The 72,089-nt window shown below is 34.7% G+C and overlaps 3 protein-coding genes across 4 annotated transcripts; 1 reads left to right on the top strand and 2 right to left on the bottom strand.

Annotated features, from left to right (window-relative positions):
- The first annotated feature begins 10,629 nt into the window (after positions 1–10,629).
- Positions 10,630–24,685, top strand: LOC129869882 (GDSL esterase/lipase At2g31550-like). The gene is made up of 4 exons (XM_055944462.1): positions 10,630–10,696; positions 10,869–11,473; positions 21,521–21,776; positions 24,480–24,685. The coding sequence occupies exons 1-4, from the start codon at positions 10,630–10,632 to the stop codon at positions 24,683–24,685; spliced, it is 1,134 nt and encodes a 377-aa protein (XP_055800437.1).
- LOC129870986 (uncharacterized) lies at positions 22,328–31,588 on the bottom strand. 2 transcript variants are annotated; one of them, XM_055945853.1, is made up of 10 exons: positions 31,136–31,588; positions 30,536–30,613; positions 29,029–29,703; positions 28,778–28,880; positions 27,882–27,982; positions 27,619–27,793; positions 26,331–26,501; positions 26,140–26,240; positions 25,418–25,575; positions 22,328–22,627 (listed from the first exon to the last, which is right to left on the bottom strand). In XM_055945853.1, the coding sequence occupies exons 1-9, from the start codon at positions 31,457–31,459 to the stop codon at positions 25,513–25,515; spliced, it is 1,791 nt and encodes a 596-aa protein (XP_055801828.1). In that variant the 5' UTR covers positions 31,460–31,588; the 3' UTR covers positions 22,328–22,627; positions 25,418–25,512. The 2 variants fall into 2 exon arrangements, with proteins under 2 accessions (XP_055801828.1, XP_055801827.1); XM_055945852.1 differs by lacking the exon at positions 22,328–22,627 and adding an exon at positions 25,193–25,324.
- Positions 31,589–43,626: 12,038 nt separating this feature from the next.
- LOC129870453 (uncharacterized) lies at positions 43,627–46,136 on the bottom strand. Its single transcript, XM_055945254.1, has 2 exons — positions 44,879–46,136; positions 43,627–44,775 (listed from the first exon to the last, which is right to left on the bottom strand). The coding sequence occupies exons 1-2, from the start codon at positions 46,093–46,095 to the stop codon at positions 43,923–43,925; spliced, it is 2,070 nt and encodes a 689-aa protein (XP_055801229.1). The 5' UTR covers positions 46,096–46,136; the 3' UTR covers positions 43,627–43,922.
- Between the last annotated feature and the right edge of the window lie 25,953 nt (positions 46,137–72,089).

Below are 72,089 nucleotides of genomic sequence, written 5' to 3' on the forward strand. Positions count from 1 at the left end.
TTCTAAAAATATTTTTTTGTCTATTTGATCAAGCTTTGAAAAATTATTTATTTTGAAAATTAGTTTTTATTCGAAAAATTATTTATAGAGGGTAGCAATTTGTGTTTGATTAAGTTAATATTAGAACAATTCTTTATGCTTTACCAATGTTTCAAAAGGTGTTAAGAGAAAACATTATTTTTTCTAAAGTGTGAAAATTAATTTCTGTTACCATTCAAAAACGCTTATTTTTATTCATAAAAACTTAATCAAACGCTTTAATTTTCTAAAATAAGCAACTTTTTATAAATAAAATTTTACCCTACACACACTTTTAATTTCTCAAAATCTTGATCAAACAGAATATAAGTAACTCAAAACATATCTAAATGCATTGTGCTTGTGGTTTTAGTTTTCACTTTAATAATAAATTGATTTGATTATAGTATATTCTTGTTTATTATCAGGCTAATAATGGAAGTGGGATGACATCAAGAAGGAATAAAACTGGTTTGCAGCATTATTCAAAAGCAAGTTATGTAGAAATGCATAAAATGAGTGAGAGGGTTAGTCTTATTTGAATAATTACCTTGTTTGTTTTCTTAATTAATTACTTGATCTAGTTGTAGAGGTATAATAAAGTTCCTTTTAACCAATTTAAGCAAACTACTCCCTCTATTTCAAATTACCTGACACATACTTCTTTTCAGTCTGTCTAAAAAAAAAAAACGAACGTCTCAATTTATTCTTACAAGTCATATATTTCCTCTTCGTGCAGAGGCGTAGAAATCGGATCGCGAAAAAGGTGAAGGTGCTGGAGGAATTGATCCCCAACTGTAATAAGGTCTTCCCTCATTCACCTTACTTGTTCTGTTTTTTTTTCGATATAACTTCTACTAAATAAGTCGTTGTTCTACACCTATCGAAATAATTAAGGTGAGGGAATGGAGATTGTTTGTCAAATTGGATGAATACGTGATCCAAAATAACAACTTGCCTTGAAATGACAGGAAGCTATCAATATTGTACGCATTTAAGTTTTTCATCAATTCCTTTATGACTAACTCGTTTTAATTTGATCTGACGATGACTTTAGTTAGCATGGAGTCTTATTAAATTGGGGGTAGTGTTGTACATAGAAGAGTTACACTACTCGAATTCAAAGAGATTTACACATCTTGATCTTATCAATTCGTTGTTATCAAATGGCTTGTCGTTTGAAATTTGTACTAAATATGTGCTCTTTTGACCAGTCAAATAGAGCCTCAGTACTTGATCAGGCCATACAATACATTCAAACTTTACAACACCAAGTCCAGGTAACTGTTTTTCGTTGAAAAGTTATATATGTACGGCTAAATAGAGAGAGAATTTGTTGAAGTCTCTTATTAAAATTTGATATTGTTAGCATTTTTTGAATCGTCTTATTAAAATTTCTGATTTTACTATTACGTACTTGCTTGCTAGGCGATGTCCGAAAGAAACAAAATAATGCAGAGCACTCTACAATTTAATCCTTACATGCACCCTATAATGCCAAGGATAGCATTTGGCTATTTTTATGGTTTTGGAAAGTCTATTAATTATAATTATAGCAATATGTCTACAGGAAGTCAATTTCCATTAGTGCCCGTATCCATCAGTGGCTGCACGGAAAAGCTTGTTTAGTTAAAAGAAAATCAGTACAGTATTTATAATTAAGTTTTACTTATGGCTGTTTCTGTTGGAAATTAATTTGTTGTTTTCAGTAAGGTTTAGAAATTAGAATTAGTATAAATCTGGAATTAGTTGTCTTAGAGTAAATAGGCAGTAAGGTGTGCCACAGTTTTCCGAAAAATCATATTGTGTACGTAGATCAAATATTACTTTTCATGTATATATGTTCTAACGTTCTTAACAAAATTTCTTGCCTTTTAGCAATGTAACTAAGAATAAATTTGTGAACAAGCTCAAATTCAGCAAATTATTTCCTATGTTGTGTCTTGTCCTGCAAATCAGTCCATTATAAGCACCACAAACAATCAGCGCTACTTCATTTATATATATATATATATATATATCATTGATTGTGTGTGTTTATATACGCAATATCTATAGTGTATATATATTAGTAATACACAAAATTAAAGGCGGATTTAGGATTTGGAGTTTTTGGGTGTCAAGTAGATGCATCGATTAGATCACTAGATCAACCTTGAGCTTTGATTCCGTACAAAATCCACTAAGCATAATTTTTAAAAAAATAATATTACTAATATTATAAATATATATTATTCATTTATAGTTGTTTTCGACGAATTTACATATTTTGAAAATGGTCAATGAGGGCATCATTACTTACATTTTAACACTATTTAACAAATTAAACAATCATTTAAATATTGATCACCAATCCTAATTTATACTTCATTTTTATTTACTTCATGGATAAGAATCTTATCTCCATAGTTATGATAGCTACATGTAAAATATTTGCTTAACTAATTCGAAAAAGATTAAGAAATAAAAATAATTTCTGTTTTATTAGAAAAAAAGAATTTTATCATTATGTAAATGAAAATTAAAGATGAAGTTACTATGATATTATTAAAAAAGTACATGAAGTTATTCTAGCCAAATTATAAAACGAAATTAAGAAGAAGAAAACATTACTTCCCACTTTTTTTAGTTAAAAAGATTTTAAAAGAAAAGAAACAAGAAAGTGAAATTCTATAAAAATAATAATTTTATTTGAAAAAGAAAAAAATAATATTATGTTTATTAGAAAAAGTCTATTTTTTGACACAATAAAATAACAATTGAGACATTTTTTACGCCAAACTATTAATAGCGGAGATATTTTTGACCAACTGTTAACCGTAGGGACATTTTTTAACCAAACTATTAATAAAGAACATTTTTATTCAATTTGACATAGTTTAAGAATATTTTAAACATTTTTATTAAAGAGGTATTACATATATGTGATATAACAAGGATAAAATGGACAATGCATAGGATAAAAAAGAAAGTCTGATTATTGTTCAAAGTTGAGGAAAAAGTTTAATTTTAAAAGTAAAGTTGGGTTGAAAATAATTAATCTACAATAATTACTAACTAAAACTAAGTCAACTAGAATTAGAAAGAAAAAAAATAAAAATATAAAATCTTTAAAATCATGCATTGTTGAACCTGAATCCACTATATATTCAGGCTGCAAGTATTATTTTATTTTTATTTTTAAAAAAGTGTCATTGCCCAGATTTGATTTGCATCTAGTAGGAGGGAGTTTCATCCTTAGCCAGTGCCACCATGACACCCTTTGGTTCTCTGGGTTCCATTTAATAATATATCTACATCTTACATATATACACCTATATATACCTCGGGTTTTCACCAAAGCTCGCAGATGGTGTGGCACCCTCACTAGCCTTACTAGATCCACCACTGCATAAAACACATATATCTGTCGTTGAATTTTTCACATAACCATCTCAATGTTGAATTCGGTATCTTGATAGCTCAAAAATCAAGAGGCGGGTTGATTTGAATCAGAGACGGAGTCAGGATTTGAAGTTTGTACATTTAAAATTCTAGTTCTTTTAAGTTATTGATTTCAAAATTAATAATTTTTATATATATATATATATATGTATTCAATTAATTTCTTTTAAAAAATCATAATTTTGACCAAAGTTATTTACCTTCCATATTTCATTCTTTGTCCACATTTGAAATATTTAGATGTGATTTTATTATTATAGGAATTCGGTGATAGCTAAGTCACTGGCGATTTCTCCAATGAAGGTGATTATTGCAGCAATGGTGGTGTTGGACCGTTGGTAGTAAACTGATTTATTTGCTTTGCTTGTTTTGAGTGAAATAAATGGTCTCATATGTATATGAAAAAATGACATGGACTAGCAAATATATATTAGTTAATTAATATGCATAGCTATAGTTTAAGTTAATTCCTACTCGCCACTAACCTTTTTCAGTAATTAATATACATAACTATAGTTGCTAGGGGCACATCCAGAATTTGTATAATTAAATTCCTAATTGTAAAAATTTAGAATTTGTTCGTATAAATTCAGAATTCCCTAATTGAATAAATTCAGAATTTGTTACTTAAAATTTTGTTATTTGTATCATATGGGAGAAAATTTGAACAAATCATAGCCAAATATCAAACCCATATGGTTTGACATTGGAACATAACAATTGAACTTCAAATCAGTGGCTTTCTTTTTGGAATTAATCCGCTTATGGTGCTTCTAATTCAAATCCTAAAATATGTTCTAAACAAATAAAAATTCAAATTCTTTTTATTCACTTTGCAAAGTAAAGTAACCTTCTATTTCTAAGAAATTATTGAGTATCCCATATAATATTTACACAATACTGAATAACATTTTGGTTACATAAAATTTTTTAAGATAAGAGGGGCACTTCTAAAAGGTTTGCCTTTTAAAGCAAGTAAACAATGGTAATAAAAAGTCCTTTAAGAATACTGTATTTCGTAAAAAATTGACACATGAATGTTTCCATATTCAGAAGCAGCTTAATTCTGAACCAATTTTGTAATCATATAAAGAAAATGACTTGTATTAGAAGGTAATTAAAAAAATCCACTAAAAACATTCTTTCATTTTCTCCATGAAAGAAGCATTCAAATATACAATAAGTTTTTGCACACTTTTCATTGTTTATAATATAACTAGTAAAGGGATTAAAGTAAAGAACAAAAAAAGTGTGTTCCTGTTTGGTTTGTTAAAACAATGAATAAGAAAATTAAAGATAAAAAAAGAAATAATTACAGTTCAATATCTTTGATGATTTAGTTTATAAAATACGTATTCAGCAACTTTGTATGTTTTATATATTTTAAGTATAATATACATACCTATGCATATGATATAAATATTCAATGTATATTTCAACGATAATGACAAAATAAGTTTGACCAAATTGTATATGTCATTTTCATCAAGTCATTACAAAATTTGTTCCTTTGCTTATAAAATTGCTCCCAATTTCATCAAGAAAACAATCTCCTATAAATATATAACAATTGTGCGCATAACAACATATCTTTAAACCATCAAAAGCCTATGTGTTCGATGATCAATGGAAGCTGTGGAAGAAGAAGAAAAGAGATGAAGAGAAGAGACGGAGATGAAGAGAAGAGGCGGAGAGCAATTTAGGGCTTTCTGTATGTATTCCAAAATGTGAAAATGAAGTATTTACAAAAATATCTACACTTCCTGTACATATACAATCCTTAACCATTTAATTAGTGTGGGGCCCACTATCTTAACAAACTATTAACAACTAACTAACAACCAATCATCTAACAAGAATCAGCTAACTATTCACAACTAACTAACAGCTAATTAACTTCAATATTCCCCCTCAAGTTGGAGGGTACATAACATCCAACACTCCCAACTTGTCCATTAGATACATGTGTTGCTGCTTGCCTAATCCCTTTGTCATCAAGTCTGCTTGTTGATTATTTGTCTTCACAAACTCAGTCTTTATGGTTCCTTCCTTTATCTTGTCCCTTATGAAGTGACAGTCGATCTCAATGTGCTTTGTTCTCTCATGATAGACTGGATTTGCTGCTAGTTGAATCGCTGCCTTGCTATCGCTCCATACTGCTATTGGCTTATGAATCTCTACTCCAAGTTCTCTGAACAAGCCCAGCAGCCAAGTAGCTTCTACTACAACAGCTGCCATGCTCCTATATTCTGCCTCCGCTGAGCTCCTGGATACTGTTTGCTGCTTCTTAGATTTCTAGGAGATTAGTGACTCTCCGAACTTCACTGCATAACCTGTGGTGGATCTTCTAGTATTAGGATATGCTGCCCAATATGAATCACACCAGCATGTTATCTCTTGTGTAGGTTGTGATTTGAAACTGAGGCCTTGACCTGGTGCATTCTTCAGATATTGACCACTCTAACAGCTGCTTCCCAATGTGAAACCTTAGGCTCCTGCATAAATTGACTGAGTGTTTGGACTGCAAAACTGATGTTTGTCCTAGTGATGGTGACATATAGTAATCTTCCTATCAGCCTTTGGTATTTTGAGATTTCTTCTAAAGGCTTAGCATCCCTGACTCCAATTGCCTTGTCATACTCTATAGTAGTCAGTTTGCTTCTAGGTTCCAGAGGTGTGGCAGTTGGCTTTGTGCCTGCCAAACCCATTTCTGATATAAGCTCCAATATGTATTTCCTTTGATTAAGGATGATGCCATATTGTGATCTCAAAACTTCTATACCAAGGAAATACTTGAGCTCCCCCAAGTCCTTTACTCTGAAGTCATATTGCAGGATCTGCTTGGCTGCCTCTATGAGATTGTTGCTATCTCCAGTAATGAGAAGATCATCCACATATACAAGTATTATGACAATGTTGTTACCTGATCTCCTTGTAAAAAGTGAGTAGTCATGGAGGCTTTGTGTGAACCCTGCAGCTAGCAATGCATCAGTTAACTTGATATTCCATTGCCTTGACGCCTGTTTTAAACCATACAAAGACTTCAATAATCTTCATACCTTGGTCTCCCCCTGTCTCTTGAACCCTTCTAGTAGTTCCATATACACTTCTTCATACAAATCTCCTTGTAAGAATGCATTATACACATCCATTTGGTGGAGTTTCCAGCCCTTTGATGTTGCCAGTGCAATCACTGATCTCACAGTGATCATTTTGGCCACTGGAGAGAAGGTTTCATGATAGTCGAGACCTTCCTTTTGACTGTATCCTTTTGCCACCAATCTTGCCTTGAAACTCTCTACTTCTCCATTTGCTTTATACTTGATCTTGTAGACCCATTTAGAGCCAACTGCATTCTTTCCATTTGGAAGATCAACAATCTTCCAGTTATGATTATCCTCAAGGGCTTTGACTTCCTACTGCATAGCATCTATCCATCTTGCATATTTTGAAGCCTCCTTAAAGATTTTTGGTTCAGCTAAAGTAGAGAACTTTGCTAAATAACTCCTGTACTTTTCTGATGTTCCTGCATATGACAAATATTTACTTATAGAGTAGATGTGATCATGATCATGACTAGTGTTGACAACATAGTCATTCAGCCATCCAGGTTGTTTGGTCAGCCTAACTGGTCTATTTCCATTGACAGCAGGTGCAACATCCTCTTGTGCAGTCTTATCAGCCTCATCATCATCAGCAGGTGCAACATCATGATCAGCAGGTGCAACATCAACAGGTGCATCATTAGCATGTTCAGCAATAACTATAGGTGTTTCTACTGCATCTGTAGCAGCACCATTATTGTCAGGTGTCCCCCTTGCTGCTGCAGGTGGTGACTGGCAAATGTGAATAGGAGAATTATATGAAGCATCAGCATGGCTCAGTTGAAGAAATGTGTTATCCTCTTCAGCTGCAGAGCTGCAAAAAGGAAAATCATTTTCATGGAATATCACATTCCTGCTAACAAAGAACTTGTTAGTAGATAAATCAAGCACAATGTAGCCCTTTTGAGTCTCTGAAAAACCCATGAATACAGCTTCTTTAGCTCTGTATGCAAATTTATTTGATCTGGGTAGGGTAGTAACAAAACATAGGCAACCAGGCACCCTTAGATGATCAAGAGATGCTTTGCTGTGGTACATGAACTCATAAGGGGTGCAGCCTTGCAGTGCACTGGATGGCAACCTGTTCATAAGATATACTGCAGTTTTGACATAAAAACCCTAATATTTTGTTGGAAAGGAAGCCTGGAATTTAATAGCTCTTGCCATTTCCAAAATCTGCCTGTGTTTTCTCTCAATCACCCCATTTTGTTGTGGTGTATAGGGACAACTACTTTGATGAATTATTCCTAGGCCCTGTAATAACTCATAACACTGATGGTTAAAAAATTCAGTTCCATTGTCAGACCTAAGAGTCTTCACCTTAAAGTTGAACTGTGTATTCACAAAAGTAAGAAATTGTTTCAAGACTACAATTACTTCAGTTTTAAGCTGCAACAAATGAATCCAAGCATATCTAGTATAGTCATCAATAATAGTAAGGAAGTAGTTCTTCCCATCAAAGGTGGGAGTTTTGTAAGGACCCCACAAATCTAAGTGAACTAGCTCAAAGGGTTGAGTTGCTCTAGAAGTGCTCAAAGGGAACTGCAGCCTGGTCTTTTTTTCTAAGGGGAAAATTCTATAGTTATTATGCACATGTTTGTCAATCTTGTCCTTGAATTCTACCATAGTCTTCATTGTAGATGTTGAAGGATGTCCCAGTCTCCTATGCCATAGATAGCATCTTTCATCTGCATCTGCCATGTAAGCCTGTCTCATGCTTCCTTCTTGTTCATCATATTCTTCAGTTATTCCTTGGAATATGTACAGTCCTCCTTGTAATCTACCAATCCCCTTCACCCTACCACTGTAGAGGTCCTGAAAGACATAGTAATTAGGGAAAAATTTGACTAAACAACTCAGTTCCTTAGTTAGTCGTGATACTGACAGTAAATTGTATTTAAAATCAGGCACAAATAACACATTCATAATTCTCTCCTTTCCAAATAACTCAGCACATCCTGTATGCGTAATTGGTACTGTACTTCCAATTGGCAAATGCATCTTCATTCCTTTGTTTGATCTCAGGCTATGAATGTTCTTTAGTATCTTGTTGTTTGCAGTAATATGATGAGATGCTCCAGAATCAACTATCCATTCGCATCTTTCTAATTGAGACATCAAACAAGTCACAATACCTGTCATATGGGCTTGGTACTCTTCAGAATTAGTGCCATATTGTTTGTACTGATTTTCTGAATCAGTTCTTCTGTTGCCATCAACATGTTGGCCTTCATTATCACCCTTACAAGTATGCCTTTCCTGGACACAATCTACATTGTTAGCTAGAGCAGCATGTGCTTCCTTTTTCCACTTTTCATTGTTATTTCGCTTGTGCCCTTCTCTGTACCTATCTCTCCTCCATCCATCACGATAGTTATTGTCCTTCCTGTTAGCCTTGTTGCTCCTTTCTAAGGGATATCCAACTAGCTTGTAGCAATCCTTCTTTGTGTGATTTCGCATGTGGCAATTTTCACAGTACATTGAAATGTCACCCTTATAGTTATCATTTCTTCTAACTTGCATTGCTACTGGGATAGATTTCTCTGCATTCAACTGTTGGCTTTTATCCTGCACTATCAAGGCATAAGCCTGATTTACAGATGGTGCATTGGACTTCATCAAAATCTGCTTCTTAGCTTGATCATAAGACTCGTTCAGACCACTCAAAAATTGCATTAATCTCTGCTCTTGCAGATACTCAATATAATCCTTAGACTTTGGACAACCACAATTCGGAGAAGGGGCTATCAAATCAAACTCACTCCATCACTCCTTCAATTTTGAGAAGTATATTGACACCGGGTTGGTTCCCTGTTTAAGATTCACAATGGCCGTGTGCACCTGAAATGTTCGTACTCGATTTACCTTATTAGCTTTCCTTCAGGTCCTCCCAAACCAAATGTGCATTTGATGCATATACAATGCCACTCAACAAGTTCTCCGACACTATATTCATGATCCACGAGAGCACAATCGCGTTCACCGTCTCCCATTATTCGTGGAGAGATTCGTCAAACGATTCCTTCTTGCATGTTCCAGTTACAAACCCTAGCTTCTTCTTAGACAGAAGCGAGATCCTCATAGCTCATCTCTATACTCTATAGTTCTCAGATCCGGTGAGTTTCACCGGTGCTAGAACACATCCCGAAGTGTCTGATGGGTGCACATACAGGAGATGACCATGCTCTATGACTACTCTTTCACCTTGCGAAAGATCTCCCATTTTTCTGCAGCTTCTTCTTCACTGTTCGTCATCTCTGAGCTCTTATGTTTTCTCCGGCTAACCTCATCCTTTTCGATTAACTCCAGTCTTCAATTGGTGACCTACTCTGATACCAAGTTCTATGATCAATGAAAGTTGTGAAAGAAGAAGAAAAGAGATGAAGAGAAGAGGTGGAGATGAAGAGAAGAGGCGGAGAGCAATTTAGGGCTTTTTGTATGTATTCCAAAATGTGAAAATGAAGTATTTACAAAAATATCTACACTTTCTGTACATATACAATCCTTAACCATTTAATTAGTGTGGGGCCCACTATCTTAACAAACTATTAACAACTAACTAACAATCAATCATCTAACAAGAATCAGCTAACTATTCACAACTAACTAACAACTAATTAACTTCAATACTCCCCCTCAAGTTGGAGGGTGTATAACATCCAACACTCTCAACTTGTCCATTAGATACATGTGTTGCTGCTTGCCTAATCCCTTCGTCATCAAGTCTGCTTGTTGATTATTTGTCTTCACAAACTCAGTCTTTATGGTTCCTTCCTTTATCTTGCCCCTTATGAAGTGCCAGTCGATCTCAATGTGCTTTGTTTTCTCATGATACACTGGATTTGTTGCTAGTTGAATCGCTGCCTTGCTATCACTCCACACTGTTATTGGCTTATGAATCTCTAATCCAAGTTTTCGGAATATGCCCAGCAGCCAAGTAGCTTCTACTACAACAGCTGCCATGCTCCTATATTCTGCCTCCGCTGAGCTCTTGGATACTATTTGCTGCTTCTTAGATTTCTAGGAGATTAGTGACTCTCCGAACTTCACTGCATAACCTGTGATGGATCTTTTAGTATTAGGACATGCTGCCCAATATGAATCACACCAGCATATTATCTCTTGTGTAGGTTGTGATTTGAAACTGAGGCCTTGACCTGGTGCATTCTTCAGATATTTGACCACTCTAACAGCTGCTTTCCAATGTGAAACCTTAGGCTCCTGCATAAATTGACTAAGTGTTTGGACTGCAAAACTGATGTCTGGCATAGTGATGGTGACATACAGTAATCTTCCTATCAGCCTTTGGTATTTTCTTATTTTTATTCTTTGTCCTTTTTTTGTGTAACACAATTAAAAATCAGTACATACCCAAATTTACATCAATTCTTGTTTTTGGTGATTCAACAGTTGACACTGGAAATAACAATTATATATTCACTTTACTCAAAGGCAATCATATACCATATGGAAAAGATTATTTTAACCATGTTCCAACAGGTAGATTTTCAAATGGAAAACTTGTACTAGACATATTGGCTATTTTATTAAAATTAAAAAATTATGGTGTGCCACCATATTTAGATCCAAATTTGTTGGAAAATGATTATAGAAGTGGAGTTTCTTTTGCATCAGCTGGATCAGGATATGATAATTTAACAAGTTTAATTTCAGGGGTAATTTCAATGAGAAAACAATTAGAATATTTTAAAGAGTATTTGGAGAAATTGAAAGATTATTTTGGTGAGAAAGAAAAAGAACGAATTGTGAAAGGTGCTTTGGTTATTGTTAGTTCAGGGAGTAATGATTTTATTTTTAATTTCTATGATGTTCCAACAAGAAGGATTGAGTTTAGCATGAAGGAGTATCAAGATTTTCTTCTAGATAAGTTGCAATGTTTTGTCAAGGTAAATTCTCAATCACATCTCTATTTCTCTTCTTATTTTTAAATGTTCTATAAAATTAAAGGGCAAAGACCTTTTTTTAAGGTGAACCCCAATTCTCTACTTGTGTTGATTATCCTAATGGGGCACCCTGCCCCCCCTTGTTCAAACAAAGGGGTGCATAAGCCCCTTTAAAGACAGGGGCGACTTTCTTGTGGTATTAATTGCGAATGAGCAAGTAGGGAGCGGCAACTAAAGAGGTAGTGAGACTGACCGCAATTTCAAGAATAGGTTGACTTTTATTTATTTTTGTTATGAAAAGTGAAAGTCACCATTTTTCTTTCTAAAAGTCAACTTTCTCCCTTCTTAGTCAAGCTTTGAAGTCCCTACTTTATTTAGATTTATGGAATATTTGAAGAAGCGCAGGTTTGGATAAGGGACAAAGCTGGGGATGACAAGGTTCTTTATCAATGATGCAGCATTACCGCAGTTGTATGTACTTGCATTTCTTTTCTGTTGTTAGCATGCTAATATCAATCCGAAAAGGGGGGAAAGCACTAGAGAGTCGGGAATTTTCTGTTACGACCCAGTCCCGTAGGCCGCGACTGGCGTCCTATCTGAACACCCAGATGAACTTACATACTGATTCGTCATATTATAGAAGAATTTCGATTGAGTCTTCTTTATTTAATCAGAACAGGAAACAAGTATTATCTTAAGTGGTCGCGCATGCAGAAAATATCATATCCAAAAAAAGGCGATGGAATGCGCATCGCCAGATAGATGCATATATACATACAAGCATGTGGGCCGATTTTTCCATTATAACGTAAGGGACCGCATTAAGACACCAGTCATAAATAGACGAACACATACGACTCATGACCCATGTATGTCTACAGGTCTCTATAGAGCATAGCGGAAATATATGACAGGATAGTGCCCTGCCGTACCCGAATGGTCAAATATATATAGATGCATATACATAGGAAAGCCATATACCAAAATGCGGGCTCCGATTCAAGGAGCACTTTGTAATAGCAAAAGGTGTGTAACCTACACAGACGGATCACGAACATCGGTACCTGCGAGCATAAAATGCAGCCCCCCCTCCCTCCGAACAAAGGGGGGTCAGTACGAAATGTGTACTAAATATGTAAAGTATGAAATACAGAGAATCTCAACCATAACCGAAAGGAAAGCTATAAGGAGCAAATACAAACCAGGGCATCAAAATATGTACGGAAACATATGTACATAATGCAAATAAAAATCATGCCCACAGCTCAGAAACGTGGTCACTACCCCGACGCTGGTACCACAACACATCATACTTTGAAAGGTTTTAAATCTCCATATAAATCTCGAACATATCATATCTTCACAACACGTCGTATCATCAAAACATATCATATGCAATATCACATCATAACGCCATAAATGGTACCTGGCCTCATGATGGGGTCTCGGGATTCATAACACATCATACTGCCGAATACATTATAGGGCACACGATTACAAAGCCGGCCCGGGTTCCGACGAACGATGTCACAATAGTATGCACGAACGGAGTAGTGAGAAACTAATGCAGCACATATACATATATCAAGCATTTTCGAAGATATATTTATAATTCCAAAATGCATAGTAGAACATAAGGGGACGGTTAAGACATTATTTTTTTAATAGAAAAAATCATAGGCAAAAGTTTTCCCTCTGTGTTGTACAATAATAACTAAGTAGAATAACTTAGGCGAGTTTCGGAGTTAGTGGGCCCACCTCCGGCCGAGCCGAGGTGGTGTACATGAATTTCAAACATTTGGCTCTACAGAATTATCTATCAAGGTTGTAGGATATTCCGATCTCACAAGTAAAAGTTACGGATGTTTGCACGTTTCTTTTCAATATACATAGGTTTAAGTTCAATTTTACTGAAAGGATTTGTAAAAAATTTAAACTCGGATATCCATGGACAGGATTTCCCTCGAGGCTCAAATTAAGACTTATTACACCTAAGACATGTCAAAAGAAGGAAAGGAAGAGCTTTACATACCTTATCCTCTTATTACGCTCACTCAAACTCAACTCCCGTTTTCTCCAAACTCTACAAATGGTCACAATTGGCAATTGTAAGTTATAAGCATTTAAGAGATCAATTTCTAGTCCTTACTAGTCTACAAAAATTTGGGCAGCACCTCCTCTATAAATTCAACATCCCCGAGAATCTAACTCGACCGAAATATCAACAATACCGACAACATCAACAATCACTACAAAATACATTGTAACATTAATAGTCTTTCTTCTTCTTCTTCTTTCTTCTTTCTCTTCTTTCTTTTTGTTACATAAAGCAATAATTTCTACTCCAACTTCACACCTTGCAACTAATATCAACATTTCATATTCACTCACTAACTAATTTGAAACCATTTAGACATAACTCAAAAGAAATTAACATTATTCCATACAATATACCAAAAATTCCACCAAAACCATAATCCATCCAAAACTTCTACGAACACAAGAAAACTACCAAATCGTATTACCTTCTTCCAAATTCGCTAAGAACGACAATAATTTCCATAATAGAATTCTACTTCCATAATTACATATAAACTATACTAAAATCACATAATTCCCTATAACAACTTATAACCAATTTTGACGTTGTCTCGAATCATAAAACTATTAATTACACCGTAACCGCCATAGTGACACCACTAACAAGCTAAATAAAGTTCAATTCCTCTTCTTTCAACCATAACCCTACACGGACACACTACCCACTTGCACACCCACATGGTCACACACACATACATCATAATTACATGATTTTTACTTAATTCTACTAGTTACAACACACCCACTTCTTCCATAATATTAGAAGATAGAATTCTTACCTTATTTTTCAAATTTTGACTTGCCACAAACGTAGTTTTCTCACTTAATTAATTATGCCATGTTGAAGAGGGCCTCGAACTTGACAAGAATTCAAGAAGACAAGATTTTTGGATCAAAGTTGAAGAACTTAGAATTTTTCCTCTTTTTTTTCTAGTTTCGGTCTCTTCTTCTCTTGGAAGATGACTTAGCTCTCTTTTGGAATCTTGAACTTTCTAGAGACATATATACTAAATAGATGATGGGCCACTTAATTAATGAACTAAATTTCTAAGACTTGGGCCATTTCTTGTGTTGGGCCTCAATTCTTCTATTACTATTGTTATTATGTGAGTCCAAACTACTTTATTACAATTATTATTATTTAAGCCCAAAAGCTACAAGTCTTCTCTCTTTTTGTAATTCACAAACTAATCTCCAAAATTCTCAATTTTACCTTCGGCCTTCTTCCGTATTTCCACATCAATTTTTTTCCATGAACATCACACCAATCTTAAATAAAATAAATCACAACCTCATTCCTTGCAAATTAATTTTTTGAATGCGCCAAAGTGCGGGATGTAACACTTTCACTGCAACTGAAGAGGCTCACAAGGAAAAATAGAGAAGTAGAGCTAAGGTAAAAAACATGGACAATCTTGTGTATTCGATCTAGTGCTCTCACTTGAATCTAGCCTGCAATCCTTTCGGAGTTAAGCTGTATTGAGGGAATCGTTTTGTCTCAATCAATCAAGAATACAATGGAAAACTTAAGTGAACAGCCCAACCTCTTTGTTTGAAGCTTTGCCAGGAAGCTTCTACTTGTTGAAGCTTTGTTTCCCCTAATTTCGAAACACAAGATGCCACCTTGAAATATAAAAAAAGTCTTTTCAATTCCATTTGACTTGGGGCGTCAAGGACCCTCCAACAGAAACCTCATCTTTTTGAGCTAGTCAAGCAGGCGTTGAACACGGATTGAGAGATTCCTTCCCATTTGACAGAAATTCCTGCACTTGACGTCGGATCTTCTCATTTAAAATTGGGGATAAGCGGTTTAGCTTGATTGAATGAATCCTCTCTCTTTGTTGTGAACAAGAGAAAGCTCTGCAGATGAAGTAGGCGATGGGTAAATACTTATTTTGAGTTCATAATAGGATCTAGGGAAAGGAGTGCTTACATAAGTTTCTCTCTTTTGTAGCACGGTGGGATAGAAAGTTCTTTGTTCATAGACACTTTGAAACTAATTATGGAAATTCATTCTTTTATTCTGAGTGCGCAAAATGGTGCTTTGCGGCTACTATGGGTCTTCAAAAAGAAGCAGGAACGGGGCAAAAACTTCATCAGGAGGTCACGAAGGTGAGGTACTGAGAGAGAGAGATGCTTCACACATGGCATCCGATTGAAAGAAAGAGATGGGTTGGCAATAAAACAACCATTTCATTATTATTTTTTATGCAATTTAAAGATTAAGGAATCGATCGTATCTTTGATGCAGTGCTAGTATATCTGAGACTTCTTAATTGGCTAATTGTAAATAGCCCCAAGGCTATGAAACTAAGGATTATCTCAGACCTAGACCGAGGAACCTCTTACATAACAACGATGGAGGAGATAGTAAAAACGACTTTCTAGGCAATGATTTCTTATTCTCTTATGATTTCTCAAGTTACAAAGGGGAGACCAAGAGAGTAGATTGGCTGGTTTTTCCAGTCATTATAAAGACTAGCGTAGAAGTTACTAACTTCTTTTTATGGAAGCCGATACCCCTCCGTGATGTGGTCTTAGACTGGTTAATCACGATAGACCAGTATTTTGAACTAAAAGATATTTCATATCCGGAGCGGGTACGTTTCATTACCACGAAGTTGAAGAAAATAAAAAGGCATTGCATATTAATTTTCCTTTATTCTATCAATTTCATTCTTTTCTATGTCCACATATTTGCTTTAAAAAGAAAGTAAGGCTGGAACATGGATTGTTGACCCCCTGGGACACTAGCGAGTCCGTCCCTAAAAATTAGGTCCATAAAGCCAGAGTGCTGTCCCGCTAAACGACTACCATTCCTTAGATACTCCAAGCCACAATATGTATTGTCCTTTAACCTAGACTATGAAAGGTTAGTTATAGTCCCATTCTACTCCTTTTACAAAAAGGCTTTGGGGATAAGATTAGACTCGAGAAATAGTCTACTTTAAGGCTGCAGGGAGGATTATGCTCTGCAGGTGGGCATCATTATTTATCATGTCAAGATGGAATTCCAATTTGTTTTTCAATGTGATCAAAAAGATTCGATGAAAACCGAGCATACATTCGAGAGAGAAATTGAACTAATGGATGAGAAGGAATAATAAGTCAATCTTGGTCGGAATCGAAAGAGGGAAAACTGACCACATGATCGGCAATGGGCATAAACCCTAAAACAAGATTAACTCGTTCTTCAGTCCTCACGTAGACATGAAGGAGAGGCCCCACAAATAGGATTCAAATTTCTGAATGTGAAAGCATTTTTTGTCAGCCTATACGCTGACTCTGAATCAAATATTTACTCACTACCAACAAAAATGCCGGCCACCTTTTACGTTAGAAGAGCAAAAGGCCCAAGGCATAACAGGATGAACCAATTGAATGAGTGTAAGCTTCGTTACCCGAACACAATTGGTGCTGACCACACTAGGTGCTACCGTGGTAGCAAGAAAGGCCAGGCGGTGACAATTGAGAGGTTTTCACTAAGCATTCGTAGTCACATGGGAAAAGAGGTCAAATGGCTCCTTCGATAAAACACTCAAACCAACGAGTAAGGAAAGAAGGCCTTGAGTTGATATTTAAAAGAATCACTATTTTGGAGTCAAAAACTCCTCTTTGGTCAGTAGTCTTTCTGGATGTGATAGCTGAGAACTATGATTCTTCGCTCGATCAATTTTTGCCATCACGCTCTGGCTTTAGCATCTGCTGAGCACATCTAAGCGAAAAATAGAAAAAAGTATCTAGATTTCAATTGGATACCCTTTTTCTCTGTTCCAGGTATAAGTCAAGTTGAATTTACAAAAAAAAATCAATGTACCATTACCTTTTGATGTCTGAAATCAAGATTTATGAAAGGGAAAAGGACCCTCCTTTTCTTTTTTTAAGGCTATATAAAATACGGTCAGCTGAGGTGCTAGAGAGTTCCTTGTAAAAAGGGTTGGAAACTCAATGTAGGCGGATTTGGTCAGGGAGATGCAGAAATAGTACTTCAAGATCCATTATGTGTCCAAGGATTTTTGTTCTTCTTGGCATCTATTATTTTGGCACAAATCTTTTTGGTTCTTAAAAAGAAAGAGTTCGAGAAGGCTTTCTCTTGATAGAATATACCAAGCTAAATCTTCTTTTTAGAACTACAACTCAGTGAAGTAGGCGACAATTGCTATTAGGGTCTGTCTTAAGGCATTGGCTCTCTAAAAAAGGATTTCCTACCATTCCATGGGTTCCTTTTTCTATAAAGTTTCCCTCAATAAAAGTGGGGATTTCTGCCTGCTTCCTACTTTCTCTCTTCGAGTATTATTATTAGATATATAATAATGCTTGTCGATCCGATCAAGTTATCGAATTTTTGCAGCATACCTTCACGCAGGTCGAGGCCTTATATTGAGTCAGTCGATTTGAAGCGGTGCATTCTCACAATTTAGGTGAAGCATGAATGTAATGATGAACTCATTCAATATCAAGAACACCATCCATCTATCATTGGAATCAGAAGAAACTGGTCCATCCAACGCCTATGACCTTGTTCCAAGAAGACCTCATTTCACCCTTTGCGAGACAAAGATCTCGAACATCGTAGAAAAAAGTCCTAACTAACCAATTAAGTGAAAGGAACCCGCTTACCCACTCCCCTTTCCCCTATTGCTAGGAGCCTCGCCCTCTTGACTTGATATGTCATTTCATGAAGAAGACTACAACCTTGTGTTATCACTTAGCAGAGTCTTGTGTTTTTAATTAATCGTCGCTACCCCCTGGTATGTGCCACTTTCCTAATCAAAATATAGGAGAGCACCCCTTCTCCTGAACTTACGGGGTCATTTTGCCAAGTTTCTTCGACATGGTTCTCTCAAACGCCCATAGGCCGCTTGCACTCGCTCGCCTGGCACGACAGAAGAAAGTCAAACTCGATTGAAGGCAAGCAAAAGGAAAGCAATTTCAACTAGCTCACAGAAAATCTAACATAAATAAAAGGACACCGTTGGCTTACTCGCTTTCTTATTAATTGTATTCTCTTTTTTAGGATATTCTTTGAAGCTTGATACGCAGATGAATAATTCAATAGATTCTATACTCGTTGACTCTTGAAACGAGTTGTCCTTCTTCTTTAATCGATCGTACCAACTTGTTTCCGCTTTGGGAAGGGAACTTGGTTGGAATTTCAATTTCAAAGAAAACACATACGAAAGGCAAGGTCTCGATCGCATATTCAACATAGCCTTCGGACTCATGTGCCTTCTAGAACCAGGGGTATTCGAGCCTGCTGTGTACGATTAGCCAGCCTTGCGGTGGCAAAAGGATTAGACGTCCCCCCATGCCATGGTTCCCTGCAGTCCAAACCCGGTGCCAAACCTGTGGCCAGGCATAAATAGAGGCATTCCTCGAGTGATTTCATGCTTCTACTTCATCTTGTGGATTCCCTACCAAAAGAGAAGGGGTACGGGACATAGGGACTCAAGCCAAGGCCTACTCCTACAGGATTGACGGAGTTAAGCTGTATTGAGGAAATCGTTTTGTCTCAATCAATCAATATGTTTCCACAAATTCCACGTATGTTTTCCTTTAATGAAAGTTAGGGTCGATCAGAGAAGGCCTTACTTCTTAGATAACCCAAGCAAGTCATTAAGCTATTGGATGGATCCTCCTAATTGTAGTTACTTAAGGTCGAGTAGTAGACAGGTGAGGCCCACAGTTCTAATAGGTTTTCACTTGAGCTTTCCGCAGCAAAGCAAGTCTACAAGCCACTGCAGTGAGGTTGTAGGTCTGATTTCTTTCTCGATTTTTGGGAATTCTCCCTTGAACTAGAAGATCATTTTGAGATATTCGAACATATTCGAGGGTTCAATGTTACTATTGTAACTTCGGCCAACACACAAGATGAGACTTTACCACCATGGAGCGGCTTTTTGTAAAAAGATGAGGGGGAAACTTAGTAAGATGTTGGAGAAACGCTTATTCTCTTTCAATCAACAAAATGAGAAATGAGGGAGAAATCCAAAAAAGAGGTCTTTATTGAAGAGGCTTTGCACCTGAAATAGCGATCCCTTTCCTTTATACTTCATATAAATCAATCTAAAACTCCAGAGTATATCTTTCCACGGATAGAAGGAAGAAAGACAGTTTGATCTAATATTGATTTGTTTCTTCTTTTATCTGTTAGAAAAAGGGATAATCTACTATTTTTCCTTTTAGAAAATCCAAAATTCAATAAAAAAAAAGAAATAGGAGACTAAAAATGAAAGTCTCGTTCTCGAATCTATTCTTCATCACACTATAGCCGTGGGAAGCTGCACCATCTCATCTTTATTGATCAAGATGGGCTTCTCAGGCGGACTAGCCTTGGCCATTACATTATCCCTAAAATTCTTCATTGGGAATTGTAATATGATGGCTCCTGCGGGAACCTCTGGCTCAGGTGAGGGAAGGGATCTCGGAATAATGATAGATTCGTCTCCATGTAATGAATAAGTCACAGGTTGAGTCGTACTGAAATCAGTCACTGATAGTTTCATCAGGATAGATTGCATACATTACATTTTTTTGATATACGACTTTTATTCGGATCCTGTGTAAACGTGAGAGGTTTTATGCATTGGGTTGCAATGTTTTATAACTATAATGGTATTCAGGTTAGATTGTTATAACGTTCATACCGTTAGTTAGGGGTGTATGTGGACCGGGTTGGTTCGGATTTTTTACAGATCAAATCAAACCATTTATGTCGTGTTATTAAATCTATAAACCAAACCAAACCAATAAAAGTCGGGTTTTTCGATATCAATTTTTCTTGAGTTTTTTGGGTTTTTTCGGGTTTTTCGAGTTTTTTTGGGTCTCTCGAGTTTTCCATAGTATCTAATAAAAAGCACAGAGCAGTACTTCTTAAAAAGAGTTCTAGTACAAAATATCAACATATAAGATGGAGGCAGAACACTGTTTGAAATTTTAACTTTATAATATAACTTTATAAGATGAACTTTTTTTGTATATTATTTAGATGAGCTTCTCAAATCCAAATCTAAATGTAAGAAAGAAAACAAAATTTATGAAAAATTTTAAAAATATATTTATAAATTACATTTTAATAAATATTTTTATGTATAACATAATTTAAAAGTAGTATATCTATAATCGGGTTGGTTTGGATTCGGTTTGACTTTTTTTAGTTAAAACCAAATCAACCCTATAATGGCCGAGTTTTTTTTCCAAACACCAAACCAAGTCAAACCAAACCACTAGTCGGGTTTTTTTTCCAGTTTGGTTCGGTTTGTCGGTTTGGTGGAGTTTATCGATTTGCCCTATACAGTCCTACCATTAGTAATATTATTCACTTTGGATCAAGATTTCACGGCTTTTAAAGGTGTCACTAATGTCTAAGGCTCGGCTTGCACACTTATACATTCACTATCTTTCCCGTGTTTAAAATCGATTGATATCAATTTTTTCTAAGGTGTTACACTTGCACACACTTAGTTATTCCACCATATATTTATCATGATTAGCATGTCCTCTGGTCTTAACTTTTAGGATTTTTTTATAAAATTGGAATAATTACTTTTGGTTAATCAAAAAAAACCACTATCAATGAGTTTTACATCTTTGATAACATGTTAGATACTAGCTATTATTAGCAAGTTACTACATTTAATATTGAGTTTAACTCATACTTTAGTGTAAAATATTTATACTATCACGTCATCTTTACATATTATATCAGATAACTCGCTTTTTTACTAAATTCTAGATTTTTTTTATGATATAACTCGTTTTTTTACTAAATTATAGATTATATTTTTAATGATATTAGTAAATATCTTATGTATATCTAATAGTGTCAATCACTCTATATGTTGATGTTACATCATTACCTTATAATTGATAGAATTGTATTTTTATTTTTATTTGATTTGATTTTTTTAGTACATAAAACTTATAGAATTTTGTGTCTTATTTTATTAGGAACTTTATGAACTTGGATATCATAATATTATAGTAAGTGGGCTTCCTCCAATTGGCTGCCTTCCAATTCAAATGACTGCAAAATCTCCATTTGATAGAACTTGCATTGAAAAAGAGAATTCAGATTCTCAATCTTATAATAAAAAACTTGAAGAATTATTGCCACATTTACAAGCACAACTTCCAGGAAGCAAAATATTTTATGCAGATATATACACTCCTATATCAAATTTCATCAATAATCCACATGAATATGGTAAGTTTTCAATATATTGCTCTAATCCTTTAAAAATATTATCGAATCAGTATCAATTTCTTTTAAAATGTATTTTTTTTGGAAAGTTTGATACAAATACAATATTATTTTTGGAAAGTCAGAGCAACGTAAATTTGCTATGCTTCAAGTAATAGAGTTATTCAATTATACAATGTTTGACTTGTTTTCCTGTCTTAATTAGAAATTGTGTGTGAGTATATCGTCAATCTATAGTTTATACTATTATTTGTCTTTTAATATTTTTACACACCTTTTAGAAAAGATTATTTTATTATTAAGTATATAGTTTTGATTCTAAAAAAAATGGTACAATGATTCTTTTCAATCTATGTACACAATTTGTCTTAAATAGAAAACAAACAATCCATTTTGGCAAATGTGGGAACTATTATATTATCATTTCAACCAAGGCTCATTCCAATGAAAGTAATATTTTGGATCAATGTCACGATCCAAAATGGGTCATGAGTGGCACTCACACTTAATCTCCTAGGTAGAAAAACCAACGATACAAACCCCAACTTATAAAATATGATAATAACGCGGAAGCTCAATTTATGAGAGTAAGAGATAATAAAACCACTAAAGTCTATTAGGTACATCTTCCCAAAACCTGAAAGTCATCACTTCAAGGACATTTAATTCTAAACTACTAAGACTAAAAATATCAAACACCAGAATAAATAAACAACATAATTTGTCCGAAAACTAAGGACATCATGACATGCCCGAGAGAATCCAATCGAGCTAAAATGAATAGCTCACCCTGGAACCTGATGTGCTGGACACTGGCTAGAGTTGAGGTTGAGTCGAAGTCGATGGAACACTCGCTGCACTCCACAAAATAAAACAAAGAAAAATACAAGTAGGGGTCAGTACAGGATAACATCTACTGAGTAGGTATCATCACCCGACTCAAAATAGAAATCAATATGCATAAAGTAATAGCGGAAAATCAACCATATCACTTAACAGGTGACAACCAACAAGATCAAGACCAAGTGACAACATAATGAAAAACTACATAACCAATCAACAATATTAAGATCACACATGAGGATTCAGGCCTCCGCATCACGTTCTTTTGGGAAGTGAGTTATTGGAGATTAGGCTGCATTAAGTCATTTTAATTTGTTTTCCTTTAATATTATCGTGTCGAAACGTAACACCCGATCCAATATACCGTGTCGGAACGTGACACCCGATCCAATAATATCGTGTCGGAACGTGACACCCGATCCAAATATATCGTGTCGGAATGTGACACCCGATCCAATAATATCGTGTCGGAACGTGACACCCGATCCAAATATATCGTATTGGAATGTGACACCCGATCCAATAATATCGTGTCGAAACATGATACCCGATCCAAATATACCATGTCGGAACGTAACACCCGATCCAAATATAATTAATTTATCATTCTTTGTTTTCACATTCTACTTCATTAACAATATTTCATCAAGCCTTCTTTATTCAAGGCATCATTTTATATGGATTCCACAATCTTGGGATTTCAGACCAATCACAACAACATATCAACCATCCAAACCACAACAATTAAATGCATAGTAAACTTCTCACATTACTCAATGACTATCAACCACTATTAAGAGTCTATCTATGATATAAAATAAATCATAACCTACCTCAATCGAAGAACCGAAATAAAGCAAGCTAATACACCAATGTCCTTCCTTTCTTCAATACCTCAGACCGTTTTCAATCTATCAAATATATAATATTTATAAGTAAACTAGTCTGTACACACTAATATTATCTATATGTTTAACCTAGACCCAACAACTCACTCAACTCTATAACAATTCTCTAAAACTCAAGTCTAGGGTTAAGCCTCAATTTCTCCAATATCATAACTCTAATGGTATTCATATAATATAATACACCTATTATCTAATTACATATCTCAAGTTATCAAAACTTAAATTATAGTGTGATCATTATACAAAGGATCTGGAAAGAAAAAAATAATAAAGCTAAATACGAATTAGTACCTTATCGCTAAAAACTAGAATTTGCAGAAGACAATTAAGTCACCCTATACTCCTCTAATCATTTTAACCCTTTACTACCCAATCATTGACCATCATTAATGAATGATGGCCACTAGCAGAACCATATAATTCCAACTTGCCCACATTTTTTTGTTTTCTTTCCAATTTAATTAATATAGTTTAAAAAAAGGATTTTCCATCTATCCACTTGTTTATATATAGGAAGTTATAACTTTAGATACTAATTAGTCCTTTACCTGATATGAAGTTTGATGTTCGTCCGTAGCACAGATGAAAACCGCTCCTCTTCTTTTCTTTCCTCAATTAATCATATACTAACAAACTCTACCACCTTATTTTAATAAATATGAAACAAATGGTATAATATATTAACTAAATTATCACTTTAGCCACCAATTAAATTAGTTATCTAAAGTTATCCCTCAAATAAATAATTTTAGTTATTGAATAGTCCAAAATACCCATTTAAAATTTACGGGATGAGTTTCATGAAATAACAATCTCTAGTAATCAAAACGACCTAATGAGCCATTACAATCAATTTATATACATTTTATTTGTTTCATTGAGTATTTATTATTTAATTACTAGCACATGTATCGAGTAATTTTGCTTTAACATTATTTTTCCATAATTATGACAGGATTTGAAGAAACAAAAAGAGGTGGTTGCGGAACTGGATTATTAGAAGCAGGACCTTTATGTACACCAAAATCTCCAATGTGTTCAGATACTTCACAATATGTTTTCTTTGATAGTATCCATCCAACTGAATCAACTTATTATCAAATTTCTGAGCATTTAGTGAAGAAGCTTCTCCCAAAGTTCTCAATTATTGACAACTTTTAATTTGTTAAATTAAAAATAAAAATTGTAAACTATTTAAGGTGTCATTTGGCTACTGATTAGGATGGATGCTTTATTTATGTATTAAAATTATTGTAGCTAATATCATATTTGGTAACTTCTTAGTCACTTTGTACAAAATTCAGCATACCAAGAATGATTTGAAAATATTTCAATAACAATAACTCAAAAAAGTGGAGACATGACACATGTAAACACATTATAGAAATCATATATTTCATGTATCGAACTCAAGAGAGTCGCACATTAGTGTTGATCATACAAGTACTGCAACCCTATTTAAGTCCCAACCCTTAGTAATAATGGTACTAAAAGATTAATATATCAATGAGTGTTGCAGCTTCATGTGATATAAATACTGTACTATTTCCAGTGTGACCAACTATAAGATTAGGTACTTGTCTGCCTTTTCTTACATTTTGTCATGTCAGTAAAGGTAAAGGACCAAAAAATAATTGGACAATATATTGGCAATAGGCAAAAGAGAAAGAAACAAACCATTAAATAGGTTACATGATGAGAAACTAAATAAACATTATAAATGTAGTATGGTGAAAAATGTATCAAATTCCTTCCTTGAGATGAGCCTTTCTCAGGTTCAGGGACTCGTATATGTACTCGCTACAATATAAACAAGGTCCACATACTTCAGATATTTTATACATGTAGCAATGGAGAGATCAACTAATCAGCTAGTTAAGTTTAGCCTCTCACCTTTTAACAAGCATCCCTGGAGACAAGTGACGAATGAGCAGGACAAGCGTATGGAGCTCGCTGCCCAAAGAATGGTCAAAAGTAGAATACAGGCACTAGCTAATATCATCATAACGGCTTAAAAATTGGATTATACAAGGATATAAATGTTCTGCAGCCTGCAGACACCAGGAAGGATAAAAGTTGTTAATGCAATAATAGAAACGGAAATATAATAACAATGCACATGCAAAAAGATGCCTAGTTCATGGATTCACGGAGTTGTGAAAGTAAATAATGTATCATGTATTTTCTAAACTAGGCATATTTAACTCTCAGGTTTACATAAGAAAACACGAAACATGATAAGTGAATCCCAAATGTGACTAGGCACCTCTCCTCATCCAGCATCTTTCTATTTGTTATCATCTTTTCTATACTCTGTCTGCCACTCAACTAGACCTCAAATCCTCAATCCTTAATCCTCAATCCTAAATCGGTAGGGCTTGGTTTTATGAATTCTCCATATCCAGTCCATACTATTCAGGTTTATCTCATTCTAATAATAAATAATGTCTTACAAAGCAAATAAGGGTTCCTCTAAAACTCGCATTTATTCCCAAACGAATAACTAGTTTAAATCCAATCAGTTAATGTCACCCATATAGCTCCTTTGTTTCCATTGTATTCTGTTTTCCTTCATGCATTCCAAAAGAAGCTAGAAATTATTAAAGTTTACATACCATGCGTCCTCCCACCAAGTCATAATGAGCATAATGCTGACCATTAGCATCTCCAAATACTTTGTAGGTGACCAAGTGCTCGGGGATGAACTTTGCAGTTTCTGCTTGAACCAATGTGTTGCAAGAAAAGAATTGTAAGAAAACTTGTCATCCTTAGACAGAAAGATGAGTGGAGGTACAATGACACATACCGTACACTGCTTCTGGTGGGCAGATTATGTCTTTATCTCCAGCAACAGCCAACACGGGTACATTGCTTTTGTGAAGATTATCCTTGTAGAATATTTTACCACTTCTGTCACGGAGTCCCCCTTCTCGAAAAGCTGTAGTCAACTGCAAAATAAGTTTAGCAGGAATAGTACCTGCCAGAAGATCTATCAGAAAATCTGTAGTAAAAGGTTCATGAGAAATCTCAAGAGAACATAGAACGGTCATGATCCTCCTAAGGATTATTTTAACAAAAGAAAGTGAACTTTCTGGATCACCCTCAGACTACAGCCTTTATAAACCAGTAATGCATCAACTATCCCTTACTTTGATGGAAACACTCTTCCAATTGAAGATCATCTTTCAACATATCAACACCGTTACAGTGTCATGAAAACAGTTACATGGACAGGAGTGGAACTTGTTGGAGCAAAGATTCAATAGCTCATCAACCAAGGAGTCAAATAAATTTATTGATATATGCAGATCCTTGACAAAAGAGAATATCTAGCTGGCAATGAACTATACAGCTGATGTTTACTAGAAATAATTTTCTTTTTCCATCTGAAGATATCAATAATCCTTCGACGCTCATTCTTTATGCAAACAAATAAGAATAAGAATCAACTCTCACATAGTTAGTTTCCACTGATTACCTTATTGCTAAGAAGCCTATAAGGCAACGCCTTTTTAGTACTGACGATTCTTGAGGCCAAGAAGGAGACCAACTAGACGAGACAGACCATTGTTCATAGGTTGGTTATAAGCAAGTACAAATCAAAATTTAATTTGGCTTGCCAAAGGACAAACTTCAAACTTTGGCTGTTCTTCCTTGTCTAGCGATGTATGACTATTGTAAAAGATGAGATAGACTAATAATCATAATTATTTTCCTTCCTAACTGATACATATGAGGATGTATCTGAAACGTAGAAGATTAGTTCAACTCATACAAAGTCTATCGTCCAGACAGAAAGTGGAGGGGAAAAGAATGTTTTAACAGCCGCTGATGCTATTATTGGTACAAAAACACTGTAGACAGAAATTTGGGGCATAGCCAGATGGTAGTTGAATCATTCTTCAGAACATGTAAACTTCTCATACTTGTTATCTCTAAAACTCATACTCGAAATATCTATAACCTAAGTGATGAAACTTGAAACTTCCCTTCTCTCCATATAAATGAATTATAAAACAAGAGGACCATAAATTTGTACAGTTCACAATCAATTAATAAGAAAATATTTGTTTATTGCCCATTTAAGCACTTACAGAAGTTATTTAATACGAGCTTTTTCAGCAACTCTGGGTGCATCATATCTGCAGCTGATATTAAATCATTAAGCCAAGACAACACATAAGGAGGGCGAGAAGAAAGAGGATAAGCTGCAGCGAGTAATGCTCCTAAAGGTACAACAGGTACATTGAGAGCCTGCGCAGGATCAGCCTGTAGCCAAGGTAAATAAATATAAGAATAAGCTGAAAGGGCTTTTTGCTTCACAACAAGAGTTGAAAGACATTTATTTTCAGCTTACAAGGGGCAGGAGCAGTCTGAGTGCAGACTTCGAAGATGTGTAATCCAGTGATGAAGCCAAAGTTACAACAGCAGTTAATCCAGGCTCTCTCTCTTCCAATCCTTTCCAACGTAAAACCAGAAACATATTAAAATTATCTCATATCTATTTGATTACCGAATGAAATCAGAAGTCTGAAAATGATTTTTTGAGACTGCCCATTAACAAGGAATCAGACAATGCTCCAAGTGACTAATCTGTTAATTGTGAAACCTTTTTACATCTAAAACCAGGTCCAATTCCTTCCACATTAAATTGTCCATTACACACTGTTAAAAACGTATGGAGAAAGTATAAAATCTTGCCTAGCTCCCTAAAATCTCAATAAGTTCAAAAGATGGCTCACACTGTTAAACAAGTCCTGTTAACCTTAGTGCACCCTCGTCATGGAATTTTTAAGTTAATAGGAGTACTGTAATTAGTGGCTATTACAACTGCACTCCCAAAGCCGTTGTGAACTGTAGCATCTTTCTTATTTTTCAGCAAAAATCTTGTTGAACTTGAATCTGAAGATTTTGCTAAATGAATATTAGGAATTAAAAGAACATTCGTCAAGAGGCGACCAGGTTAACTCAAGGTTGTGCGAAGTGAAGTGGTAGCCTTTGAAATTTAATCCCAAGACTAAATTGTATAACACTCCGGCAGGTTCATGGAATAAATTCTGGAATTATACTGCCTTCTTTAAATAAAACATTTGAATATTATTGTTTTCTTATCAACTGCAACTACAGGAAGGAATCTGTCATTTTTTCAAGACTCTTCAAGTTATTTCCTATCTTAAGTGGCTCATTACTGGACATGCCATATCACGTAAGTGTAAGAACATTAATTCCATATAAACAACAAATGAATCTTACCACACTGTGATAGCCTAGCATACAGCAATATTCCTCCCATAGAATGTCCAATGGCAAGAAGTTTACCATCTTTTGGTGCAGTTTGGGCCTTAATGTATTCCATCTAGAATGTAAATAAAATAATTAGACTAGTCGGAATGATAAAGAACAGTAGAATCAACAAATTCTGAATTTCATCCTAAATTTCGGATGTGTCATCTCAAGGACAATAACATCTTCATATTCTACAATATGGAGATCTGTCACCTCACCGCAGCAGGAACATCCTCTTCGAGGTAATGATCAAAGTCCCAATCATACTTGACAATCAAGTCAAGCTGTTTCTGGAAATCTTCTATGGTAGTAGTTAGACGTTCATGCAGATCAACTAACGGAGAAACAGAACGTTGACCTTCTTCAATGATATTTACTAGCTTTTGGCTAAGATCCTTTACTTGGTCAGCAACAGCAGAGTTTTGCCTTGTCTCCAGCAGACTTAACAACTTCCCCCTTGTCTCATTAAAGCTTTCATAAAGAAAGGAATCCTCTAATAATTTTGATATTTGATCAAATAGTTTAGCAGACATAATCCTTGACTGGCTTTCATTGAGGAAGCCAGAGACTCTTTCTGACAAGAGCATAAATGTTTCCGTAAGCTGGTTCACTACTCTAGACTCATCCCACATTGTTGCAATAGCTGTGGGTTCTTCTTTGACCACAGCTATGTCAGACTCTTCTAAGGTACTCTGGGCATCTGTTGACTGCTGTGCTGCAGAAAGAACTTTGTCAGTAGCATTATCAGCGGCAGCTTCCATCTGTTCTGAGACTGCATTCGCAGTCTTCTCAATGTTTGTCGAATCTGACTCCTGCACACTCAACCCAGCTCCTCGAAGTTCAAGAACCCAAGTGTCGAATCCTTCCCCTGACATGTACCGGGCGAAAGATGACTGCATAAGAATTTTTCAAAGTAAAAACTGTGATTAAATAACTTTTAGAAAGAATTTACAACAGCCAGCCATACTATGAAGGATTTCTTTTATAAGCAGGATGGGCATAATTGCCTGAAGTGATAAAGCATTCTAAACCACCAAAAAGTAGGGTGCCTCAAGAGATAAAAATGAACTTTAAAAGATAAGAGGATGCATGAACAATACTTTAAGCAAAAAATAGAGCAGAAATAATCCAGGCGTGTTGACACTAGTTATTGCTTTAACCAGCAGACATTTAGATTTTATTCAAAACCAAAAAAAAAAAAAAAAGATACATGTCACTATGATCAGACATGTACAATCACGGAGAGTGCCATCAACACCTGATTGATGCAGCCATAAAGCCATATAAAAAAAGGAAGATGAAATAGATAACAAGTGAGTACTCAAAAATTACACAAGTATACTTTTATATGCTTGAAATGCATAAAGTATGAGAAAAGTAGTAAGGATAGTACAACATCAAACCAGGGTTAACTCTGAAAAATTTTGAACATGCCAAGAGTTCTACCAGATTCAGAAACTGGAACCACTCCACGAGATAAAGATTGAAACTTTAATAGAACCTGACATATCCACTAAGCACTGATAATATACACATTCCATGTCTGTCACTATGATCTATTAAACGTGGCTATCAATGAATTATCTATCAAAATCCTCCAGTTCACCTATACAGGCATGAATCTGCAAATTAGAGAGTCCCCAACTACTCTTTCACGTGACACTGCACATACAACAAAACAGAAGAATGGACAAAGAACAGGGAGAAGGCAGACGAGTATCATACCCCAGGAGCAAGATCATATCCAATAGCATTAGTCCCCACGCCAGACAAGAGAAGCAGGGGATGATTTCTCTTTGGAGCCTGTCATCATCAAAAATCACACACCCTTAATGCAAAGCTCAAATCCAATTCTTGTAACAGAACTGTAAAACCTTCCTAGTATCACTCCCTGCGTTTCATTTTATATAACAGTATTCGACAGAATAAAATTGAATGAGATAGAATGGTGTCAAATCTTTTAACTGTCTAATGTATTATATATTGAGACCAAATCTATATGACCACATTTTCTATCAAAAACAGTCACTCTACCTTCATACGATAGAGGTAACGTTCCATACACACCACCCTTCCCAGACCCCACATGTAAGATTAAATGTAAGATTACACTGGCTTTATTGTTGGTTGTATTCTATACAACCACATTTAGTTGATCACAAAATTTTAAATTTGAATTTATATAGAAATGAAAGTGTCAAATATATTTATTTTTTTCAAAATGTCATACGGTATTAATTTGAAAAATATAGTAACAGTACTTATATGTTATGGTTTATAAGACTTGAGAGTAACAGTTAAAATTCAAAAAAAAAAAAGATGAACCTGAGGAGGAGGAATGTAGCGCCAGAGAGCAAGTTTCCAATCGGAATTATTAACAGATACGTAGTGGAGTTCGTCGGCAGTGCATAACGATGGCTTATTAGAAACCTTCTGGACTGTAGTATCGCTATCATTGATAGAGAAAGCTCTGAGCTTCAAGGCGGAGTTCACCGTGAAGCAGCAGTTCGGAGAGTTGCGGTAGGAAATGACGGCGGGAGGAAGTAACCGGCGGTGATTAGTGAGGTGGTGGTAGTGGTTGTTGTGGTGGCGGAAGACGGCGGCGATTTGTATCGCCGATCGAATATCGGATTGAATTGGATAACCCATTTTTCGGGATTCGTGACAATTTGGATAAAAGAAAATTGGTTTTGATAAAATCTTATAAATCTTTACTCTTTTGACTTTGGAAGGTTTGAGACGTAAAGCCTTCTTTTTTCTTTTTTTCTTTTGGTATAATTTGATTTGATTTTGAGTTTGGCAAATGGGATATTGAAGATAAAAGGAACACGTCATGCCATGCCTTTTTCTTTTTTATGAACTACTATATTTTTCTCTTTGGAATAATAGCACTTTTGGTTTCTAAATTATGAGTAGATTTTGATTTTTGTGATAATACTCCCCCTATTCATATGTTTGGGGTCATTTTAATTGTTTAAAATAAGTGAATTATTTAAAATTTAATAAATATTTAAAATAAATATATTTTTATTTTTTATTTATATTTTTTAGGAAATAAGTTCAAAAAAATTAACAGCTCATATTTATAATTTTACTTTGAATTATTTTTATTTTTAAGAATAGTTTAACAATTATTAAAATGGTAAAAGTGGCTTAAACTTTTTTTTTCTTATTAAGTGTGTATTAACTCACAAATTCACTTAATATGAAATAAATGGAGTATAATATAATACATTTAATTTCTATTCTTGGGATACAGTAACACCTTGTTTGGATGATTATTATCTGTTGTATTGTATTATTAGTTTAAATATAATGTTTATTGTTACTTAAGTTTTATTGTATCATATCGTTTAAATTTATTGTTACCTAATGACGAAAAGTCTTAAGTTACCAAAAAAAAAGTCTTATTTTGTGTAACGATCGATTTGGTGTGATTGTGTCATTATCTTAATTTTCTCATTTTGTCTTTACTTATGATTTATTTATCATTTATCCTATCTTTTCATAATAATTTTACCCCAGAGGTCCTAACACCCGTACCCTACTTTCTTGTAGATTTATCATCAAAATTGATGATGTGTGACATTATGTAACGGCGGAGAATGATATTATTTATACAAATGGTGTATTCATTAAAACAATACAATATGATACATTATGAAACAATACATAACAACCATCAAAAGAGAATATAAGATATAACACAACATGATATAATATATGATGCGATATATTATAAAATAAAATAAAAATGTAACACTCATCTTGACATAGATGAATCAAAATATGTTCTTTTTTATAAATTTGAATTTATTATGAAAAGGGACTTAAATTTGTCCTTCCTCCTTCGACCTCATTCATTTCATTAGCTCCCTAACATGTCAACTCACCACATCAATCTTTCTTCTTCTTCCCCCACCCCCAAAGGCCAAAGTCGCCAATACCTTCATCGTTATTTGGTTTATAATTAATCAAGTCAAATTTTGAGTGAAAATTGAGATCCTTAAGATTCTTAATTTTTATTACAAAAAGATGTCTACATTACAAAAATATGATTTTTAGAATAACAATAAGTAATTCATTTTTTTCTTTTTTTATGACTTTACGAATAATTTGTAATGACCCGTTAGGTAATTTTGAGAACGAGTAATCATCCTTTCATAGAAGACCCTTTTTGTAAATTTAAGTTGAAAATTTTGGACCTTTTAGTAACTTCGGTTAATTAGTTGAGGGATAATTTTAGAGAATTAATTTAATTGGTGGGCTAAAGTGTTAATTTATTTAATACTTTATACCATTTTTCTTATATTTATTAAAATAGGTTAGTAGGGTTTGTAAATTTTAATACATAATTAGTTTGAGAAAGGAAAAAAAATAAGAGAACAGCGAGAAAGCGAACACAGAAGCCACAAAAAAAATACAAAGGAAGAAAGAAAAGAAAGGGGAAAAGAAAAATAAAGGAGAAGAGAAAAATAGGGATTTTCATTCCAAAGCGTCAAGGTAATTATTCTCATCCTTTCCATTAATTTTTTATGTGATTATGAACATATTTTTAGGGTATATTGGTGGAGAAATAACGCTGAAATAAGAAAATATGACCCTAGGGTTCTTCACATAAAATCTTGATTTGGAAGTCGAATAACGATCCGTTTTAGCTGAAATTTAACATGTGAGTTTATTTTATCATTAGTGAACATAATCGAAAAGAAAATTTTAGATTTGACTTCAATGACTCGGGATGACTTTTTGACTCAATTTTTAATTCAAAAAAAAATATAGCAATATGGGTGTCATTTGATTTGTATTCTTATGAAGATTATGTATTTAAACAGATTTTGATCGTTCAGAAGCGTTACGAAAGGCTCAAATTTTAAAGTGATTATTCAATTTAATTGAGGCACGTGAATTTCTAAACATCAGTTTAAGCTTGTAGATGCTTGTATTTCCATGTTATATGTACTGGGAGTAATGAGAATTGGACTGGGTTATTGACTGTATGATTGCCTTAAAAATGGAGATGAGGGTATAAAATGGTGATCTAATGACATGTATTGGTGGAATTGATATGTTGTGATTATGAATTTATTTTGGACATGTGAAATGACTATGTTGATGTGAGATAGGAAAAATTATTGTTGTTGTCATGTTATTATCGTGAATCATATGAACATGAATTGATTGCATTGGTTCTGACATACTGTGGTAAGACTGAAAATGATATGAACCAAAAGGGTCGGGCCACACGCTCCGTGACAGGTATTATGAAACAAAGGGGTCGGGCCACACGCTCCGTGGCAAGATATGTATATTGAGGGGATTGTCCACACGCTCCGTGGTAGGTAAGATGGACAGAAATATCCCACATGGGTTCCGGACTGTAATTCAGCGGATGTGTACCAACAGGACAAACATGCACCATCTCATTGCATTGCATCGCATTTTATTGATATTTGTGAATTCGTATTTATCACTTATTGCTCTGTATATGTTGAATTTGACTTAATATGATTCACTTGATAAGACTACCGATGAATATTTGTGGATTGCATTGTTATTATTGTGTAGAGTTTAGAGTTAGGCTGGTTTTATGCAGGTGGTAGTTGAGGAGGTTCGGTTGGAATGACAGGAGTACTTGTATCTATCGAGCTTTGCTTAGTTTTAGTTATCCACTTGCTGAGTACCGTGTTGTTTGGTACTCACCCCTTGCTTCTACACCTATGTAGGTTGTGAGCTCGGACCTGCTTGATCTCTTAGTGTTCTCTACCATGCCTGAGGCTATCACCTCGAGTGTTGAGGTAGATGTTACATCCATTTAGCGGACACCTCTTACTCTTTAATATGTTTTAGTCCTATTCTAGAGACAAAGACATTGTGACTGTATTTTCTTTCGTACTTTGGTAATGTATTAGTGGCTTGTACACATGACAACCAATCTTGGGGGAATTTGAGTTCGTTTTATATGTTTTCGATTAAGTTAAATTTTAATTTATTTCTTTTTCTTCCGCATCTACTTTTCTTTGGGTATTAGGCTGACTTGTCTCGGTGGATATATTTGAACTGATAATATAACACTAAGGGTAACCATATAATCGATAGCAAGAGTCAATACTTTCACAAGAATGTATTGTTCACCCGGGAGGAGCATCAAACTTATTATACATTTTTTATCAAATTTTGAAAAATTGTCTTTCAACAAACCTCAAGTTCCAAAAACTTGTCCAAATCAATTTTTATTTCAAATTGATATACAATACTAAGTTTATAATTATATATATATAAATATATAATATTTGAGCAAAAATTATTAAGGTTCACGTGAACCATAATACATGATAATTGGTAAGTCCGCCCAACCTTTTAGACAATAATGTAGGACCAAGAGACCAGAAAACCAGGGATAAATTATATGGCAAAAGAATACGTGAAGCATGTGTTGTGACTTATGTGATGGTACAAGTATGTATCGATTACATATGAGTTATGCCCCATTTTAATTTTATTTTAAGAGTCAGATTTACAATATTTGCATGAGTTTAAAATAAGAAACTAAAACAATAAGGAATCAACTGCAAGGAGTCAGCACTTAGCAACAAGGCAATAAATACATGACTTGGAAAATTAATTATCCACATCTAACTCACCTAATTGCTTCCAATCTCAACTAATTTACAAAAGCTTCCTACAATTTTAAGCATAATATGACCAAAATTGACTGTCAATCAAGATAACAGGATGAGACAAGGACAGGAAAAAATTACTATATTAACAGCAGCGTGAGTACAAACAACAACATACCAAATGTAAAAAGGTCATGTATATAGCCTTATCACTATCTTTGTGAAGGTAAAAAAGTTGTTTTCGATAAATTATTGGTTCAAGTAAAGTTTATAAAACAAATGCAAAGCAAATGCAATAACGAATTTAGCATGCTAGAAAATAATGACGAGGAGAACAATAACAACGCCAAAAAATACAATAACAAAAGCGAAATGAAATAAGAAGTAATGCTACAAATAAGATAGTAGGAGAGTAATAATATAACAATACTAAAAATGGAACTAGACAACGCTCGACCTACTAATCTTCTACCCTACACCTCGACCTCCATATCTTCTTGTTTAAAGGCATGTCCTCGATAAGCTGCAAGTGTGTCATGTCCTGTCTAATCACTTTTCCCCACTTCTTCAGTCTACATATACTTCTCCTTACATCCACTATAACCAACCTCTTTTTCCTCCTTATTGGGGCATCTGTGCGTCTTCTCTTCACATGTCTAAACTATCTCAATTTCGTCCTCCTCATTTTGTCAACCACGAAAGTCACTCCCACACTATCTCTGATAGCTTTGTTTCTAATAATTTCGCTCCTAGTATACCTCACATCCATCAAAACATCTTGATTTCCGCTACTCTCATCTTTTAGACATGCAAAAGTTCTTAACCAACAAACACTCCGCTCCATACAATATAGCACACTCCACCCCATACAACATAGCAGGTCTGACCACCACTTTATAAACTTACTTTTAAAGACTTGGTGGCACATACTTATCGCACAAGACACTGGATGTGAGCTTCCATTTCAACCACCCCACTCCAATACATGTAATATCATCGTCAATCTCCCCATTTTCTTAAATTGGGGTAGTGACCCCAAATACTTGAAACTTCCTTTCTTTGGGATAACTCGTGTTTCAATACTCCCTTTCATATTCACCATGTGAGTAACTCACATTACTGAACTTGCACTCAAAATATTTTGTCTTATTTCTGCTCAACTTGAACCCTTTAGACTACGGAGTCTGTCTCCAAACCTCCAATGATCAAATATTTTATTTTCCATTTAGAGCAGATCAATCGGTCACACAAATGAGAATCTAACAAGTAATCAATAAACTTTACTGGAAATGCAATAACAATGTGATACTAGCAATTAGAAAAGGCTAAAGGAACACAAGAAATACAGCCAAATTGTGGTTAAATAAACATATGCATGACCCACTAAATATTGCCAAAAAGCCATACACAGACCTAACAGCCAATCAGATGAATCCTAGGATGTGTGACTTCAACGTTAATACTCAAACCTTGGACAACAAAGTTTTTGGCTTTTCTCTCTTGAAGAATTGACAATCAAAAACGGGTTTTTGTGTTCTCTCAAGAAAAGACAAACTTCAACAAAAGCTGCACAAGACCTGATAGAGCTATTCAAGATATTCTTCTTTGTAGCTTTGTTGTAGTGTTGAGTCTTATGTGTAACATTGTAAAATCAATTCCTGTTGTATAAAGGAATCTTGATTATTTTCAATTGTATTGTTTTATTGTAACTTCATTGCTAGAATTAATTTTGGAGTGTGTTGAAAAGTCTACATCACTGAGAAGCAGTTGTGTAGTGAGAAATATGGATATTGCTTATAATCAAGTCTTGTAATAGAGGTATTGCAAGCCGAGGGATGAAGAGGGTTAGTAACTAGGTACAATAGGTTGTAATAGTTTACATTGCTCTTGCACCTTAGTAAAGATTGACAGCTAAATCCTGAGGGTCAGGTCGTGGTTTTTCCTTCCTTGAGCAAGGAGGTTTTCCACATAAAATAGTGTGCAATACTTTTACCTTCTAGTTTGTCTTACTGTTTATAATTCTGTCAAAGGACCTGGTCCTTTGACACAATGGTGGACTCGTGCAAAACTATCAATTGGTATCAGAGCAAGTGTTCTCTATACGGTTAACACAGAGAGAAGATCCTTTGAACAGAAGGATGACTGCTCCACCTAATCTCGAAGAGGGACAATCTGCTACTAGGCCACCTAGATTTAATGGTCAGTTTTATGGGTGATTGGAAGACTCGCATGCACGACTTTCTCATGGCAGAGGATAGTGAACTATGAAATGTTGTTCTAGATGGACCCTACGTTCCTGTAAGAGAGAGGTCAAAGAAGGAGAAGTTACTCGAGTTATACCCAAAACTCGAAAGGAAAATGATGAAGCTGATAGAAAGAAGATAGAAAAGAACTACAAAGCAAAAAAGTTGCTGGCTTATGGAATAAGACCTGATGAATACAATCGGATTTCTGCATGTGAATCTACCAAGCAAATATGGGATTGCCTATGGACTACTCACGAAGGAACTACTCAAGTGAAGGAGTCAAAAGTTGACATGTTAACTACTCAATATGAGAACTTTACGATAAAGGAAGGGGAGACTATTCAGGAAATGCATATCAGGTTCACCTCTATAACCAATGAACTTCGGTGTTTAGGTGAACCCATCCATCCCAGCAAACAGGTCAGGAAAATTCTTAGGATTCTTCCTAAGTCCTGGGAAAGCAAAGTAGATGTCATCACTGAAGCAAAGGATTTGATAATTCTTACTATGGACGAGTTAATCGGAAATCTTCAGACCCATGAGTTAAATAAGTAGCAAGACTACTCTAGGAAAGACACGAAGAAGGACAAATCCTTAGCTCTTAATGTAACTCAGGATGAGGATTATGAAGAAGATCAGAATATGGCATACTTAACCAAAAGATTTCACAAAATTATGAGGAAGCGTGGAGGGTTCATGAAAAAGGGTAACACAAGCAGAGCTGCAAATGGCACTGACATGTGTCATGGATGTGGAAAATCAGGACATTTCATCAGAGATTGTCCCATGCAGAAAGGAGAATACAAAAATATGGTAAGACTGGAGGCGACAGAGACAAATGAAGGAACCAGGTTCTTGACAAATTAAAAATGAGAGTTGTAGCTGACTATGTAGTGAAGAGGGCTTTTGCTGCATGGAAAAACTCTTCAAGAGACTCAGAGAAATCTGATAATCCAGAAGATGCCTCTATGCTGGCGGTGAAGGATGATAATGATATGCTCAACTCCATGTTTGTCTGTATGGCAAAGTCTAATGACAAAGCAGACGAAGAGGTAACCTTGCTTGACCTTAAGAAAATATCAATGCCTATTCCTTTAGGAAATTCAAAAAATTGGCGTATGTCTTGATTGATTCATATGTGAATTAACTTCTGAAAAGGATTTCCTAAATAATAGCATTGATATTTTTCAAGATGAAAAAATTGTCTTGGTCATCCAAATGTCTGAATTAGAAGAAAAAATTGTGTTATTGGAAGCTAAGAACAGTAGTGTCAAGGAAATGCTAGAATGTAGTCTTGAAATAGATGTCAAGTTGAAGGGTACGGCTAATAGAGTTGAGCTGGAACTTGAAGAAAGTCTTAAAAACTCTGAATTAAAATTAGTCATGGCCCTAGAAAGAAATCTCCAACTAGAGAAGGACCTGGTCCGGGTCAAGAAAGAGTTAAGTAAATCTCTCAAGTGGACTACATCCTTCAAAATGCTAGAAAATCTGACAAATCAAGGGTACAATGGTGGAAAGGGTCTAGGTTGCAAAATGATAAAGCCTCCTTTCAATCCACATAGCAAGTATGTGTCTGTATCTGATAACTTGATGTGCATTTATTGTGATAGAAATGGTCATCAAAAAGGGGACTGTGATACTTGGAAAAGATCTGAGAAAAATTTATCAAATTATTTCCTGCATAAAGATAGTCAGAAGAAGGCACCTGGTCCAAACAAAACGATGAGAAAGATGATGTAGCCTTACTGGATTAGAAAAGCTTTGATAACACCACTTTCTGCATATTGGGAGCTCAAACTTAGATGGGCTCCCAAACTTAATCCATAACTTTTGTGCAGGAAAGGTCCGGAGGAAGCAGTCAGTGCTGATTTATGGATAATGGTTGCTTGAAGCACATGACTGGAGCGGCTAAAAAAATTTCCTCTCTCAAGGGTATTCAAGGTGGAAGTGTCTCATTTGGAAATGGAAAAAATGGTTATATTCTTGGCATTGAAAGAATTTGGAAGTCACTAGAGCATTCAATTGAAGATGTGTACTACGTAAATGGGTTGAAGTACAGCTTACTCAGCGTCAAATTTGTGATAAAGGAAATGAAGTCAGATTCTTATCTGAGAAATGCATTGTCACAAATTTGTCATCGCAAGAAGTAATCTTGACTGCAAAATGATGTAAGAACATGTATGTGCTGATTTGAACTCTGCTCAAGGAGACAATTTAACATGTCTCAGAGTTCAAGATGAAAGTGCAGAATTGTGATATAAGAGGCTGGGGCATGTTAGTTCATCCTTGCTGAACAAACTTGTAACCAGGGACTTGGTTCGAGGACTTCTAAAGGTAAACTTTACTAATAACGGAGTTTGTGATGCGTGTGTCAAAGGGAAGCAAACCAGAACTTCTTTCAAAATAAAGAAAGAGGTAAGCACCACTAGACCTCTTGAACTCATTCACATGGATTTATGTGGACCGGTCAAGATACAAAGTCGAGGAAGGAAGAAGTACATTTTTGTCAATGTTCTTAAAAATCAAGAATGAGACGGTTGATATGTGGATAACTTTTGCAAAAATGATCCAAACCAAGCTGAACTACAGGATAGCAGGGATCAGGACAGATCATGGAACAGAGTTTGAAAATGCTAGGGTTGAAAGCTTTTGTGCAGAATAGGGAATACATCATAATTTCTCAACTCCTAGAAATTCACAACAAAATAGGGTCGTTGAAAAGAACAACAGAACCCTGGTAGACATTGCAAGAACTATGCTCATAGAATCCAAATTGCCAAAGAATTTCTGTGCTGAGGTAGTGAACACGGCTTGCTATGTAATTAATCGATGCATGATCAGGTCGATACTCAACAAAACTCCATATGAATTGCTGAACAACTAAAGGCCTAAGCTGAGTTATCTTAGAGCCTTTGGGTGCAAGTGTTTTGTGCTGAATAATGGGAAGGATGATCTAGGTAAATTTGATCCCAAGAGCGATGAAGGGATATTTGTTGGCTACTCATTCCCAGCAAAGCCTACAGAGCGTACAATAAGAGGACACTGTGCATTGAACAAAGCATCCATGTTATTTTTGAAAAATCTGGCAAAATAGACAATCTCAAGGATAAAGATGATTCTGAGAAGTCAAGTTGCAGACTAGCCAACTGTAAGGCTGTCATCCTCTGTTGTGGTTGGTAGAACCAGCAGAGGCAGCAGACCTAACAGCCAATCAGATGAATCCTAGGATGTGTGTCTAAAGTTAATACTAAAACCTTGGACAACAAAGTTTTTGGCTTTTCTCTCTCGAAGAATTGACAATCAAGAACGGGTTTTTGTGTTCTCTCAAGAAAAGACAAACTTCAACAAAAGTTGCACGGAACCTGATAAAACTGTTCAAGATATTCTTCTTTGTAGAATTGTTGTAGTGTTGAGTCTTATGTGTGACATTGTAAAATCAGTTCCTGTTGTATAAAGAAATCTTGATTATTTCCAGTTGTATTGCTTTATTATAACTTCATTGCTAGAGTTAGTTTTGGAGTGTGTTGAAAAGTCTACATCACTGAAAAGCAGTTATGTAGTGGGCAATAGGAATATTGCTTAGGATCAAGTCTTGTAATAGAGGTATTGCAAGCTGAGGGATGAAGAGGGTTAGTAACTAGGTACAATAGGTTGTAATAGTTTACATTGCTCTTGCACCTTAGTGAAGATTGGTAACTAAATCCTGAGGGTCAGTTTTTCCTCCCTTGAAACAAGGAAGTTTTCCACGTAAAATAGTGTGCAATACTTTTACTTTCCAGTTTGTCTTACTGTTTATAATTCTGTCAAAGGACCAGGTCCTTTTACATAGTGGTGGACTCGTGCAAAGCCATCACTCATGAATTTTTGAATGAAGGTTTTGATTAAAATGCAGTCACTGTAACTGCAGTTTCACAGAAGCTCCTCCCTTACATGGTGTGTCTACATTTCATTTATACCTTAATTGGCCCCAAAACAGAAGCTATATTTTGTCTTTGATCAATTTCTGTTCCAACCGAAGTAAAATAGTACTAGGTGTTACAGTCAATGAGACACAAGTTTCTGGGAGTAAAACAGCTGAAGCATCACAAACTTCATAACAAAGCATCTTATAGTTCTTCATTGTCTTAATATAAACGTTGATTAGAGTTGCGGAATAAAGCAAATACTTGTAACACAAATTAGGCCAACAAGTTAACATGGTGCCAAATAAAGCAAGTGTAAAGCATATCATCACTTCTGCCAACCAAAGTTGAGAAAAATAAGCTGCAAGTTAGATATGGAAAGATTGGTTCTTACAAACTGCCAACCGAAGTAAAGAAAAATAAGCTTATATGAAGATGCCAACTATTAACGAGGAATATTGTGTGGACCACCAGCAAGGATTCTGTTAACATATATGCAGAAAGAGAGGAAGGAACGGAGAGAGAGACACACTAGATGCAACAAACACCAGAAAATGCGCAACATTCATGAACTAAATCTTTATAAATCATAGCTGATAAAAACTCAGTAATAGAACATGAGAGGGCATTTAGTACTACCACTTTACGATGATCCTTATCATGGTTTACAAACTCAACATGAATGATAATTTTACCAGCTAAACTGTTGCTAAACAGATTATTAGTAGGCATAGTTTATAGTTCTTTAATTTAAGAATGATTTTACAAAATTCTTTTCAATTAATAAGGACTACAGTTGTACTTATAGAACTATGTCAGGAATTGGCTCCAGGAATGATTGATGTTTACACCAATGAAGTTTGGAAAGACATGCTACACAGGGTTCTTTTTTTGAATCAAGGAGACATGCTACACTGGTTCTCTCTTTTTTAAATCAAAGGAGACGAGCTAAACTGGCAAAGGACCATACTGATGTAGAAACAGGAATGCCACTGGATCCAACAAACTTGCAGATCAAGAACACCAAGATAGGTCTTGCTCAAGGCAAGATTTGCGGCTGTGGTACATGGATTATGTGTGGGGAGGGGGGGAGGGGGGGGGATGAAGAGCATAAGTAAGGAAGCATTGCCACATGATTTGAAGACAACCTTGTGTATACGAGTTGGGAGAAATGTGAAGTAACACTCATATTACGACCTTCAAGCTTAGTTTGTATTGATAGTGCAGTTGGTGTGTAGGATTTTTGGCTACTGTTAGATGAGCAATCAGACTTGATTGGCTTTGGCCAGGGGCGGAGCCACCTATTGCTCGGTGGCGGAAAATTATACTATTTATACATGGTAAAAACAATTTTTTTTATGTATATATAGTAGATGTCGAACCTCCTTCGGCAAATTCATGTGTCTACTTCTTCAAATTTTGAATCTCCTAAATTAAAATTCTGGCTCCGCCACTGGCTCTGGCTATGTAATTTTTCATAATGGTGATTAACAAAATTGTCTGCTATCCCCTCATTCCTTAAAAAAAATAATTAAGAGTTATACCCTAATCCCTAATAAATGAAAAATAGAGTTATCGCCTCATATATGACTTTCTCCAGCTGTATTTTAAAGGATCGGTGAAATTGCTAGTTAGAGACGCAAAAAATTAAAAAATGTCCCAGAAATAACTGTAAAATTAGGAATGAAGCTCTTTCTGGATCTAAGAAGCAAGCAACGGGATTTAACCAAACAGTTATCCCCCATATATGACTGCCTCTAGCTTCGATTTAAATGTCCCAGAAATAACCGTAAAATTAGAAATGAAGTTTTTCTGGATCTAAGTAGCAGCATGATTTAACCAAAATATATCAAGTAACACACAAATTTTGGTCTGATTCATACAATATTCTGAATTTAAAACTATCCTAGCATTAAAAGGCATGGTGCTCAATTCAACAAGACAAAGATCGCATATGCTTGTTGCCATGTATGTTCTCGACTAATATGTCATGGTGGTACAGATACATTGCCACAAAGCTCAATAAAACCACAAATGAGGGGGGAAACTTAAGTATAAGCCTCAATCACTATATTACATTTATTCCGTAATTCATATATAAAACAGGGAACATATCATATGAGTTTGAGCGTTTTACAGTATGATCCAGACCGCTATCAATTTATGGATTGCACAAGAAAAGAAAATAACACCCAATTGTCTTATACCTATAACAAATACATTTGACAAACCAATAATAATGAGAATTCAAGCATTTATAACAGAAAACTTTAAACATAAACCAAACCCATGTCCACAAAAATTTTTCTTCGTGTGCAACTCACCTTTCATGGCTGGTGAAGTTCTAATTTGTTGGTTGATTTTTTTCTGTCGGAAGCTGAGAAGAAGTATTATGTAAACCAACAGCCGGGGATGATGTCATGGTTTGGTATTGAGTAGTGAACTGGGGAGCATGAGCCTGAGAATAGTATATTTGTGCATGTGCGGGATCCGAAAATTCATATGCATAATTGGGAGTAGCAGCTGATGTAGGAGCAATTGGCTGAGAGGGATGGTGAATCTGAGAGTAGCCTACATATTGCTGCTGATGCTGTCCTGAAGTGATCTGAACCAATTGTGGAGCTCCCGCAGCCGCAGCTGCTGTTCTATATGCACCAGCAGTCATTTCAGGTTTGGAGGCAGGAGGATTTCTAGCATGGTTGTAAGCTGCTGCAGGAGAGGTCATGCTAGGTGCAGGAGGTGTTTGGGGTTGGTTAGAAGGGACATTTGTTTGAGCAGACTCACTATAATTTGTTTGCTGGACCGGCAAATTGTAAGCTTGCGAAGGTGGTCTAGAATGAACGAAGTAAACTGGGTACTGGTGCTCAAGAGCAGGGTGCTGAGGATGACTTTGCTGCTGCGAAGGGTATATAGGATAATAAGATGTCATTGGCACAGGCCCGGAAGGTGTATGGTGGATATATTGACTAGCATGAACATATTGTTGGGGCTGATACATTTGTTGATGCTGATCATACTGGACTGGCATTGCATATCCAGCATCCTGAACTTGCTGTTGTTGTACCTGAGCCCGATTATTCGGATCACTGTGCTTCATATCAACTGAATTAGACGAAACCCTATTATTCCCCGACTGAAATTGACCCACTGGTTCTTGATAAAAGAAATGCCTTTGCCCAGACATCACACTGCTCTCACTACATCAAATAAAATGACCAATTTGAGCACTTAATAAAGAACCAATTTGTGTATATATTGAAGATTGAGAAAGCTAAAACTTTTTTAGCAATTTATTATTACCTTGAAACTGAATTGGGAGAAGGTAAATCAGAAGGAAGCACAGGCTTTGGCTGCAATTGTGGAGGTTGCTGTAGCTGTTGATGTTGCTGGGGCTGTGTTTGAGCAGGATTTCTGTAACCAACACCAACCCCTTGGTCCGATCTCTCATCATCTGAAAAAACTCGATTACCGTAATCCCCACCAACAACTACCGGCACACCGGAAAATGCAGTTCCGACCACCGGAGCAGATGGGGGAGGAGGTGAAGTCAAACCCATAAATCCTCCTTCCTCCTGCTTCTGCTCCACTTTGCCACCAACCCCTAACTGTGAAAACTGTTCCTCAATCCCAAGCCTTTGATTCTCCTCCACGTGAACCTTAATCGGTGGTAAATTCGTCATCGACGGTGTGGAAGAAGTCGACCCAAAAGACGACGTCGTTTCTACCATCGGAGAATCCGGCACCGACTGAACATCTTGAGCACTAATTTTCACATTCTTCGCACAAAATGATCCGTCCAATTGTCCATCTACACTCTTTACGTTACAATTCCCAACATCATCATCAAGACCCAGAAGACAATTCACCGAAGAAGACTCAGAAAACACCTTCGTTGTAGAAGCAGAAGTTGCCCCATTCAAAGCATGTACAAACCAATCCTCTGATTTCGTTGAACTTTGTAGAAGTGACCCAATTGAAGAAACCGAATCAAATTCACTAGTGAATAGAAACACACGAATCCGTGAAGTTTTCGTAACACGATCGTATTCTTCGATCATGTTCTCAAGGTCTTCATCGGTTGTAACAGATATAAGAGAATCAAGGTCTTCGTTCGGAAGCTGATATTTCAACCAAAACGGCCGTCCAACCAGAAGCGTTTTCGAAAGCCGTGATGAGAGGTCAGATAGGGAAGTATGTCGGTCGGTAACGAAGATTCGGGTATCTCCGCCTATATAACAAAGGGATTTATCGTGAGGTCGAGGGATGATATGTCCTCCGTAGCTACACATAAGACGGATCTTTCCGTTACTTCCACCGCCTCCGCCTGCGTGTGGGGGTTGTTGCTGTTGGTCGTCCCAGGAATTGGTGTTGCGTGACTTTGGGGAGGAATCTACTGAGTTGGCGTAGTTGATATGTGACGACGTCGGTGGTGGTGGTTGTGGCATAACTCCGGCCACCGACGCCACCGTGGTGACGGTGGTGGAAATGGGTGGGCATGGTAGAAGTGGGGGTTCCATGTGAATCTGGAAAGTGAAGAAAGGAGGAGGAGAGAGAAACTGAAAAGAAGATGCTTTGGCGGAGAAGAATGTCTTATAGTTTTCCAGCTGTTTTTTTTTTCTTGAATTATTATATTATTATTATTATTTAAAAAAATGTACAGTCAAGTCTATTTTGCACTACACTATTCTTGACGCATTGTTTATTTTTTAAGAGCCCGTTTGGATTGACTTTAAGTTGGTCAAAACTAACTTAAAGCCCCTTTTTAGCTTTTGGACGTGTTTGTCTAATGCTGACTTTAAACCATAAAATTCTTAAAGTCAGTCAAAAATGAAAAGTTAGGATTCCTAACGTTTTTTTTCAAAGTGCTTAAAGTCATTTTCTTTGACCATGGAAATTACTTTTATATCCCTTATATTTTAACTAAATTCTCAAACTACCTTTTTTTATTCTTTTAACCCTAAAATTCACATCATAAGCACTTTTATCTAAACACTCAACTGCTTATTTATAAAAATAATTTTCAGCACTTCAAAATTCTAAAAGCACTTCATACATAAAAGCTACTTTTTTTAAGCCCATCCAAACGGGCTCTAAGTTTATTACTTCCTGCGTTTTTTAAATTTATTTATTTTAATCTGTTTAAAAAAATAATTTTTTTGATTATTTTTTAAATTAAATATGACAATAAATTAAAAAATAGAGGGATTAATAAAACTTTAGCAAATAAAAGTCCTCGTGAAATAAATTACTTATTATCCCTCCTTTTTCTCCATCTTCTTCTTATTGCTTATAAGCTATTATTATGATTATGCGGATAATGCTTTATTAAGTTTCTATGGTATTTTTTTAATGATTTGTTCGAATTTTTGAATTTGAAAAAAAAAGGAATTGCTTAAGAAGATAAATGGGTCTAACTAGCAAAAGCAGTGGCGGAGTCAAGATTTTTATGAAGGGGATTCGAAATAAAAAGAAGTAAACATGTAAAAATTACATGACGAAAAAAAAAGAGCGAAATGGGAGGAAAAAATTAATTTTACCCCGCTAAATTTAACTTGTTTTATCAAGTCACATTTAGATTCTTCCTTCTTTTACCTTCTCCATCGAGCTTTCAAAATTTCTAGTGCTTTTTTTTCTTTTATTTTGCAGTATTCTACTTTTTTTTTAACTTTTAAAAAAAAAATTAGTAGTGCTTATTCAATCATATGTAATTTTAAAAACCACCAAAATTCTTTAAAAAGGTGTAAAACAAAGTTACTAATGTTATACTCCATATTCAAAAGATAAATAAATGACATCTCGATTTTTTAGTTTGTTTAATTGAATGTACTAGGTTAATCAGTTATAAAAAAAATCAAATAAGTTTAGTTTAAGTTTTCATCTCTTTAGAATATGAATAGAAAAAAATAAGAAAGAGATACTATGAAATTAAGAAAAAAAATTAAATAGATTTTGTTAAAAAGATATATTCATGACTTTTTTTAAAAAATTCATTCGATTAATTTTAATTTACTTTATTTTATATAATATTTTTTCTAACCCAATTTCAAATTTAATAATAATTTATCATTTTTCTAAGAGAGTTTCTTTCGAACATACATGGGAAGAGAGTTATGTACAAACAAAATGAGTATTATAAATAAGACCAACAAGGGTTATGGTGGAGCGATAAACACTCCTTCATCCTTAACCAAGAGGTCTAGGATTTGTTAGAAAATATTTTACCCCCTAATATGAGACTTTCCGATACGAATCTGAATTTAATCGGGCTTCAACTAGGTGGAAAATAAAAAAAAGTAATATAAATAAGAAGAATGAAGACAGAAATATGAAAAATGTGACTTATAAATTTAAGCAAAGACAAATTGAGAAAAAACATAAAAAGAAATATAATGAAAAACAAAAACAATAAAGGCTTACATTCAATCCAAAAACAATGAGGCCTTTCATTGGATACTCTAAGTCCAAAACTTGAGCCTATCTCAACCTTTTTAAAGCTAAAAATAAGTGGGAAAATGTTGCACAAAGTAGAAATCGAACTCAAACCATTTCAGTCAACAATGAATTCCTTAACCAGTGAATTGTGCTTCTATTTAATGTTAAGGGAATTCATTTTAATATATATCATAATAAAATTACAGGTTGACCTTATATATACAGTGTAATTTTTTTATGAAAACAATTCAGATGAACTTATGAACTCTATGTAGCTACGACCTTGAGCAAAAAGAGGTGATCAACTCAACTGAAAAAACGGGTGCAAAAGAATCTTTGATCTTGCATGTTGCACTGTATGATAACAAATTTCATTGATAAAAGATTGTCAACTCTTCCTACGCTCTCCAAGGCCGATTTAACTCATCAACTCACAGGATCCCCAATACTGAGACCACCAGATCCACCAGAATCACCGGACAACTCTAGCCTAATAATAGAGGAGACCCAGAATCCACACTCCTTCAAAGAAATCCTACTCGACAAGATGAGTAATTTAAACCAAACCTATGAATGTCCCCTAGAATACTCACACCAACCTATGAAACTTCTCACACAGCAGAATGTCATCACCCTTACTGATGAAGATAATCAAAGACTATACCAATCATGGTCCTTATCGGTTATCCTGAAGGTGTTTGGGAAAAAGCTACCATACGCCTACTTTAAAAACAAACTAATAGACGTTTGGAAACCAAGCGAGCCCCCAATCTTGATAGATCTGGAGTGTGACTATCATGTTGCAAAATTCAATTTGGTAGCAAACTACAATAAAGCAATACAAGAAGGACCATGTTTGTAGCAGGCAACTTTGTTTCCATCAAATAGCGGGAACCAAATTTTGTCCCACAAAATTCAATACTCACACACAGAGCAACCTGGGTCAGGCTACCTAATCTCAACAGAATTCTATGACAGACATATTCTAGAATAAGTTGGGCAAAAACTCAGGAGATTACTAAAAATTGATGCTTGCACCTCAGCTACCCTAAGGGGGTGCTATGCTCGCATCTGCATCCAAGTATCCTTAGAAGTGCCGGTTGAAACTGAAATCAAAATTGGATCGCATACACAAAAAGTTGTCTACGAAGGAGAGGAAATTTTGTGTGTTGTTTATGGGAGAATTGGCCACATAGCAAAAAATTGCTCTACAATAAAGACAATAAGGATAGATGAACATACTCCCACAAATATCAAAGAAGAGCCACCAACAGATACTTGGCAAGTGGTAAACTTCACAAGACACAAAAAGAAAACACAAAGCCCTCTGGGCTCAGACAGAGAACAAAGGAACACCAATCGAAGCCAGCCACCACAGGTAAAAGGATATGGCCCAGACCAGGTAAGTCCACTGACACCCATACCCCAACCCAACCACTTGGGGGTGGAGATTATTATGGAAAAAAGAAAAAAAATAATAATTCTAATAATAATATTTTTAATTACTTAGTCCAAAATAACTTTTAAAATGACAAAAATACCAATAAACAAAAAAAACGGAAATAGGCCAGCCACTCCATTTACTCTTGCCCAACTCCCAACATCTGAAGCTATAAATGCTTCACTACCCACCGTCATTTCCAATACCACAAAATTTAATGTAGAGAACAAACAAATCCATAAGGAATTTGGAATAGCTAATACCGTGTCAAATCCTCATTCTAGTGTTTATGATGGCCCCCAACTCCTATCAAAGGAAAACCTCTCCCAAACCTCTGCTATGGAGGCTACTCCTTCGATCTCACTTCCACAGAGTATCTCCCACTCTGTTGAGAGTAATCATCACAATACACCAGTTAGCACCAATGCACAAGGACAAGGAAACACTTTAATAGAAAAAGACAGTAGCAACTCGGAAAGTCCAAGAAACAACAATGGCGTCAAACCTATCGTCCTTCAGTGCCCAACAACCCAACTCCCTTCTCTTCATAACCCCATCTCTTCCACCACACCATTTCCCCACATCTTAGCTGGAGCTGGCACTGCAAGGCAAGCAACTTACCTTCAAAGTGGAGGTCGGAGGGAAACCAGCAATGCTGGTTGTCCAAGATCCAGCGCACCTAGCCCAGATAATCAAAGAAGGGATAGACCATGCAGTATAAGGCCTGGGCATATTGATTTGGATGGAAACCTAAAGCAGGCACAACAAATGGGCAACATCAACATGATATCGATGCAAGAACTAAATTTCCTGATGGGCTAGACTTTTCAGATTCTGCCTTTCTTCCCAACCTTCTCATACCTTACTAGCTCCTAAAGTCCAGCCTTTTTCCAGTGACTAATCTAGAACCCCAAAACCAAAGAGCCACATCAATGCCGAGGAACCAAGAAAGGATCATTCAGGAAATGACCCCTCACTGCTAAAGGTGCTAAAACAAAGCAACCAGGAAATGGAGGAACTCTTAGCAAACTTAGGAGAACAATGCCTAGAGGTTTTTGTGCTGGAGAAACTACTCCTAAAGGAATTCACCGAATCAATGGGGACGGCAATGGAGTCCCACAACAACTGATTGCCTGCACTCTGAATCTGAGAAATACGATGGACTCAGTCCCAGCGGCTGTGGCCCTGAACCCAGTAAATATTTATAAAAAGATCTCCCCACTGGAGAAGGGGAAGGAAGTTCAAGACTCCACACCTCATAAGCCAATCATAATGAACTTCATCATTTGGAATGCCAGAGGAGCTAACAATGCCAGCTTCAGGAGATAATGTAAGTCGATGGTAAGGATTCACAAACCAGCCCTTCTTATCCTCCTTAAAACTAAAATATCTGAGCACAAACACCTTACTGAAGCACTCAAGTTCACTCCCAAATCAAATCAGCAACAAATGGACTTTCTGGTGGAATAGTAATCATGTGGAAAGAAGACACCCTCAAGCTAAATAATGTGTCGATAACCCCTCAAGGAATACATGTCATGGTTAAGGTACTCCCTAACTCCAAAGTGTAGTTATTTTCTACTATATGCTAGCCTAGATTTTAATACTAGAAATCAACTTTGGAAGACCTCTGTAACCTATCTCAAACCCATAAAAAGGAATGGCTCATTAGGGGAGACTTCAATGAAGTCTTACATGCTAGAGAAAAGTTGGGGGGTAATTGCATTAGCAACTATAGGACAAGCCTCTTTTGGAGCTGCCTTAATAGCTGCAACATGATAAACCTAGGTTTTAAAGGTTGTAAATACACTTGGACCAATAAAAGGCATATAAATAGGAGAAGTCTTATCTTAGAAAGGCTAGATAAGTGTGTTGCTAATAACCCTTGGATAAAGCTCTTCCCCGATGCTCATGTCACCACCTCCCTAGGACCAAATCAGATCATTGTCCCCTTCTATGGAATCTAGGAAACAATAGAAACAGAGTCTCCAATAATCCCTTCAAAATGGAACCCATGTGGTATGGGCACTCATCCTTCCAGAACATTGTCAAACAAACTTGCAATAGCCAACCCACTCTCCAAAATGACATGTTTCAAAAAGAAGCACAAATCTGGAACAAAAACACATTTGGTAACATCTTCAACCAAATGAGAATAATCTTTGCTAGACTCAATGGTATTCAAAACTCCAACTTTACCATAGCCCTTTCCTCCAAAACCTTGAATCTGACCTCCTAGAAAGGTATGATAACTTGCTCAGAGCTGAAAAGGAATTCAGTCACACTAAATCCAAGATCAATTGGCTCAGTGAAGGAGATGCCAACACTAATTTTTTTCACACCTTCACAATCAATAGAAGAATAAGGAACAAAATCTCCTCCTTAAAAGATGAGGTGGGAAACCTGTTTGAGGACCAAAAGAACCCCTGTCAACCCTCATGACAGATACAACACCCTATATACTGAAAGTCATGCCACTCTAGACACCCTCTTGAGGGACATTGAAATTACAAAAGCCTTTCTCTCCTTTAAACCCCTCAAAGCCCCTGGCCCGGATGACTCCACCACATGTTCTACCAAAAGTATTGGCACATTGTTGGGGAAAAGACCATTAGCTTCTGTAAAGAGGTATTCCATAATGCAAGGATGCCTCTTGAGACAAATAAGACTCTTCTTTGCCTCGTCCCTAAGTGTTCCAACTCCCCCCCCCCCCCACTTAGAAGCTACAGATCCATTGGGCTTTGTAACACCATCTACAAACTACTGACAAAAATCACTGTCAATCGCATCAAGCCTATCCTCCCCACCATCATAGGTCATAGCCAGTCTAGTTTTCTCTCAAATAGAAGAGCTTCTGAAAGTGTTATCATTGTCCAAGAGTACATCTTCCACTTTAGAAAAATAAGAGGAAAGCAGTCTAACATGATTTTGAAAATAAACCTTGAAAAAGCTTTTGATAGATTAGAATGATCCTTCATAAGGGATACCCTAATTTTTTTCAAAATCCCCAAAAATCTCACCAATCTTATCATGTCTTGTGTTAGTACTACTTTCATTACCATCCTTGTCAATGGAGGAAAAATTGAATCCTTTTACCCCTCAAGAGGCATTAGACAGGGTGACTCTATGTCACTCTATCTCTTCATCATGTGTATGGAAAGGCTATCCAGAAACATTGATAAGGCTGTCCATCATAAGCTCTAATCTCCCACCAAAATCACCAACTGTGGCCCTAAGATTTCCCACCTATTTTTTGCTGATGACCTCACTTTATTTGCCAAAGCTAACTCTAATAACTACACTACCATCAACAACATCCTCCAAAGCTTCAACTCTCAGTCTGGCCAACAAAGTGATCTTCTCCAATAACTTCCTTCTTGAGACTAAAGTTATGTGCACAAATCTCCTCAGCATTAATACATGTAAAACTTTTGGGAAATACCTAGGCTTCCCCATTTTCCACAAAAAGCCTACCAATGGATATTTTCAATTTGTGATTGACAATATGAGAAAAAAGTTAGCAGGCTGAAAAACTAATGTGCTCAATATGGCTGTGGCCCTAAGATTTCCCACCTATTTTTTGCTGATGACCTCACTTTATTTATCAAAGCTAACTCTGATAACTACACTACCATCAACAACATCCTCCAAAGCTTCAACTCTCAGTCTGGCCAAAAAGTGAACCCCACCAAGTCCAAAGTGATCTTCTCCAATAACTTCCCTCTTGAGACTAAAGCTATGTGCACAAATCTCCTCAACATTAATACATGTAAAACTTTTGGGAAATACCTAGGCTTCCCCATTTTCCACAAAAAGCCTACCAATGGAGATTTTCAATTTGTGATTGACAATATGAGAAAAAAGTTAGCATGCTGAAAAACTAACGTGCTCAATATGGCTGGTAGAACCATCCTAGCCAAATCCTCCCTTGGTAGTATTCCATCCCATGTAATGCAATACATTAAGCTCCCTCCTAAAATTACTGATACTATCCATAAAATTCAAAGGGACTTCATTTGGGAAACCACTACTGAAAAAAGAAAACTTCACCTCATTAAGTGGGATACCATTGCTAGCCCTAGAGAAAATGGAGGCCTGGGTATCCAAAAGAGTGAAATCAGGAACAGAGCTACCCTTGCCAGCCTAGCATAGAGAGTTATCCAGAACCCGGATAATATATGGAGTAGGGTCCTTGTCAGAAAATACCATAAACCCACTAGAACCGATAACTCAAAGAGATTAGTGTCTAAAATTTGGAATAACATCAGAAAAAGGATGGAAGGACTGCACAAATGCTACCAGATAGGTTGTCAGGACTGGAAACAAAGTTAACTTCATCTATGACACCTGGATTCCTCACTGTGATTCCATTAGAAAAAATATCCAAGGCCCCCTCCGGAAAGAGGAACAACATCTGACAGTCAGGGATCAATACCAAAATGAGACTTGGGACTTTAGCAAGCTCTCATTCAGCCTCCCTGAAGACATCCAAAACATCATCAAAATCCATCACCCCAGCATTGGAGGTGCCCAGGAAGATAAACTCATCTGGGGCCTATCAAATGATGGACATTTCTCTATGGGTTCTGCCTACAAATATATCAATGGGGATACCCACAAAAACCTAAATTTGCCCCCAGAAAATAACTTCATAGAAATTTAGATTGCAAAAATCCCTAATAAAATAAAACTTTTCTCTGGCTCCTTTACCACTACAAACTTCCCACAAACCACAGCCTTCACAAAAAGGGTATGAATGTGAAGCCAAAATGCCCATTTTGTGATGCCCCCAAAGAAGACATTAACCACATTTTCTTTCAATGCAGTAATGCATCTCTCTTCTGGACCACCATCATGAGCAAAAGCACTGAGAATACCACCCTAGACACCAACTCCATGAACTCCAATAACTGGTTGAACACTTGGTTGATCACTAAGAGTAGAATGTTCAACAAATGGCTTAACTGGAATACTCTCTTCCCTTATTGCCTTTGGAATATTTGGCTCACTAGGAACAATAACAATTTTAACTGCAAAAAGGATGCCTTTAACACTGAACACACAATTGCACTTGCCACTGAATTCCACCTCTTAATCACAAAAACCACCAAAGGAACCATCCCCAAAATCACAATCCATGTTAAATGGAAAGCCCCCCAAATAGGGAACTTCATGCTTAACATCGACGGGGTTGTTCCCAAAAATTTGGGGACTGGGGGTTTGGAGGAGTTTTTAGGGACCACCAGGGACACGGGATCATGGGCTTCAATGAAGCCATCCCACGCACCGATCCTAAGGGTGCATAACTCAATGCACTGCGAAGGGGACTTCAACTTGCCATTGAACACAACCTCCAACCACTCGAAATATGCACTGACTCCACAAAAGTTATTAAAATGATCAAGGAAAATAATCTAATCCACATTAACATTCTTGATGAGTGCAGGTGCTTAATACAGGAGCTGGACGTAAGAGGACTATCTCATGTGTTTAGGAAACAAAACAGAGTAGCTGATGCCCTCGCCAAAGCAGGTCTGAAAAGGGTGGTTTTTGACGATCCAACCATTTTGCTAGTCCCTCTGGTGTATGCGCAACAAGAAGTAGAAGCAGACACTCTAGGAACTATCTTTATTAGAAAAACAAACTCTATTTCTACTATTTCTAGGGGGATGTGGCCCAACTAAACACTACTATGCAACCCACACAAGTGGGCGACCCTTTTGTTAATAACAACTAGTAATATATGCTAATCCCTTTTTGCACCAAAAAAAAAATTTGGATTTCGATCGCAAAGGAAGGAAAATTTCTTGTCCCACCTTGTCGTTAGAATAAAAGAAAATAATGAATTTTATTATATATTTTTAAAAAAGGAATTATTTTCATGCATGCCTTAGGGTCCACACTACACTTTCATCGCCCCACCTGAGGGCATCTACTCTCTCAAATGAATGATTTGTGCATTTTCTTTAATCCTTAAGTAGATCTGTGTATAATTAAATGATTTTTATGTTATAAAAAAAAAGAGGCCTAAAATATAATTAATTCTTTAAAATTTGTTACGATATTTCATTTACTCAACAAAATCATATTCGAATTAAACACTTTAATTCTTAATAAAGTAATCTATTTAGATATTTTCGATTCAAATTTTAGATTTTTTTGTATGTGTTCTCATTTGTCTATTAGGTAGTTATGTTAACCATATATAATATATCGTTTTTCTTGATCATACGCATGAGTTTCAATAAGTCGTATTTATTTGAGATCGATATGTATAATTAAATGCGATGACATATTTTATATAGTTAACTTAATTATGTGCAATTTTTTTAAAAAATGAATCAAAAATATCTAATTAAAACACTCTATTAGGATTTGAAGCGTTCAATTGAAACATGACTTAATTTGAAAGTCTAAATAAAATATTGTGATAAATTTAAAAAATTGACTATGTATTAATTTTTTTTAAAAAGATAACTTTCAAATTAATATAAATATAAAAGTAACTTCTACATAATAATTTTAAAAAATTATTACTATACTTAAGGTGTCCTTCCATGAAATTTACTCATACAATAATGTGCAAGTTTTTATATCATGACTATTTTAGATTATGCAGCAAACAAAAACCGTCGAAAGACAACATACGTTGCAACTCTAAAATGGAGTCGGTTTGAATTGTCTTATTTTAGATATTTATAAATTAAAATAATTTTTAAATAATTTTATAGTATTTAAAATATTTAATTTAAAATTAAAAATTAAAATTTTTAAAATTACAACTTGACTTTTGATTTTTAAATCATAACTTAAAAATCCACCTTTTTAGATTCTTAATAATCATAATTTATATTCCAAGGTCGTACTATCATGATTAGCTCAACTTATAAGACATGATTTGTCCTAAAAAAATATTTTAAGTGGAAAACCAAGTGCTGGTCCTCCTGTATTGAACAACCAATAAAAATGATAAAATTACCACAAAGATGCTGATAAGATGAAGATGATAAGTATTGTTTTATCTTTGACTAAAAAATATAAATTTAAACTATGAAAATATAAAATCTCCTATAATAATGAGTATTTCAGATTCAAAAAAAATAAAATCCCACGTATATGCAAATAAATAAATAAATTGAATCTCAAAATAGATATTCTTCGTCCTTTCTCCGTTTCACTCAATGTAATAGCGTTTTGACTGAACATAAAATATTATTAAAAAAATAGATTTTTTAAATTTATAATATAAAATAAATTATAAATATGTATATGACTATAAATTATTTCTTAATAAAAAAAATGTAAATCAAATTATTATTAAGTATGAAAATAATATATTTTTTAAGGACTGAACTTTAAAAAATGCCATATAAAAGATGTGAATGGATATTGCACCAAAAATTAAGATTCCCTCTGTCCCAATTTATACAATACTTTTCGTTTTTTGAGAGTCAAAAAATTTAAGTTTAATCGAGAATTTGCTCATGAAATCGTCAATTTTTTTGAAATGGAGTTTATAAATTTGTAAACTACGTAAAAAGTACTATAATTTACAATAATAAAAAATTCAAAATATTTAAAAGATATATGAAAAAATTACAATAAAAAATAGACTTGTTTGAATCTAAAAATTTGAAAGGTGCCACATAAATTAGGATGGAAGTAGTGCAACTTACTTTTCTTTTTAATCAGTCAAAAGAATGACATGTTTCAATATTAAGTAACAATTTAACTTTTAAATATTTATTTTACCGTTAATGAGTTGATTTCTAGCCACACAAATATCTAGATCACAATTTTTATTTTAAAAAAAATTAATTTTATGTCAAATTAAATTATCTCATATAAATTAAAACGGATGAAGTGATAATATGACTTGGATTTGCTTTTCTTTTTTTGAGGTTTTGTTTGGTGGGTGGGGGTGGGTATCAAAGGAAGATGTGCTGGATTTGAAGAGGGAGAGTCAGTAGCCTGAGCTCATTCATCATCACCACCTTTCAAAAAATCTCCTGAAAAAAGGGATAGTGGAGTTGATGGCATTTTAAACAAGGGGATCATCGATTTGTACCGGGAGGAGTCCTCTCATAGGTTTACTGCTTTCTAGTTATAGTTAGTCTCTTTTTTGTATCGGGGATGAGTTAGCCGACCTTAATAGGTTAGCCGACTTATGAACCACCATAGGATCGGAGGTAAGGTTTACGTCCCCCTCCTTGTATTTTTTACTTTATTTATTTATGTTAAGGCTTGGGGGTGATGCTCAACCCCTGACTGTGCACGAGAGGTGGGAGCCTCGTGTAGGGTCTGTTCCCATAAAAAAAAAACAAGGGGATCATTGGTTTGAAAAAGTGATGGGCATGATATGGTAAACATATATAATAATAATAAATGAGTAAATACATCAAATTTTTCATAAATTTGAGAGTAAAATTTACTTCATCACTTTAATTATATGTACATTTAAATACTCCCATTTACATTTTTGAAGTGAATTAAATATCACTCTCATCCGCCATATCATAGTCACTCTCACCCGCAACATTTTTAAAGTGAATTAAATATCACCCTAGATTGAATATCAACATTTGAGCCAAAAGATTGATATCAGGCAGGGGCGTATCTAGGGTGGTTTCCGTGGGTTCACGTGAACCCATGCTCTCCTCCCTAGATCATATATAGTAGTATTATATTTTAAAAAATATATTTAAATATAGATGTGTGAATCCACGTTCAAAGTACCATATAATGTGATAATGATTGGATGCACCTCTCTAAGTGAGGTTAGAAATTTAAACGGAAAAGGGTAAAATATATCCCTGTACTATTGAAAATAGTTTAAATATACCCCCTCATTATACTTTCGGGCTAAATATATCCCTCTTGTTATAATTTTGGTTCAAATATACCCCTTTCATTATACTTTGGTACAAATTCGCCCTTAATTTTAACGAAATGACACTTGAAAAGCTCAAAATTAAATAATTCATTCCCAATTTTAAATATATAATTTTTTTAGGAATAAATAAAATTTTCAATTACTAATTTAATTTTTTTTTTAGAAATGACAATACAAAATGCATTGCATAATTTTAAGTACGAATACATGAAATTTCTAAATATTAATTTGAGTCTTTTTTTTCTTACGAAATGATAAAACAGAAAATGTTGCAAAAGCTCAAATTAGTACTTAAAAATTTCATGTATTAGTATTGTATTGTCATTTCTAAGAAAAAAGAACTCAAATTAGTGCTTGGAAATTTTATTTATTCCTAAAAAAATAATATATTTAAAATTTGGAATGAGTTATTTAATTTTGAGTTTTTCAAGTAATGTTCCGTTAAAATTAAGGGCGAATTTGTACCAAAGTATAATGAGAGGGGTATATTTAGCTCGAAAGTATATCGAGGGGTATATTTAAAATATTTTCAATAGTACAGGGGTGTATTTGACCCTTTTTCGAAATTTAAATCTTATATCTATCTTGTTTTTTCTCTTTCTAGAGTTTAGTAGCACCTCTCCAAGTGGTTATCGGTAACACTTTTGGCGTTTCAATTAATTTTTCTTTTGTTTTTTTTGTTTTAATCTTTCAAAAACTTTAAGTGTGTCACATTGAATATTACTAATATTTTTTAGCACTATAATAGGTTAGTGTTAAGAACCTAAAAGTCAAATAGATCAAATTTTTATTTTAGATTCATCTTTCTTAATAATGCAGTGCTAAGAACGTAAAAATCAAATGGATCAAATTTATATCTTAGATCCATCTTTTCATAATAGTGCACCCATACTATCAAAATCCTGAATACGCATCTGACATCGGGGGTATTTGGAGGCCTAAAGATGAATGAAGGATAATTTTATACCAATTCAAATAGTTGAGGGACATTTTAGGCCCTTCTTCGTTTAAGCAATTTAATCTTTTAATACTTGCTATTTTAAATTAAATATAGAGTGTAAATATATATGGTTCGATTTGAAATATTTTTGGTATTTTTTATAAAATAAATTTATCTTAATTATTTAATATGATTATAAATTTATATTAAAACCTTGTAATTTGGTGAAACATCAATTTGAAGGAGGGAAAGGAATTTAAAACTCATCCAATAAGAATAAAATAAACCTAATTATTATCTTATTAATTGAGAGTTGAGTTTTTCCTTTAATTGGTTTTTTTACGTGTTTGATATTTATATTGAAGCTCGATTAAATTCGAATTTATGCACAAAAAAAACTAGAAACTCTTACATTAGAGATAAAACACTCCCTAGTAAAGTCGCCTCCGTACACAACAACGCTCAAATCCAAAATATTTAATTAAGAACGAATTAAAGTTTTTATCATTCCACCACAACACTAATTGCTTGATTGAGAGATTTGAGCTTTATATTGATTTCTCGTAGGTATTCAATATTCATATTGAAAATCAATTATATTTGAATTTGTCTAAAAAAAAGTCTCATATTAAAAACAAAACACTTTCTAACAAAATCATTTTCATATCCAACATAACTCAAATCTAAAATATCTAATTAAAAATGAAAAACAATACGTACTATTTCACTTTCACGCTGTGGTTTGATTGAGGTTTGAGGTTTAAAACACTATTATGTAAATGTATCTATCGAGTTGCAACGAATTATTAAATACCTACCTAAGAAGTCCTTTGTAGTGGACCCATAATAACGAACATTGCCTATTTTCTAATTATGCGTACGTCTAACTACTATTTATCACTCATATTTTAATTATTCCAAAAGGATAAACAAGAATATTGGCTTTTGGATATTTTGAAAAGTCTTCTGGGAAATAATTTTGAAAAAAATGTTGGATGGATGTCACGACCCTAATCACAAGTCGTGATGGCACCTATGTCCCCAATCGATAGGTAAGTCAATTCAATCATTTTATCAATTTAATTAATTAAATAAAGTAAAGAATAAGCGACAAGTAGAATATCTCATACGTTAAGTCTTTCATAAGTATGAAATGCGGAAAGCTAAAAATACCACCCAAAATTTGGTGTCATAAGTACAAGAGCTTCTAAAATAGTATTCAAATATGAAACTAAAATGACTAGTTTAGACGTAATAAATATCATGTCTGAATACTAAAATAACAGAATAAATGAAAGATAGAGGGAGGTGTGGGCCGCGGAATAGCCAAACAGCTTACCACAACTCCAAGATAACCCAAGCTCGGACTCAAAAAGCTCCACGAGATGCGCTTGTATTCGGAATCAAATCTGCACCACAAAAGAGTGCAACAAGTGTAGTATGAGTACGAAACCACGTGTACCCAGTATCTCTCATTGACCGACAATGAAGAAGTAGTGACAGGAGTATATATAAAATTCTTTCTCAAATTTTATAATTCTACATTACACTTATCAATCAAGTCTCACCAAAATAGGGGTAATCAAACATCACAAAATATTTAACACATAATCAAGTAAAAATGAAGAAGATAATGAGATGCAATGCAACACCATGAGATGATATGCCTCAAATATCAAGTAACCTCACAATCATACACAATACTTCTCGAAATATACTTCGAGAGTTTGTGACCCATGGGGGACTCGCGAGGTCCATATACCGACACAAATGATCTTCACATGTCTGTGTGGACAATCTTAACGCACTATCATAAAATCAAACCATCTCCAACACAGACGATCTCCACGTGTCCAACTTATAATGATAAAATGCTCTCTCACGAACGGTTTTCCTTCTGTCAGACCTTTACTCATACTCAATCTCATGTCAATGCATATGCACAATATAATTTCAACAACATAAGGGATGATGATGCATCTCAATAAATCAATTATCACTATGACATATAATCACCTCAACTATCACAATTATACGGGTTCAAATAAGAAGCACAATTACACAAAAAGAAATCAATCAATAATACATCAGCTAATGCCCATATGCTTTGGCATTCTCAAATTACAATCCTTCATTCTATAGTAATAAACTTTCTCTTTATAACACCGGTACTCGTATCAATGCCTGTCACACCATTGATATGAGACCCCAATCTAATAATCTTTCGCCCTTATCCGTTATCTATTTCAATTTTTAATCTTTAATTAGAAAAAAACATCCTTCAACGAAGTTTAAAAGTCTTAACATACCTCGAATGCCGAACACGTGTCACAAATCCTCAAAATTTTGTCTTTCCTTTTCGTAAGGCCTCAGAACGTTCCAAATCTATCAAAAATGCATTATTAATAAGTAAACGAATCCATGAACACCCATATTACTATATGTCTAGCCTAGACCCAAAAACTCATCCTAAATCTATAATTAATTAATTACCTAAATCTCAACTCTTGGGTTAACTCTAAATTCCTCCAATACCATAAATACGATGATATTCATATAATAAAGTACACCTAACATTTAATTTTCTATCTTAATACACCAAACTTAAATCATAATGTGATAATAAAAGAAAAATAAAACAAATTACGAAGCCTCACAAAAGAACAAAATCTAAGAACCTCAAAATCCTACACCCTATATCCGTGTATCCATTCTAATCCTTACCCACTCATAACAATTATCACATATAATAAGACATTCTATTAGTTGCAACAATTTTGTCTACATACTTTGTTTAATTGTTTGACTAGTGCCCTGTAGCTTTGCTAACAATTAAGAGAAAAAAGATAAAACAGTAACCCTCGTTTCATTCTTAATAACAACATTCTAATGTTGATTAGGAAATTGTAAACTCGACAAAACTATACGTGCACTCTTATTTGACACTTCATTAGTAGTTAGTCAGTATTAAAATTAATCACCATAAGGAAAAAAAATAAAATGCACACAGAAGGACCTACGTGAATAGCATTTTTCAATTTAATTTTCCTTCTTTCTGTTCAGCACATGATGACATTATATTTTTTTATTATTATTCTTTTACCAATCTTTCCATTATACATTGATAACAATAGTAACATATAATTCTATATAAAACTTGCACAGAATTATCTTACCTGATTCACTCGACTTTCTCCTCATTTTTGTTTCCGCCGTAGTGAGTCTCTTGTCCTCTTGTTCTCTTTTACTTCTTTTACTTTTCTTTCTAAAAGTCCAGATTATAAAATAACTATTTCTACTTTATCTAACCTAGTTATATGAACTTAGGAGTAATGGGTATGACCCGCTTTTAATTTTAAAAAAAATTATTGTCTTTCATTAATAATTAATTATAAAAAATTAAATCACCACATAAATTAATTATTTAAAAGGATACCCTTCAAATAAATAACTATAGTTAAATTAATAGCTCAAATTTTTATTTAAAATTTTACGGGAAGAGTCAAAATAGTTTTAGTTCTCAAAACGACCTAACGAGTCGTTACAATGGATTTATTAACTTCAACTTCAAGTTCTTTTTTAGGGCTTTACTATTAAGAAACGATTAGCTTTTGTATTGTTGTTGTAAAATCTGAAGGCCAGATTAAATCTTTCTCAAAGGAATTTTTGAAAAAAAAACTCTTTTTCAAAGAATTAGTGATATTTGTTTAACTGCAGATTCAATAACTTTGACATCTCAAATCAAATGAAATTGAAAAGACTTTTTTGATATTTCTAGGTTGTATCTCGAAAGTGTCACCAGTCGGTTTAATATCAAACATTAATCTTAGATAAAATTAAGTCAAATCCGAGAGTGTTGATATATCGTGTAAAAATCAATGCATGTTATTGTGTATCATTGATGATTTGAATTGCTATCCATATAATTTGTTTTTAAAGATTTTTTGCACATTCCTAATTTATTTATTTTAAAAATAGTTTTAATCATAGAGTGAAGCATAAAAAATACACCTATATTATCTTTTTTTTTTAGTTTCACACCTAAGTTATCACTCATAAGTCTGAGAAACACACCTCAAATAATTTTTTATAGGTGTGTGTATTACACCCTATCTTTTTAAAAAAAAATAAAATTTGCCACATAAATTGCCACGTGAAAAATAATTTCATTGCGGCAAAAGTTAAAAATTAAAATGAAGAACAAATTAAATTAGCCTATAAAAGAAGAATATAAAGAATAAAATGGAGAAGGATGTTGATAAATATAGAAAAAGAAGGAGGAGGAGGAGGAGGGGGATGTTGGAAAAAATATGCAATAGAGGTGAAAAAAATATGCAATGGAGGTGAAAAAATGAAGAAAAGTGGTTGAAAAATAATGAAGAAGAAGGGGAAGATTTAGAGTTTTAAAAATCAGTTGAAAAACATTAAAATAATAAAAAACATGACAGAAAAAAAGTCATTTGATCGAAAATTCAAGGTTAGATGCGCCTATAAGTGTGAGTGTGTACACACATTTGATCCAGTTAATATTGAAGTGTGTTTCTCAAATTAATAATTGATATTTTATGTGTGTTTCTCACTTTCCAATACTAATTTAGGTATGAAATAAAAAAAATTAACTATTTTTTTATACTTAACTCTTAATCATAAAAATATTTGTTTGAATTATTATTTATCTTTTTCTTAAATATCTCACTTAACTAACACTCTAGCTATAGCCAATTGAAGCAATAGGAAGATATGTATCAAATTCAATTTGTCAAAATAATTAATATTTGATATCAGAAAGGGATCGTTTGGTAGAGTAGAGTGTATTAAAAAAATAAGAAAAATTACATAAAAAGGGAAATATGTGATATGCATTTACTTTACACAACTATAGTTTAAAAGAATTACGATTCATAGCTATAGTTAGGATTTTATAACAAATTTCTCTTTCCTCTCTTCCTCCTTTCCTCCCTCCTCGCCTTTTTCCCCTCTCTCTCTCTCTCTCTCTCTCTCTCTCTCTCTCTCTCTCTCTTCTCTCTATCTGTAATACAAATACAACAACAACAACCCAGTGAAATCCCACACCATGGGGTCTGGGAGGGTAAAGTGTACGCAGACCTGATTCCTACCAAGGTAGGACGGTTGTTTCTGAAAGACCCTCGAGTCAATAAAAGCATAAAAGCATAAAAGAGGTTAGATAAGGCATATATGAGAAAGCAAATAACGAGAATGATAGAGATAAAATAGAGTAATCAAAGTACAGAAAGTAATAGATAATAACAGAAATCAGAGCACAAGAAATAATAGTGCGCAATTGCGCCTACTAATAAGGAAGAATAACGAGACTATGTACTACCCTTCTACCCTAATATGGGTCCTCCACACCCTCCTATCTAGGGTCATGTCCTCGGTAAGCTGTAGTTGCACCATGTCCTATCTAATTACCTCTCCCCAATATTTCTTTGGCCTACCCCTACCTCTCCTGAAGCCATTTATGACCAACCTCTCACACCTCCGCACTGGGGCATCTGTGTCTCTCCTCTTCACATGCCCAAACCATCTCAGTCGTATTTTCCTCATCTTGTCTTCCACCAAGGTCACTCCTATCTTGTCCCAAATAGCCTCGTTTCTAATCCTGTCGCTCCTGGTATGCCCACACATCCATCTCAACATTCTTATCTCGGCAACTTTCATCTTTTGAATGTGAGAGACCTTAACTGGCCAACACTCCGCCCCATATAACATAGCCGGTCTAACCACCACTTTGTAGAACTTGTCCTTAAGTTGTGGTGGCACCTTCTTTTCACATAGCACACCGAAAGTGAGCCTCTATTTCATCCACCCTGCCCCAATACGGTGTGTGACATCATCGTCAATCTCCCTGCTGCTTTGCATGATAGACCCAAGGTACTTGAAACTACTTTTATTTTGGATGGCTTGGTCACCAAGCCTAACTTCTGCGCCAACCTCCTAAGGTGTCCCATTGAATTTGCACTCTAAGTACTCTGTCTTGGTTCTACTCAGCTTAAACCCTTTAGACTCCAAAGTATGTCTCCAATCCTCCAGCTTGGCGTTAACTCCACTACGAGTCTCATCGATCAAGACTATGTCGTCCATGAAAAGCATACACCATGGCACCTTACCTTGACTTTGTCGCGTCAATCCATCCATCACCAAGGAAAATAAAAATGGACTGAGAGCTGATCCTTGATGCAACCCCATCCCAACAGGAAAATGCTCTGAGTTCCCTCCTATTGTCCTTACCATGATTTTGGCACCCTCATACATGTCCTTGATCACCCTAATGTACGCCACAGGTACACCTTTAGCCTCCAGACATCTCTATAGTATCTCTCGTGGGACTTTATCGTAAGCCTTTTCTAGGTCGATGAATACCATATGCAAGTCCCTCTTCCTCTCCCTATACTGCTCCGCCAGTTTCCTCATAAGATGGATGGCTTCTGTAGTTGATCGTCCGGACATAAATCCGAACTGGTTCTCTGAATAGATACGCCTTTCCTGACCTTCATCTCCACCACTCTTTCCCACTTTCATAGTATGGCTTAGAAGCTTGATACCTCTATAGTTATTGCAGCTTTAGATATCCCCCTTGTTTTTGTATAGAGGGATCATTACGCTTGACCTCTATTCTTCGGGCATCGTTGTCGTCTCAAAGATGACATTAAATAACCTAGTCAGCCACTCTAAACCTACCGAGACTACGCTCTTCCAAAATTTCTCAAGAATCTCGTCACGTCCGGTCGCTCTTCCCCAACGCAACCTACGAACAACATCCTTAACCTCCTCGACCGTAATACTCCTGCAATACCCAAAATCGTGACTGTTGACACCTAATTTTGACCATCAACAAATTAGCTATCGAGTTTCTTTGAATTCGAACATTTTGAAATAATTAGCTTTTATAAAAATAAAAATAAATAATATATATGTATATATATATATATTTTCATATTATTCTTAACTATTTTTATATTTATATAAATTTTAGTATAACATACATATTTCTATATAACTATCTATATTTTCATATTATTCTTAACTATTTTTATCTTTATATAAATTTTAGTATAACATACATATTTCTATATAACTATATCTTTGATTACTATTTATGTGATTATTCGAAAATTATCTCAAAAGATTTTATTTTTTACTAAATAAATTTTAGTTAGGTTAGTTTAATTATGGTTTGTATTTTTGAAATTTTTAGTTTTTTCTAAAAATAAAAATAAATAAATAAAAAATATCTTTTCTTTTCTCTTTCCATTATCAAACAACTATCTATCTCTCTCTAAATTCTCTTTATCACTATCTCTCTCTCTAAACTCTTTTCTTCACTATCTCTCTCTCTCTAAACTCTCTTCTTCACTATCTCTCTCTCTACACTCTCTTCATCTTTTCAAAAAGAGAAAACAAGACAAGTTACCAACCTCATCATTCTCTCCCCTCATCTCTCAATCTCTCTCCTCTTACACACCACCGAATACTTCTCTTCCACTCGTCTCCGGCGAGAGCTCCGACGAACCACGCAGGAAAAGCCACCAAGCCGCCGCTAGACTAACAAGACGAAAGGTCTAAGACGAATTTTTTACAAATCCGTCTTGGTATGGTTTCGTTTAACTTTATTTTACTATATATGTTGTGTTCTTTTAGATCTAAAAGTTCATTTTTTTTATTATTGTGTATATGTTGGATTGATTACATCTTGTGTTTGGTGTTCTTGATAAGTTTTCTTGCTTAGAAGATTTAGATCTTTCTCATGTTAGACTCCTTTTACTGATTTTGTTTTCATAACAAATGTTGGGATGATCAATTACTCTAACCATTATTGTTATTTTCTTGCTTATAAGATTCATATTGTTCACATGTTACTACATCACTTTAGTTCTTTATTTTTTGCTCCAAATGATTTGATAAACTCGAGATTCAAAGATTTTTTGTTCATTCATAATTGATTAAGATTGCAAAGCATATTTATGTTATTTTTGTTCATGTTCATGTTCATGTTCATGTTCATGTTCATGTTCATGTTCATGTTCATGTTCATGTTCATGTTCATGTTCATGTTCATGTTCATGTTCATGTTTATGTTTATGTTCATGTTCATATTTATGTTCTTACACTTTAATTATGTTCATGTTTATATTCTTGTATTTAATTAAGGTTTCATGTTCTTACATTTTAATTATGTTCATGTTTATATTCTTGTATTTAATTAAGGTTTCGTGTTCATATTCATGTTCTTACATTTTAATTATGTTCATGTTTATATTCTTGTATTTAATTAAGTTTTTTACGGTGAGATTGTTATTATTTGCTATTGTCTAAATGCATATCTTTTAATTTGGGTATCTATTTGATTAGCTAATTGATAATCGATATTTTATTTTCTTGATTTAGATTTGGGAAATGTTTAATATTTTGCTAATCAGGCATAATTTGTTGATTGAAATATTTGACTGTTAGAAAATAATTATAGTATTTTTTTTTACAAAATTTGCTAGCATGTAGTAATTATTTTGGCATTTATCACAATTAATCTTGTCTCCCTTTATTAAATTTGAAATAAAGTTATTACCCCACAACTTTAAATAAAGTTATTACCCTACTACTTTAAATAAAGTTATTTCACCACTACTTTAAATAAAGTTGTTATCCTACTACTTTAAATAAAGTTGTTACCCTACTACTTTAAATAAAGTTATTACCCTACTACTTTAAATAAAGTTATTTCACCACTACTTTAAATAAAGTTGTTACTCTACTACTTTAAATAAAGTTATTACCCTACTACTTTAAATAAAGTTATTTCACCACTACTTTAAATAAAGTTGTTACTCTACTACTTTAAATAAAGTTTTTTCACCACTACTTTAAATAAAGTTATTACCCTACTACTTTAAATAAAGTTAGTACCCACTTCTTTAAAATAAGTTTTAAATAGTTTTTTTTATTATTTGGAGGGATGATTACATGTCTACTACTTATGTAACAGACTTTATTTTGGCCAATGAAAAAATCTCTCCGTCGGGTTTCGAGGCCTCTCCATTTTAAAGACGGAAATTTTAATTTAAGTTTACATTATATATTTTATATTACAAGTTGAAATTGGCCGATGAAGAAATTACCGTTGCTTTCCAAGGCCTCCCATGTTCATAAGACGAGTTTTATTTTTGTATTAGTATTATTATTATTATTGTTATTATTTTTATTTTTATTATTACTATTTATATTATTTATTATTAACATGTTTACTAAGTATTTCTACAGGCGCTGGAGCAAAATTGACTGATATGCAATTTTATGTATATCTGATATACAAGAAAACTGTTGATTGTATGCACTAATATATAGTGTATATACAGTTGTGATATACATCAGAATTGGCCCAAAAGCCCAAAACGCAGGTGGCACAACAGCTTAGTCCAGGCGTACAGAAACTAAGTGTCGGGCCATATTTTTATATGTTCATTACTTATTTTTATTTATTATTTTATTGATTCGGTTTGTAATAATTAATTTATTTATGTCGTTCATGATTTTCTTAGCTATTAATTTTAATTTGTTTTAACCTAATTAGATTCCCCTAAAGATAAACCAATTCATGTTAATTTATTCTTAAAATAATTTTCTATATTTACTTAGTCATTGATAAACTTTTACTTCTTTATATATATATATACATGTATATTATAATCAAATGTTTAAGTTTTATCAATTTTGTTATTTATTTTTTTTTATTTTTTTTTCTAAAAAATAATTTCAAAGTTTTCGTTTTCTTTTAAATTAATATTTTTCAAAGTTAATCAAATAATTTTCAAATCGTTGGATAACCGCATGTTAGCGGCTATTTTAAGTGCTAAAACCTTCTTAAAATAGTAATATGAACCTCGTACCCTTTTTCTCTAAATTTTCAAGACTAAAATCTGTTAGAGTCTTTTAAATTAAGTTTTCTTAATTTCTTTAAAAAATTAAGTGGCGACTCCTCTTTTACTAAAATTGATTTTTTCTTATAAGGATAAAATTAATTTACACTTTGTCCATTTTTCGACATAACAGTGACGCCTCCCTGTATGTTCCAAATCTCCCAATACAATCTCTCTGTCCCCTTTTTCATTCAAGAGTTTATGAAAGTATGACTGTCATCTCGGTTTAATAAGGGTCTCCTCTACTAATACTTTTCCATGCTCGTCCTTAATGCACTTCACTTGACCCACATCATGTGCCCTTCTCTCCCGCGCCCTGGCTAGCCTGAACAATATTCTATCCCCGTCTTTCTCTTCTAGTTCAGCATAAAGACGTTCAAAAGCTGTCATTTTTGATGTTGAAATCGCCGACTTTGCCTCCTTCCTCGCTATCTTATAAAGTTCCCTATTCATCCACTTTTCCACCTCATCCTTGCTTTCTATCAATTTTCATACGCCATCTTCTTTGCTTCCACCTTCCCTTGCACTTCTCTATTCCACTACCAGTCCCCTCGATGCCGACTACGACTAACTGTCGAGACTCCCAATACTTTCCTTGCTACAAACCTAATACAACTAGCTGTCCGATCCCATTTACTGTTCGCATCCCCACTATTATCCCAAGCCCCCATATCCTTCAATTTCTCTCCCATCTCCAGGGGCACTAGCTGTGGTCAAACTCTCCCATCTGATCCTAGGTCGGTCCTCCCCGACCCTTTTCTTCCTCATCATCTTGATCCCTAAATCCATCACCAAGAGCTTATGTCGTGTTGTAAGGTTGTCGATCGAAATGACCTTACATCCTTTGCACAGACTTTTATCATCCTTCCTAAGGAGTAGAAAATCTATCTGAGTCTTAGCCACCGAGCTACGGAAGGTTACCAAGTGGTCTTCCTTCTTTGGGAAACTCGAATTGGCTATCACCAACCCAAAAGCTCTTGCGAAATCCAAAAGTGAAACTCCTCCTCCATTTTTGTCCCCGAAACCAAAGCCTCTATGCACATCATCATACCCTCCCGAAATAGACCCGATGTACCCATTGAAATCCCCTCCCACGAAAAACTTCTCAGTAGGAGGTATGCCTCCTACTAACTCGTCCAAATCCTCCTAAAAACGCCTCTTAACCTCCTCACCTAAGCCCGCTTGCGGCGCATAAGCACTAATAATGTTCAACGTGATCCCTTAAACGACCACCTTATTCGACATCATCCTATCAGTGACTCTCCTAACCTCCACCACTTGATCCCTTAAATCATTGTCTACTAAAATTCCTACCCCATTCCTATACTTCGATCTACCAGAGAACCAAAGCTTATACCCGTCTACCTCCTTAGTTTAATCTTCCTCTTCTTTAGAATCTTAACTAGCTCTATGAATTTTCCCGTTAACGTCCCAATATTCCAAGAACCTACTCTCAGTCTAGACGCTCCTTTAACCCACTTGCCTCTCCTTACCCTCGTCTCTGTCCCCGTCCCTGAGCGCGAGCATGACCCTAGTCTACCATCACTATCCAAAGCCACGAAAACGCATATGAACTAATAAATTATTCAAAGGTCTAAAGTCAGCAAATTGTAACTATAAGTGTATGAACAAAGAATAGATATGGAAACCGGTGGTACCAACTCTAGTTGAAATGAACCTGGTTGCCGCCGAAAAATACTTTTCACTTCGGAGTTCTGTTCACGTTGGCTTACCAACCAACTTCTTTTTCTCTTAGACAATTTATCGAACAGATGGAGTGCATTCAAAATCAAAGCTCATAGAAGATGAAAAGGTGAATAAAGTTGGGAAGATCACAAATTGTCAGAAGAACACTGCACAGAGAAGAAAGAGAGAGATTTTGGGAGCAGAAAGAGGAAGAAGAAAGAAAGAAATTAAAAAATGTTTCGTAGAACCAGAGGAATAGCTTTCGTCTACTCTTTCACTTCCTTCTCTCCCACTGGGACACTCAAAAAAGATTAGCTAAAGTTTGGATCTTAATTTTAAACTGTAGAAGAGAGTAGCAGATCTAGAAAGCGAAAAATTCTACTAAAATGAAATGTTGATCACATATCTTTTCTTTACAAATTTAAGAGAAATGCTAATTCAAATATTTACGTAGCATACAATTTGTCTATCTGTAATACAAATAGTAATATTTAATGATACAAATAATAATATTCAATGATACAAATGGTAACATCGATGGTACAAATATAAATGATAACGCAAACACACATGGTAACACATAAATACAATACAAAAGACAACAATGAATACAAATGCACATGATCGAATACAAATATATCTTTTACGAATTACAACAACGATACAAATTGCATTTGAATACAAATTGTATTCGTTAATATACTTGATATAACTGATTTGCATTAACGAATTGAATACAATAATCTTTGATACAAACCAATTGTAACAATTGTATTTGTGATATAATTATCGATCAAATATATAAATCAATTGTATCTCTTTCCTCTCTTTCTCAGATCTCGCTCGCCTCTTTTCCCTCTCTCCTCATTCTCCTAATCTTGCTAACCTCTCTCCTTCTTCTAACATGTAACTATGAATCGTAATTTAGCAAATTATAACAAATGATCATGATTATATTTCTAGTCTTAGCTGTTTTAGAAATTTCCTCAAAAAATCATGCATGCATTAGATTTGTATAGTATTAGTACCAACTTGTTTTCTACAATTAGCCTATGTAAACTAACACTTGCATTAGTTATAAAATCTATTGTGTATTGAGGTGTGTATTGCTAATACCATGAATTTCATGTATTAGTAATACAAAGGGTTTCAACACATGTATTAAATTGATTAATAACATAACT

The sequence above is a fragment of the Solanum dulcamara genome, chromosome 10 (genome assembly GCF_947179165.1).
Source record: "Solanum dulcamara chromosome 10, daSolDulc1.2, whole genome shotgun sequence".
NCBI classification, from domain to species: domain Eukaryota; kingdom Viridiplantae; phylum Streptophyta; class Magnoliopsida; order Solanales; family Solanaceae; genus Solanum; species Solanum dulcamara.

Excerpts from the sequence above, each read along its gene's own strand:
- LOC129870453 (XM_055945254.1), bottom strand. The coding sequence starts at position 46,095 with ATGGAACCCCCACTTCTACCATGCCCACCCATTTCCACCACCGTCACC. Across the intron at positions 44,776-44,878 it reads TCTCCCAATTCAGTTTCAAG|TGAGAGCAGTGTGATGTCTG; the intron begins GTAATAATAAAT and ends TATTTGATGTAG.
- LOC129869882 (XM_055944462.1), top strand. The coding sequence starts at position 10,630 with ATGGATCTTTTAGTATTAGGACATGCTGCCCAATATGAATCACACCAG. Across the intron at positions 10,697-10,868 it reads GCATATTATCTCTTGTGTAG|CCTTTGGTATTTTCTTATTT; the intron begins GTTGTGATTTGA and ends TCTTCCTATCAG. Across the intron at positions 21,777-24,479 it reads CAATAATCCACATGAATATG|GATTTGAAGAAACAAAAAGA; the intron begins GTAAGTTTTCAA and ends TAATTATGACAG.
- LOC129870986 (XM_055945853.1), bottom strand. The coding sequence starts at position 31,459 with ATGGGTTATCCAATTCAATCCGATATTCGATCGGCGATACAAATCGCC. Across the intron at positions 28,881-29,028 it reads AAGAGGATGTTCCTGCTGCG|ATGGAATACATTAAGGCCCA; the intron begins GTGAGGTGACAG and ends TTTACATTCTAG. Across the intron at positions 25,576-26,139 it reads ACTTGGTGGGAGGACGCATG|GCTGCAGAACATTTATATCC; the intron begins GTATGTAAACTT and ends TGGTGTCTGCAG.